Source organism: Lepidochelys kempii, chromosome 7 (assembly GCF_965140265.1).
Source record: "Lepidochelys kempii isolate rLepKem1 chromosome 7, rLepKem1.hap2, whole genome shotgun sequence".
Lineage (NCBI taxonomy): Eukaryota > Metazoa > Chordata > Testudines > Cheloniidae > Lepidochelys > Lepidochelys kempii.
Genome location: NC_133262.1, coordinates 21,101,656 through 21,172,724, shown reverse-complemented (window position 1 = coordinate 21,172,724; position 71,069 = coordinate 21,101,656). Strand labels below are relative to the sequence as shown.

Sequence of the window (71,069 nt, the reverse complement as noted above, 5' to 3'; positions counted from 1 at the left end):
ACACTGGAATGCGTTACCTAGGGAGGTGGTGGAATCTCCTTCCCTAGAAGTTTTTAAGGTCAGGCTTGACAAAGCCCTGGCTGGCATGATTTAGTCGGGGATCGGACCTGCTTTGAGTAGGGGGTTGGACTAGATGACCTCCTGAGGTCCCTTCCAACCCTGATATTCTATGAATCTATGATTCTATGATTCTGTGACGTTTATAAGATGCAGGGTTTTCAGGACAATTTAATAAAAATACTAAGGGGTTTTCTGACAGCTAACACCCTGTTCTCTTTTACGGCTTTCCAAAATGTCTTAATTTGTTGGCCCCTCTAACATACATGGAGAAATCCCCCCATTTCATTACATGCTCTCCAGAATTTGCCTGTCCCTGTACTATAAATTCATTTAATTTTATGGGGAGTTAAGTACCACTCATAAAAAAATTTAATGGTAATTTTTGATTAATGTGTTTGTTGAGGTGTAGGGACTATAGCTCCATTTGTTCTCCCATTCCTCAGTTTTGGTGTCTATGTTACATCAACCTTCCAACTTTTCATGAATGTAGTTATTTCCTCTAAGTAACAGCTAGAGATTACTTTGTATAGAACAGAAAGCAAGCCCATATGCAGAATCGATAGAGTGAGTGATTTTTCAAATTCCATCAATTTTCTACTTTGGTTTGCATTGGTGCAGGGAGGTTGAAAAGTGTCTGTTGCAGGCATCGATATAGTGGAATTTTGGTGTCTTTTGCAAGTTGTATTTCATCAGGTAATCTAAATGTTTTGTCTCTAAACAGTTGGCTGAATTTTGATATACCTATAAGTTCTCAAATGTCAAAATTTCCCAGGCTTTTAGTGGGGTTACATTTTATATTATCTACTGTGGGTATTAGAGATGATGGGTATGGGCTTGGCTTTCTAAATAAACTATCCCAAGTTTCTATTGTTGCTTTCATGAAAGAGTGGTTATATGTTGATTTTGGCCTATAGGTTTCTTTATACAAGGGATCATATGGAGTTTGAGTCCTTTATAGAATCATAGAATGGTAGGACTGGAAGGGACCTCGAGAGGTCATCTAGTCCAGTCGCCTGCACACAAAGTAGGACTACATAATAACTAGACCATTCCTGACAGGCGTTTCCAGTGAAGGAGTTTCCACAACCTCCCTAAGCAACTGGATCCTGTACTTAACTACGCTGACAGTTGGGAAGTTTTTCCTAATGTTCAACCTAAAGCTCAGTTTAAGCCCATTGCTTCTCAGAGGTTAAAGAGAACCATTTTTCTCCCTCCTCCTTGTAACAACCTTTTATGTACTTGAAAACTGTTATCATGTCCCTTCTCAGTCTTCTCTTTTCCAGACTAAACAAATCCAATTTTTTCAATCTTCCTTCACAGGTCATGTTTTCTAGACCTTTAATCACTTTTGTTGCTCTTCTCTGGACTTTCTCCGATGTGTCCACATCTTTCCTGAAATGTGGCGCCCAGAACTGGACACAATACTGCAGCTGAAGCCTTATCAGTGCGGAGTAGAGGGTAAGAATTACTTCTTGTGTCCTGCTTACAACACTCCTGCTAATACATCCCAGAATGAGGTTTGGTTTTTTGCAACAGTGTCACGCTGTTGACTCATATTTAGTTTGTGATCTACTATGACACCCAGATCCCTTTCTGCAGTACTCCTTCCGAGGCAGTCATTACCCATTTTGTATGTGTGCAACGGATTGTGCCTTCCTAAATGGCGTACTTTGCATTTGTCCTTTTTGAATTTCATCCTGTTTACTTCAGAGCATTTCTCCAGTTTGTCCAGATCATTCTGAATTTTAATCCCATCCTCCAAAGCACATTTAATTGCACATAAATACTATAATACTATTAATAATTGCACACTTTTTATAAATATTTGCTGACATTGGGTGAAATTCACCACTGTGTAGACAGCCAGACTTCCACCTAAGTGGAATTTAAGTGGTTCATAAGTCTTGTGCTTGCTCTCTGTGCAGGTGTCAATTTCATGCTTGTTTCAACTTAGGCCTGGAACCTTCTGTTCTTCTTTAAATAAAACTCCCACTGAAATCAATAGGAATTTTGCCTGAGTAGTGACTCAGATTGGACCTTTAGTTTGTCTTGACGATAAAGAGACAAATCCACCACTGCAGTAAATCTATGCAACTCCACTGAAGTTCACAGTGACTTGGGCTGAATGAGAGCACGTGATTTTAGCCAAATGGCAGAAACCAACACAGAACCGTGCCCATTCCTTGTGCACAGAAATGTGTGACTAGCGTGAAGTTAAATCCAATGTGAAGTAAAAAGACAGGTGTGATGTTTCTGTATTCATGCAATAGCTGTTTCACTATGCAAACATCACGGATCAGTTATGTTTCCCTCAGCACCTCCATAGCACAATGCGGAATGACAAGAATACAGGTAACCATCACAATCACTGCACCTGGGACTTGGTGTCGGATTATCTTTGATTGAAAAGAGAATTGGTTCTGCCATTCTCTCAGCTCTTTTTTAAATGTAGATTTTATCTGGCAAATTTCCTCATTTCACTTCCTTCCTCCCTGGAGCGTCACAATCTTTGGTGATCAGTTTGGCATAAATGCCTAGACAAACATATAGACCAGGGGTGGCCAACCTGAGCCTGAGAAGGAGCCTGAATTTACCAATGTACATTGCCAAAGAGCCACAGTAATACGTCAGCAGCTCCCCATCAGCTTCCCAGCACCTCCTGCTTGCCGGCAGCCCCCACCAATCAGCGCCTATTCCTCCCTCCCCCCGCCCATTGCAATCAGCTGTTTCACGTGCGCAGGAGGCTCTGTGGGGGTGGGGGAGGAGCGAGGGCATGGCAGGCTCAGAGGAAGGGGTAGGGGCCTTGGGGGAAGGGGTGGAGTGGGGATAGGGCTCAGGGCAGGGGGGTTGAGCAGGGGGTTGAGCAGTGAGCACCCACCGGCCCATTGGAAGTTAGCATCTGTAGCTCCAGCCCCGGAATCCGTGCCTAGGCAAGGAGCCGCATATTAACCTCTGAAGAGCCGCATGCGGCTCTGGAGCCACAGGTTGGCCCCCCCTGATATAGACAGACACACAGATGATAAGATCACATGTTCTAAAAGTTAATCTGTGGTCTGAATTTCCTCAGTGCTAATGTATCACAGAATCATTGGAAGTAGCGACTGGACCTTTTTTTGAAAGGACCGGTGAGGTTTTCTGGTCCCTTCCCTGCAATCAGTGCTTACTTTGTAATGAAAGAGGTGCCAGGGCTTGCCTCAAGCAGTTAGGTTGGGGCTCAAGCAATTTTTTTTACATTCATAACTGATGCAGCAAGCCCAGAGGTGCTGGGGCTATGAACTGCCAAGCCTAGAGGTACTGGGCCCGGCTCAGCCCTGGCATAAGTTAAGCACTGTCTGCAGTCAGGAGTTGTCCTTGCAGTGTGAATTTTTTGGCTGTGTCTGCATATTGCTGAACATGCCAGCTTGTACGTGGACTGCTTTTTTTCCTTCTTTCAACAGGTTTACCATGCATGTGTGTGAGCTGGGAGTATTCTCGAAGTATTGCGTTACCATCACCAACTTTTCAGTTTTGCGGGGGACTGGAGAAGACGGTCTTTGAACTCAAACAATGGTCAACCAGAGAGGTCACTGTTGAGCAAGGTAGTTTCCTTGTTTTCCTGGTCCTGGTCTACACAGCCAAGTTTTGCTAGCATAGCTATGTCAGCTCGGGCTGTGAACAAAACCCACATCCCGTAGCCGACAGAGCTACGCCGGTAAATCCCTGGTGTAGATGCAACTATACTGACGCAAGAGCTTCTGTAGATAATGTATTTTGGGGAGATAGTATAGCCATTCTGCAGGCTTACTCTGAGTCTAAACTAGGAGGCTTTGACAGCCAACGCTCTGTAGCGTAGACAAATTCTAAAGGTTACGCATTTTGCTTCTGCCATACTCACAGCCCCAGCTGCTTCCCACTTGCCAATGCAGCAAACTCCTAAAAAGCAATTGAAGCAAATGGCCATTTAGCAAAACAAAGGGTCCTCATGCTGGATCAATTACCCACACATTTATATGTGATTTATGAATCACAGCCACTTTTTCCATGACAGAAGCACAAAACAATCAGGCTAAAAAATGTTCAGATTTTATTTGGGACTTTTATGACTGAAAAGTTCCCAAATCAATACTTTCTATGTTCTGCAAAATAAATAGTTCTCCCCAGCTGAGATCTTGTGGCTCTCATTTTTCAGCACCAAGACATATATGTTTTCAATCCTGGAGCCTAGCTATAAAGTGGATTAATAATGGAAACCTGTTAAGCTCTCCAGCACAGTAGTGGTGTGGCGATCACATTAATTTGCAGTCCTTGAACATTAGCAGATAAGAACTGCAAGTCCTGTTAGTGCTACAATAGTATTGACACAAAGAACGTGTTTATTCTCTGCTGCTGTATTGCAGGACAAGGTGGAACCAGGAACAGTAACCGCAGGGCCAAATTTCTTTGGCCTCACAAGGGCACCTGTGCTGCACAGACAGCATTTTATTATTTTATTTTGCTGGGTTGGAAATGATGTTGCCTCTCGGAGTCTGAGTCACAGGCCCAGAGGGAGACACGAAGGAAGAAGCCCATTTCAGATTGTTATATTGGGGCCCTCTGGAAAATCAAAGAGGCTTCGGATCTGGGCAAAGGTTCTTTGTTTTCCAAATTCATTGTTTAGTCAGATGCTGAGCGAGACAATTTGAGCAAAATGTCTAGATGCCATTTTTTCCTGGGTGTGCATTAGGCACAGTTCTTCCCTCATATTTGCATGCACAAAACCCTCCTTTGCTTCAATGCAAGTTCCGCAGGTGTATCCAAGAGCGAAATTGGGGCCATTAAAATTACGAATGGGCAGTGGGTCCTTTTGCTCTTCTCAGTGACATGGATCCATTTCTAAAGCAATGGCGGAAATGTTCTGACGCTGGCGCTGTTGACTTGAACTTGAAGTGATGTCAAACCGAGTCCGAGCTCTGTGGTTCCCAAGCAGCACTGGAACCCATTTCTCCATGTAACTGGTCAGGCCCAATGCAAGAGGGAACAAAAGCAAAACTAACAGTCAATAGGCGAGCCCTGGTCAGAACTAGCCCTTGTGAAAATGAGCTCAGGAGCGGATGTAAGAGTTGCAAACTCATTTGCAACCACTTTAGGGGGACTTTTATACAATGCCTGCATCAAGTGTATTGGGTTGAGGAAAGCCGAGTAGACTGGAAGATGTGAAGGAACAATCTCACTGAGACAGCTGGCTCCTGTTCAGTAGTGAGTCTGTAATAAGCTGTGCTTCCCTGCCCTCTCCTGGATAGAATATGTCAGATCTAGTCACATGTGTTTAGCTTCCTTTGCAGGCAGTTGGGGGAATTGATCCTCTTTGCAGACTGGGAAGAGGCCAGTGGATTTGGAAACAAAGTTTACTGGACTGAGCAGCCATGACTGCCGTGCGTCCATCCTGCATTGCCAGCGCCGGCTTGGTATTAACTAGGAAACTGATTTTCCTGGCTGGACTTCCCAAGAAAGAGCTGCCTGCGTGGCTGTTCTTTGTGGATTCACATTAAAGTGAGGAACGGTAAGGATAACTCCAGAGGTTGGCAAATGGGGTACAGAGTGTCTTGCCTCACCACCAATGCAATTCCAGCCCAAGATGCAAAAAACGTTGGTCCAGTTTACGTGGCCACATCAGGTCAAAAAACAGCATTGCAACTGAAACTAATTAGCCCCAGTCTCTGTGGAGAGGCCAAACACTGGATGGACAAGGAAATTGAACTCCTCTCTCACCTGGAGATCTGACCTCTCCTGGCCAGGGTTGAAGCAGAATTGGAAGCTGTGCTGAATCTCTTAGGAGGGTCACCTAAATAGGAGGAATGGGCCTGAATTGCAAAGTCTTGAACTTCCCCAGAATTCAGGATGTTCAGATCTGAGGCTTTGGCTTCAGAGCCTCCTCTAACAGACAGAGAACTTTGGTCTTCAGGACTTTTAACCCACAGGGGAATCAATTCACTGAAAACAACTGAATAGCTCAGGGGGACTGATTTTATACTTTATTGGATTCATTTCTTGTTATTATTACTGCAATTCCTCTTAGAATTAATGTGGTTTATTTCATCGTTACTTTTTTGAGCACCAAGCATGCAAAGTGACACTGGCACTGCTTTGTGAATAGTGTTTTTAGTAAACTGCTGCTAACATGGTAATGGGAGCAAAAGACCACAGTCCCTTAGTCTGCCTGTTGGTGGGTCTCTGGAAAATCCATTTGAGTGACTAGAGCAGTAACTGAAATGTTCTATGCAGTGTGGTTGTAGCCTTGTTGGTCCCAGGATATTAGAGACGAGGTGGGTGAGGCAATGTCTTTTATTGGACCAACTTCTGTGTAAGCTCAAAAGTTTCTCTCTTTCACCAATCAAAGTCGGTCTAGTAATGGATATGTTGTTCAGTACCAAAGACAAGCAAGAGCCAAATCCTTCACCTTGTGGATGGGCAATGGGCAAGTACTCTATCATGATTCTCTCCTCAACATTGTGTGAAGATGTAGCACTTGGAGGGAGATAGAAAGCATAGCCGGTAGAACATCAACTGTGCAGATTCACTGGCCAACCTCCCTGCCATGGACAGAAGGGTAGGGCAGGAGCCACGGACAATGGTTCTCTCCAGGAAAACCACAGGAGCCATTGGTTCTCCCCAACTTCAGAGGAGTGGTCCTTTGCTACTCCAAGCCCTGCACAAACCCTATTTACGAAGCTTTGTGCAGGGGTCAGGATTTGGGGGACAGCTCTACCCCTGTTTCTCACCAACCCCTTGAAAGTCAAAAGTCACACAACCAATTTCAGACTATATTGCATATCACTGTTGCATGCCCACTGACTTATTTTGACGGCAGGCTACCGGCTCTCCACCTGGCTGATGATGATGATGCCATTAAACAGTTGGGCACATTGGGCATATGCCAATGATGGCCAACCCCTTCCTTCATGGATTTCTCCAGAAAGCAAGAACCGCTTTTCTGGCTGGCAGTTCTTTGTGGATTCATGTTCATGTGAGTAATGGACTGGATAACTTCTGATCAAACATCTTATCAAAGCAACAACATTATACACAGCAATTTCCAGCTGCCTTTGAAAAAGAAAGAAGAATCCTGCTTCATTGCTGGGGTTAAAAAAATGTTTCTGCTCACCACAGAAATAAAATTAAATGAATGATGAGCTATAACTTTAATGAGACTAATGCCCTTGCTTGTTTCTTAAAGTTAATTCTTCATATACATTTTTTCTGCTCTGTTTTATATCTGTCCAGACTCCGTGCTCCTGGGGATTAATTATGCACTCAGCAGTCATTCTGAAGCCCAGTTTTAGTATTTGGCAAGACCAATTCTTCCAGACTAGCTTGCAAAATAATAACGTGTTTCAGAACAGCACCACTGGCTGGAGTTTCTGCCCAATTTTCTTCATTTTGGATAGTCTTTTACTGAGCTGCTATTGAGAGGTGATTGACGGTCACAGAGTGTATATTCTCAGTAGAATATTTTTTAAAAAATCCCAGGAGATATTTTTATTCAAAAATACATTGTGATGTAATCTTGTATTCTCCCCTCCATCCCCCCGAGCACCACCCTTACTAGCCTTTAGTCGCAACTGAGTCAATCCACAAGGTACAGAGTCAGACCATCTGGATCCATTCTTGCCCAAAGGTCAGTGGTGTTCACATCCAGTGTTTTCTAGTCCATTATTAGATTTACCATGGAGTTCGAGGTTCAGATAGTTATTGGTTCAACTCAGAATTTGAGGGTGTTCTGATCAGAGAGGTTGTTTTGGGACAAGTTCTGATTTATGATGAACGTCATGAACCACGAATAAGCAATTTTCTTTGCTGTACTGACCCCATGGGCAAAAATTCTACCTTTGATGGCATTCTTGTAGCGCCTCTGTAGTCAGTGGGACTCCACAGATGTAACTGAGAGCTGAATTCTCCAGGAGACATTACTAGAGAGGGAGTGGCTATGGTCCAGGGATCAGAGAATGTGGCTGGGAGTAAAGCATTATCATTTCCATTCCCAGATTCCGTTCCCCCTATTTCTGTTTTAATTTATTGTGTAATCTTGGCCAAGCCACTTCACTTCTCCACGCCTCAGTTTCCCCCATCTGTAAACTGATTATAAACTAATTTGGAATAAAGTATTCTTATTCCAGAATAGGTGCTTCCACACAGAGCTAATCAGGAATAGTTACCGGTAATCTGTTTTAAATTCACACCTTACCTTATTCTGGATACATTTTCATGTGTAGACAAGCCCACAGAAATACCAACACAATTGGTACTAATCAGCAATCTTCCTAGCAGTCTCAGCATAGTGCCCATTATAGGGATATAAGGGACAGATGCAAAGTCTGGATCTCAATCCAAATTTCCTGTGTTCACACTGGTCAGTTCTGAGGATTTGGCTCAGTTCTGTTTCCAGTTACATATTTTTTTACCTGTGTTTTTACCTGTTTTAACACTAAACTGTTAAAACTGATTCTTTAAAACACAAAACATTAGTAGATTTGCTTTACGCTCTTCTGTGGGTGCCCTTTTTGCACTTCTCTTACCTTGGACAATGAAAACAGACTAAACATTTTCATTTTTGTTTCTAATCAACTTCTAGTCAGTTTATCCTTCTGATTCTTATGTACTACCACAGTGCTGCCATGCTCAGAGTACACGGACTGCTGGGGAATGTTTATATCTGTTTAAAGAAAAATAAGCTTTCCATAGAAAGTTTAGCTTTTAGAAACTTTCTGATTGGTTGGAGGATTTGTAAAGGCTGGTTTTTACAGTTTCTAAATTTGAGACCCAGATTTGACCTGTCAGTGTCCTTGTAAGAAGTAGTTGTGAAACAGTTGGGCATTCTGGGTGCCAATATGCAAATGAGAAACACCAAGCTTCTGTTTCTATATCCAGAACTGTCAAAATGCAGCGTGGACTAGAGTAGACAAATATGCAGCTGACTGTGGGACAGAATCAGAAGCAGTGTTATTATCGGTAGTGGGCTAGAATCAGCCCTGCTTTATACCTGGGCTTGGCAGGTGTAAAGCAGGGGATGGCATGGCTGTGAGAGGCCAGCAGGGGAGGGCACTGTTTGAGGTGCTGGTAAGGCTAATGTGGTCCATTGATGGACTGATTCATTGCATCCACTTCGCATCACATATTGGCAGGGCTCCTGGTTAGCTACAGCTCCTGCCCGGGCACCATTTCTCAGTGACAGAAACACCAGCTCTCCTCTGCTTGGTCAGGAGATGTCTCTCCACTGATGTCAGAAAGTGTCCCTTTCTTCCCTGTGCCACCAGGGATGAATCTTCCCTCTAGGAAACAGAGACTTTTGACTGTTGCCTCATTTTTATCAAAACTTTTCACAACCATTGCTTGTAACATTATCCTCTTTCTTTGTCACTATGAACCTCAGCAGAGTTTAACCAGCAGTGACTGTTTTGAGCTGGTCATTAGGTGACAATAGAATTTTTCTCCTCATACTGCTCACAAGGAGATGAGTCTAGAGTCTATCTCCAGGGGCGTACTAGCCCTGGTGATTTACGGCTCACCATCACTCAAGCCATTTGCTGCCCTTCCATGATCGTCACAGTAGCCCGGGGCACAGTCTCACCCCCAACCCCAGAAAAGGCAGTAATATCTCTGGATTTTTATATCAGCTGCTGCCCCAGCCGCAGCTGTCCAGGCTGCAGCCAGATTATGTTCCTTTTAAAGAGCAATTTCCCATCCACTTTCAATCACAGGTTTCATGACCTCTGGAGCAGCTGGAATTTGCAGGAGATGGCCAATCGTGTAAGCAGATATCCTTCCACTCACAAAGCAACATGAGCTAACCCCGCTGCCATTTGGTAACCTATTAATTGTGCTGGCTGGATCAAACTGTCATGGGCCGATTTCTGTTGTGCAGCAGCAGCAGCCATCATCCGGCCCAGAGACCTTAGCTCTGCCAGTGTTGAAATGATGTACATTGTTGCAAGCTTTGACATCATTCTGGCAGGATCAAGCTCAGCCATTTGTCCAAATCGGGGATTGCACACAGTGCCCTGGAGAGCTCAGATATTGTGCCAAGAGGGGATGTTAAAAGAAAGTTCACTGGAGAAGCAGGTTCAGGGAGAACCTGGACAATGTCTGGTGGCATCTCTTACACAGTGGGAGACATATCTGGCCACCACATCTGCTAATATATTGACTCTCACTAGCTGGAGAGGACAGGTGTGACTTTGACCATTTGCACCATGAAAAAAATAAAATATTAATAATTCATATGTACATAGTGTCTGCCTTGCCAAAGCTAACCCAAGTGCTTTACCAAAAAAAAAAAAAATAGTAATACAGATTAAGGGCCCAGTCCTGCAAAATCATGAGCATCTACAATGTCCATTGACTTCAGCAAGAGGTAAAGGCACTCCAGTACCCCTCTGGAGGTGCTCAGCACCTTGCCCGCTCAGCCCTTTAATGAACAGAAATATTTGAGCTTAAGACAGCAAATAAAGCCAAAACCAAGACTCTGTGCCAAAGACTCTCTTGAATTAAGAACTTTTTAACACCTGCAGTAAATGGAGAACTTTGTGCTCATCCTTAGACGTAAATGGAAGGCGCAGTCTTGGGGTACAGGGACAAAGTCCCCACTTGCCCCAGGGAAGACAGTTTGCTGGAGCCAGGAAGAGGACCAGCTGTGTAACCTCTTTGAGGCAGGGACCATCTTTTTGTTGTGTGTGTGTGTGTACCGTGGCTAGTGCAATGGAATACTGGTCCATCACTAGGGCTCCTAGGCACTACGGTAACACAAATAATAATAATTCAAATGCCTTGACAATGGACCAATTTATAGACACTCAGCTGGACTCAGACTTGCAGATCAGCAAAAGGAGGCCAAAGATACTGTGAGGGGCTATGGAAACTGCCACAGAGCTTGAATCTTTCCTTGCAGCAGAGCACCAGAAGAGGAAGCAGCTGCAGTAAGGAAAATTGAAGTTGATTGTCATGAGCCCTCCAAGCACAGCACTGTGTCTAATACGTATGATAAGAGGGGGGGTTCGAATCTGGTTTGTGACATTTTTGAATGATTAGAAAAAGTGTTAAATTTGGTTTATAAAACAAGGGAAATTGGCAATAATACAAAAATTAAGGAAGCAGTTCAGTTAAATGCTGATGCTTTGAAAAAAAATGGCCATAAAAAGACTGTTATAAATTTAAGGCAAGCCAGGACAGAGCACCACAGTGTCTAGTGAAAGCCCCTCTCCCAGTTTGGGAAAATGGGGATGGGGCACCAGATGAAGGGGTACAGCTTGGAGGTACAAGGATTAGCCCCACTTTTTCTTTTCTTTAAGGTCTAGACAGTTAAAAAACAATAATGGGAGTCTGCCTATTAAGTGTGCAACAGGATCTGTGAAATGCATGGGAACCGTGGACACTGGCTCCAACAGAACAGCTATTAAACCAGACATGCTACAAAGGCTGGGGAATAGGGGATCCAAAAGTGAACCACCTAGTTAGTTGTAAAAGGGAGAAGTGCACTCCTCAAATTTTGGGGAAAATGGATTTGAAAACTAGACCTCTGGAATTTAAGCAAGAAGTCTGGAGAGCTGATAGAGTGGATGAGTTAATAATTGCTTTGGGTTTCATTATAGTTAATAATGTACTATATGATGTGTAATACATGTCAGGAATGGGAGTCACTGGGTCCAGGCCAGGAGGATCAGGGTTACTCATACTTGAAGGGTCAGAAAGGCGCAGAGCCTGGAATTGTATTGAGACAAGAGAGATATGGGGAAGGTTCTGGTTGCGATGGAAGGAAGAAGAGGACGGAACATGGAGAAGCAGAGGAGAGAAGAAAACCATGGAAGACTTAGATGAAGCATCCAAATCAAACCTGTCACACACACCCCAAGCAAGGGGACAAGAGAAAGGAGTCTACAGCTAGGTAGAGACATTGATCTCTTCCAGTTTGGCAAGTCCTATGTGCCTCTAGTCCAGTACCTTGCCTCCAGGAGTGGTTGAATTTGGATGCTTTAGGGGAAAATCTTTGTTGGCATCCCAGTTCCAGGCACAGTACAACACTTACGGGTGTTTTGTTCCTGTTGGTATAGCTACAGAACTGTAGTGGGGCAGACATTCTATTTATAAGCATATCTGATGTCAGCGAAATTGTTTCTATAGATTGTACATCAAGTACACAAGAACATACTCTGGCTGAGGGGAATGAATTAGCACAGGTTATAGAAGCAGTGTCTTCTTAATTCAATACATCTGGTTAAGGACAGCAGCTGGCCCTCTGCCCAGCCTTCTCACAAGCTCTCTGAAAGCCAAGCAGATCACTTTACTAACAACAATGTGAGAAGGAAGGTTTGAAAATACTGTTTTTAAAGGGCCTGATTTATTAACCGGAGAATTCTAAACAGGACCTTGAAAAAAGGTCCAAAGCTCTATTTATAGAGGTCTTACGATGCTCTTTCAAATATATAATTTGCATAATATATTAATGAAACATCTAAACGGTTAACGCTCCCTGTGAAACGATTACATGAGTTAGCCAGAACACAGATTTTTAGCAAAAAGTGCCTGAGAACAGACAAAAGATGACGTGTTATTCCAACGAATGTTCTAGCTTGCACCTGTTCTTTTTAATGATTCTGAGTCTGGTTTTGTCTGGAGACAGAATTCCTTAGACGGCTATTCTGATTTCTGTTGCTCCTTGGAAACGTTTCCTTTGTTTAAAAGAAGTGAAACATTGTTGTGTATTGTTATTTGCTGTAGCTGTGCACACAGCCCACACGTATCTTACCCGTGAGGTGGCAGCAGCCATCTTAAGTCTGGGTTCTCTATTAAAAGAAAAATAATAATGGAAGAGTTTTCTTGCTGACCTGCAACTGGCATTCCTTTAATTATCTGAGAGTCTATTTGTCATCCCCCTCACCAATACCCTCCTCACAAGACCTTTTGATAGCTGGATGTTTAAATTACATACAGATTTACAATTTATGAACCACTGAAATGTGAATAAATAAGCCCTTCCAGTCTGCCAAGTCTCAACCCCTGCCTTAAATTCCCCACTTACGGAAAATTTCCCCAGATATTAAGCAGCATTCAAGTCTTGTAATTACAGGTATATGAGCCACCTAACCGTTTAGGGGAAAGCAGCAAACAGCTCTTGTAGCAATTATTCCTCTTATCTCTGAGCAGGGCATTGACCCACTGCGCAAACCGCAGGTAGGAAAACCACAGGGAAAGCAACCTTAAATGTAATATTTACTTAAGAGGAGACATTTCACTGGAAAACAAGCTACAACATCTGCTGACATCTTGGTACATAGAATTACGTGTATTCAAGCAGATGTTGGCCTGGATAGATTAAGGGATTAGGCATGGGATGTGAAGCTTTTTGAGCAGTCCCTAGTTGGGGGTAATGAATAGGTAATGAATGAAAGCTCTTACCATTTGACACCTGTTGGGTGGCCCATCTGAAGTGAGTTAGCAGTGTCAGTGCATTTCCTACTAAGTGGGATTCCATTGCAACTAAATAGCTACTGAAGTTGGTGGGAAACCTGCATACAAGACCCTGCTCCACAGTATAGACTTCAATGGGCAAGTCACTTGACCTCTTTGCACCTCAGTTTCCCCATCAGTGTCAAATGCAGATAACTGTACTGGGATAAGTCATAGGGGTGTTGTAGGATGAAATAGTGAGGTGTTCAGATATTACAGTAATAGTAGCCATTTAAATTAGATAGATAGATCAAATGTATTCATGCCATTGGGATGGGATACCCAGTGGAAACTGCATGGATGTGTATGGGGGCATGTTGGCTACTGCACCCCACTGGCTGCTGTAAACAGTTATTTCCCATTGGCTACATTCTACATGTGTGTCACTCCCATTGAAATTCATGGGAATTCCATGGGGGAAGCCTGGAAGAGTGGGACCTTTATCAGAACAAAAATCCTTTTAGGACAGATTCTGCAGGTCCTGAGGAAAATAATTATTCCCTGAAAATGAACTGGAATAACAGACAGGACTAGAGTAGTCTCATGGGCCTCATCTTTGTGGCTATCTCTAGAATGGGCCAAACCAAAACTCTGATTCCAAACACACCTGAACTTTTAGGGAAATGTGGATTTGGATCTAAACTTTGTTTGGGGCCCAGGTGTTGCTAGAAACTCAAAAATGGCATTGCAATTGAACAATGTAATTTATAAAAAACAATCTAACAGTGAACATTCCCATTCAACTCTATGGGAATCATTCCCTTGTCTACAGTGGGCTTTGGATCAGGCCCTATACACTGCTGATAAGCGTGCTGTAGTCGGTAGTCCAATCTGTAACTGATTAATCCAGGCCCAGAGTTAAGGAGGCCCTATGTATTGACACTAGACAGCACAGACTGTGTTAGTCAATTAGTCAAGAGCTAGAGAGAACCACAGAGTTTGTCTGTGTCCAACAGCCTCAATAAAGAATACAGTTTATATTCATTACAGTGGAGTCTTTTCTTCCACAAGGGACGCTACAATAAGCATTATGTTTGAAAAACCATTGACCCACTTCCACATTGTTGCCATCAACCACAAGATGTTGAGAATTTACGCCTTTTAGCGAGAAAGGGAGTGCAACTGATTTGATTATGGCCAGGGGAAAAAACCCAATAGCTCAGCACATACCACTCTTATCAGTGTAACTACAGCCAGTGCTCACAAACACCACCATAGAAAAGCCACGAGTTTGTCAGATTCCCTGTTGGAGTTTTGGCAGGTGACAGTTTCCAGTTTAATCCATCAGTTGCAAAAATAAAATGAAATCCCCTTATGGGTAGGGCCCTACCAAATTCACGGCCATGAAAAAAAGTCACAGATCATGAAATCTGGTGTTCCCCCCCCCCCCGTGAAATCTGTTCTTTTGTGTGCTTTTACCCTATACTATACAGATTTCACAGGAGAGACTAGGGTTTCTCAAACTGGGGGTCCTGACCCAAAAGGGACTTGGAGGGGAAGTCCCAAGGTTATTTAGGGGGGTTGCGGCATTGCCCCCCTTATTTCTGTGCTGCCTTCAGAGCTGGGTGGCTGAGAGCGGCAGCTGTTTGCCAGGAGCCCAGCTCTGAAGGCAGCACCCTGCCAGCAGCAGTGCAGAATTAAGGGTGGCAATACCAGACCATGGCGTCCTTACTTCTGCACCGCTGCCTTTGAAGCTGGGCGGCTGGAGAGCGGCGGCTGCTGACTGGGGGCCCAGCTCTGCAGGCAGCAGCGCAGAAGTAAGGGTGGCAATACCGTACCCTGCCCTCCTTACTTCTGCGCTGCTGCTGGCGGCGGCTCTGCTCTCAGAGCTGGGCTCCCGGCCAGCAGCCGCCGCTCTCCAGCTGCCCGGCTCTGAAGGCAGCACCGCCTCACCAGCAGCAGCGCAGAAGTCAGGGTAGAGGTACCACAACCCCCCCACAATAACCTTATGACCCCCCTCTCCCAACTCCTTTTTGGGTCAGGGCCCCTACAATTACACCACTGTGAAATTTCAGCTTAAAATAGCTGAAATCGTGAAATTTACGATTTTAAAAATCCTGTGACCATGAAAATGACCAAAATGGACCTTGAATTTGGTAGGGCCCTACTTATGGGGGACCATCCTGGTGGGAAGCAAAGTCAAGAGAGTCCCATTTTGGTTTTAGGCTAATAGCATCCTGGAGGGTAGGATCTACAATTCTGCATACTAAATCAAGGTTCTTCTATTGAATCACCCTGCTAACAGGAATTAAAACTCTGCTCACAGAATCTTGATGGCCTCTTCAAAACTGCTTACAGAATTTATCACTTGGGAAATTTAACCATTAACATCCAGGGGATGGAACAGGATTTTCTTTGTGCTGATTGTGTTTAACCCTCATTCATAACATACAAGGTGAAATTCAAACACATGTGCAAAGAGAAACCACGAGTGAGAAATGTGGGTCCTTCAACCAAATCCGTCTCTCTCCAGCGGCTGAAAAGCAACTTTTGATGACATCCTGTGGTGGGCTCTGGCAGTGCGGTTGTTCCAAGGTCCCCTGAAATCAGCCTCCCCCTTTGCAACTGATGCAGGTTCCCTGCAGTAAGAGGATGCTCAGCTGGGAGCGGTGAGACAGTAAACAGCAATCAGTGGTAGATGAGGGGGCCCAACACGATCAAAGAATCACATCAGGATTCTAGAAACGGCAGTCCTGCTGTAAACACGAGACATCCCAACCTTCCTTCACCACAGGGCTTTTCTGGAGAGCAAGAGGATTCTTTTGTGCTGTGAAGATGACCCACCCATCCTGTATTTCAGGCAACATCCCTTTTGGGGAGCTTGACCCAAAGCCCATCGCAGTCAAAGAGAGTCTTGTGGCTGTGGGTCAGGCTCTTGGTGCCTTATGTTCTGTCACCCATATGCAAGAAACTTGAACTATTAAGAAGCATTTGATCAGCCAGACAGGATATGTTGGCAACCATTACTCATTTAAAGGCTCATATGATTGTGTACTGTGAATAAAGCTTTGTTCAAAAATAAAAAAATGGGAGGGATTCTGTTCCCTACTCTAGTCCCTCTATGCAATAGTAACATGATATAGGAGCCAAAAACAGCCTCCTCCGCCCGCCCCCCCCAAGGGAATGGGGCGAGTGTGTATTCTGGCACAGGCACAGCATAGGACCACTCTAGCCAGCTTTATCCTGGCCCCTCTGCAAGTCCTTCTACATGGGACATAGCCCAGAATGCAGAGCCCTGTGTGGGTTCTGCCCATAGTCAGTCCTTGGGAGGCTACAATAAATTTGAACAGCACCTATTACTCTACTGTATATTAGAGGCTGCTCAGGCCCCTGAAGGAATTCAGAGAGTCCTGGAAGTACAGCACAGAATATCAGCTGGTAGGATTTCTCCTTCCTTAATTTTTTTTAACCTTATTAATATCAGGTCTTGATTTCCCTCTTTGGCTGTTTCAGGTTCTACAGCACCAAACCCAGCAAAGAATATAAAGCTGAACGGATCAGAGAGAAAATACTCAAACTGCCTTGAAGTATTTCTGTGCCATTCGGCTTGTATTTTAGTCCTTTCCTGTTTGTCTAGTGCACAGTTACATTTTATAATATCTAAAGTAAAATAAATTAATAATGGAGACCCTTGAGAGAGTTAAAAGGAATGGTGGAGACTAATGAACCCCGAGCTGACCAGTGTACTTGATGCATGCCTGCTTCCTGGTATAAATATATATTACTTTGCAGTCATATCTTTCTGTCTCTGTAGATACTTATATGGCTCCCATCTCTTATAGTATTTCTCAGCCAGCAATTTAAAAACATTTTGCCAGTACCAACTAACTAACTCTCACACCACCCCAGTGATGATGATGATGATAAGTATTAATTGCTCCATTTTATAGATGAGGAAACGGAGGCACAGAGAAATCAAGTGACTTGTCCAAGATCAATTACAAGCCAACAACAAAGACAGAACTAGAACTCCAAATCCTTCCATTCCAATCCCATGTTCTAGCCATGCCTTACGAACTATTGTGCTGTAACAATTCTCCCGCTATCACATCTATTAGATGAATAAGGGCATCTTACTAAAAGTGAATCTTACCTCACTGACACCTGGGCTTCTGCTCTCACCAAACATAGAATGAGGAAACAGTATTGATAACCCTTATGTCAAACATTTAACAAACTCGTAGACATGGTATCCCGATGTCACACTATGGATCCTTGAAACTATGTGAAAGTAACTAACAAGCTACACCACCAGTCAGTTGCACAGACCACTTTATAAAGCAGGTTTTCCCCATGATGTGCACATGTAATTTATTACATTCATTAACAGAGTTAATAGCTGCTTACAACAGACCCCCTAGTATCCTTCTGGCCTTAAAAATCATGAATCTATGGGCCCTCAAAGAAAAGCATAACATAAACACTTGTAGAGTTTACAGGAAGTGAGTGATGAGCCAAAAAAATTTCATGAAAAGCTACCTACTTTCTCTCAATTTGATAATGTAATGATCAGTTTTTTAAATCATGTGTGTTCTAATATTAATTAATAAACGTTTAGCAAGGTTGCATGGAAGGGAAACATAGCTATAGAATTTGTATCATTCACTATGAGAAATGACTCCATATATTAGAGCTATAGCTGTCCTAATCTCCTAGGTTCCTACGTTATGCACTCCAGTGATGTCTATGCATACCACTACAGCTCTGTATCTGCAGTTCCATTATAAATCCTTACTTCCAAAGGCTATTTACATTTAGAGAATTGCATTTGCAGTACAATTTGTTCCTTGATTTTTTTTAATACGCAAAATGATTTTTCAATTTCTCTCCTGATTCAAATCTTCTACTACAACTGGGAAATTTTCAACTAAAAGATTCCTTTACAGAAACATAAGATTACCCTGTATTTTTTTGCCAAATGCTGAAGTATTTGTTTGGGGTAAACAGAAGTTTCCTCTTTTATAAGCAACATCCTCCTCTTGCTTGAATTATTGAGAGAGACTTTACAGCTCAGTGAGTCCCATATTTTAGCGATCCACAACAATGGAAAATAACACATTAAATAGGAGTTTGCTCTTTTTAAAAACAAATCCTGTTATTTGTCATGCTGTATGATTTATTCAGGTGGGTAAAGCCATCTAGAAATCTATTGTAACACAGAAATTGCTGTTTTAGAAAGCTCAACTGCTAATCCCTAGAACACAAAAGAAGCACATTGATATATCTGGAACCGATATTTTTCCCTTTGGGCACAACAAAGAGAAAATAAGGGGTTTTTGATACCTTTCCCTCCCCCCATTCCCCAAAATCATATTTTTCCAATACGCCTTTATAAATGTATGACATAATAATATTTTACAGCACCTTTCATCTGATGAGTCCTTTACAGCTGTTAGTTTAGTAAGCCAAACAACACCCTTCTGAGGTGACTAAATTTAATTATCCATATTTTACAGCTGGGGAAAGGGTAAACTGAGCTCCAAAGAGGTCAAGTGACTTGCTCACAGTCACACAGCCAGAAAATTGCAGTCAGGTTTAGAAGCCTGGATGGAGGCCCTGCTCTAACCTCTTAGATAAACTGTCTCCCTATGTATAAGATTTGTAGAGATAGGGTTAAATTCTTTCCACTAAAAATAAGAAGTAGAAATGCATGATTAGCAATATACCTCTTTGCCTCTGAAAATGGTCCCTAGACTGTTATTATCCAGGGAAAGAAGAACCTCTGCAAAATCAGTAGAAAGAAACCTGCAATGAATCCTGCCAAACACCTACCAAACACAGTGGCACGTCATGTGCAGCCCCTTGGTTGGTTTATGTGCAAGAGACCCGCAGTTGCCGCTAACCGCAATTTCGTGCTCAAGAGACCTGCAAAAGCAGCTACAATGGATTTTTCTTGAAACTTGTGGCCGCTTTATGTTTATCAACTTCATAGTCATGCACAATATCTTTAATTGCAACTAAATTGCCCCTGCCGCCGGTTTACTCGCTTGTTTTGCGAAGCCTAGAACTGCTACCACCCACCCTCCTGCAAGTGCAGCCGGTTAGCTAGTTTGCCTGCCCTCCCCATCATTCTGGAATAGCGCACCAAAGTGACGCAGCTCTTCTTTCCTTTATGACGTAGACAGTTGCCGGGCAACAGGAGAGAAGGTTTCCTTGACAACATAAACAAGAGTGGAGAACAAACGAAGCCGCGGAGCTAACCAAAGTCTGCACGGTTCTGTGCCATTCTTCCAGGTGCATGGCTCTGCCCGGCTGCAACTGACCCACGCTGCTATCAGAGCGGGTAGGGTAGTCACTGGGGCGAGAAGCCAAAGAAGGGAGGTATAATTTTTATTGCGTTTTCCCCTCCTACGGTTTTTAACAGCAAATACAGCTTTTCACTGAGACAGAAAGTTGGAGGCATTAGTATGTTTCACTAGGAACTTCCATGCACTGATGAATCTTACAATCTCCTTCCTTAGAAGTTTTTAAGGTCAGGCTTGACAAAGCCCTGGCTGGGATGATTTAATTGGGGATTGGTCCTGCTTTGAGCAGGGGGTTGGACTAGATGACCTCTTGAGGTCCCTTCCAACCCTGATATTCTATGATTCTATGATTTACCTGCGGGTGGGTGAGTGTGTATGCATGTGTGTGTGTTTTGTTGGAAGCCAGGGAAACCTAACCCGTCTGCTTCTCAATTACCTGCTGCTGGCTCAAGACTTGAGCCCATCCAATGCTCTGGGAACTTGGAAACTAACCTACATTTTATCTTATTAATTCTATTTCTAGACTGATTGTGTATGTTTCATTCAGCATTTTTGTGCACTGCACCTTAATGCTAGGGAAATGTGGCAGGTAAATTTATCAGTAAACTAAAAATGGTAATTCCCTATCAATTGACTTTGGCACCAGTGAGTGACGGTATAGACCTGTGGAACCATTAAAATGTCAAAGGTTGTGAAAGAGACACCAAATGATTTTAATACCATTTTTTCATTATGGATCTTAATAACTAACCCTATTAGCACTTAGGTAACATTTTAGATAATTTACAAAGTGCTGTGCAAACAATCTATAATAAGATTTATAAAAGAAAAAAAATGTATCCACACCTTAGGAACAGGGTTAAAGAAGGACCCTTATTATTGTTGCCCCTTTTTTGGCCCGAGCAGCTAATGGAAGTTTGTAGCCTTGGAGATGTTCCCGTTGGGAACAGAAATCGGTGAGAGGCATTTCTTTGATACAGCTTTGTTTATTTACAAAGTCCTCCTGTCTCTCTGAATGCACACGGAATCAAACAGTAGGAAGCAGCTTCTTCTCACAGCACCAAGACCATTCTTTTCAGTCTGCACCCATGACCCAAGGTTTCTTCCAGGGTCAGATACCGCGCTTTCAGCTGCTCCTTCTGTCTGTCTCTGTGTTCTGCCTTCCCTCTCTTTCTCATACCTGGTCACAATACCCAGTGGACCCCTCCTCACCATGTTGTTAGTTTCTGGGCAGATTCTGTTAGCTCTTTTTTTAGGTGTGGGTCCTGAAGTGCTTCTTACAACTATCTCAAGTGAAGGGTGCGTTCACACCCACTCTCAAATAGACTTATGATCCTTGCACTCATCAGTCTTTCTCAGTGTAACACTATCCTATGAAGCACCTTTTATCTCAAAGAACGTCACAGATAAATGGTTAGTGCACACATATATAGCCCTGCAAGATGCTGAGTGCTCTCCACTCTCATTCATTTCAATGGGAATTGAAAGTGCTTAGCACCGGGCAAACGGCACTTTGCATTCTGGAGTAGCACAGCTCTGGATTATAGATAGCCAAGTGAGCATTGAGGGGTTTGCACTTTTAGGGGTTTGTTGTGTTTGCCCAGTTGCCCTGCATGACCAAGATATTTCTTACACCATGCAGCAGAATTTGGATTACACAGCTACCACCCAAGTTGGGATTTGCTTAGGGCTCACAAGATAAACAGGGTTAGCCCTACAGAAACCCCAGATACTGCAGGAAGGGTGATTTTGTAGGGAACTTTCTTCTTTTTGAGCTGGTGCTAACCCAGTGACACTCGTGGTTTGGACCTAATGCAGAAGGAGAGTGAAAGCCAGTTTCTGTGATGGAGAAAGCTTCTTTAAAGGAGTCTGGGGTTTTAAGGGGCAGGGTTGGAAAGGGAAGGTGGAGACCACTTTTTGTACAGGAAGTGGGAGGTTGTTTTAAGCGTAGGTGGCAATGCAAATGAAACTGCTTAAAATATAGCCTTAAAACCAGTGCAAATGGCAGTCAATATTTTCTCCTCTCCTTTATGCCAGTGCACGTCTGGAGTGATCCTACTGACTCTAGTGGAATTACACCAGTGCAACTGATTCCCATCTGAACTTGTCCTAAGGAGTCACCTTCCAAAGGAAGGAGGCATGGCAATTGTGTCTGTTGATTGTGGGTGAATTTTGATGATAAACTACAATCATTCTTCTGTCTGTACATTATAGATAATTATATTGTGATCATTATGCTTTCCCCCTAGGTTCTATCGCAGAAAATATAAAACTCAGCCAACTGCCCATCTAAACCTTTCCCGAGAAGTCATCAGAACGGAATTCGTACAGCATGTCTGTGGTGTCCTATTCGCATTTGACTGTGTCCCAGGAAACGTCCAGCTCTGGAGCCATTTCCAGTAAGAATTTTAATTCGTAACTTGTTGCTTGCAAAGCATAAATCTAATGATGAAATGTGGGTTTTGGCTGGAGCACTTAGAAGTGTGGTGTATGGCATGCGTGGGAATGTTCATGTCTTTAAGGAAAGACAGAGACCATAAGGCTTATTACTAACAAACCCCCTATGTTTTATTTTGTCCCTCCTTTCCCAAAAGTGGTATACATAGTTAAAGCCATGTCTACACTACAAAATTATGTCAGCCTAACTTACATCGGCATACAACCAGTGCAGCTGTTAAATTGCTTGGGGCTATGCACATTTGGCTCCCCGTGTCAGCAGTGCAGCTTCTCACCAGGAGTGCTTGTATCAATTGTATTGTTAGTGTGGGGCACTGTTGGACAGCTCCTGAAAGCGAGGAACAGTTGATGTAAGCAACGCAGTGTCTACACTGACACTGGATCGACCTAATTACATTGACCATGATTCTACATCGCTTGGGGAGGTGGTGTTACTACAATGGTTACTACATCACTTACGTCAGCGGGAAACAAATTTAAGTGGAGACTCTTCCACAGCTAGGTTTCAGAGCAGTAGCCGTGTTAGTCTGTATCAGCAAAAAGAACGAGGAGTCCTTGTGGCACCTTAGAGATTAAAAAATTTATTTGAACGTAAGCTTTTGTGGGCTAAAACCCACTTCATCAGATGCATGCAGTGAAAAATACAGTAGGAAGATATATATAGATATAGATATACAGAGAACATGAAAAAATTAGGGTTACCATACCAACTCTAATGAGACTAATCAATTAAGGTGGGCTATTATTATCACCTTAATTGATTAGTCTTGTTAGAGTTGGTACGGCAACCCCCATTTTTTCATGTTCTCTGTGTATATATATATACCTTCCTACCGTATTTTCCACTGCATGCATCTGATGAAGTGGGTTTCAGCCCATGAAAGCTTATGCCCAAATAAATTTGTTAGTCTCTAAGGTGCCACAAGGACTCCTTGTTCTTTTCACAGCTAGGTTGCTGCAAGGCAGAAAACATCAACCTAACCATGTAGTGTAGACCAGGCCTTGGACTTTATTTTCTGTGTGTAACCCACACTTTCTGAGTGTGGCTCTCTGTCCCCCTCTTGTGGCTGGATCACATAGAAGTTTGAGTTTTCTACAGGTGCTGGCTAAGAGAGCTGAGTTTGCTAGTTTAGGTGGTAGTGGTGCAAGCTTTTAGCTCTAGCGTCCACGGGGTTCACTTCCCACTATCAAGGACTCACCCATTGGATCATGTTTCTCCACCTTTTCAATGTAAAAAGTCTGCCCAACCATCTGCTGGGAGTGGGACAGTGAGGGGTTTGAAAAAGAAGATATTACAGAGTGAGAGATGCTTTCTTTTTCCTTTCTTATGGAGACTTGATATTTGTTCTTTCTTTGCTATATTCTTTCATCTAAAATAAAACTAATCTAGACTGCAAGTGAATGTTTTGCTCTTTGGATGTAGGAAACACAACACCAAAACCAACCTGTTCAAGTTCCTATTAAGCATTCTGGTATAGTCCAACAGGCATTTCCCATCCTACATAGTAATGTAATTGGAAGTACCACTATGGGGCATTTAAAACATTGTATACCAAATTCCACTCTGAGTTACTTGTGTAAATCCAAAATAACTGCACTGTTGTCAATGGAGTTATTTGGATTTGTATTGCTGATGGCAAAATTTGCACCTGTGGGCCTTGTCCAAACCCCATAGAAGCCCATGGAAACACTCCTATTGACTTAAAAGGGGTTCAGCTCAGGCCCTATATGTGCACTGCACATATTATTATATTACAGAAAGGAACCCTAGATTATGGATGTACTGGTTCCTTAAGACAGGCAGATATGGTACCGTCACTCTGTCCAAAGGCCGTGGGTTATAATTTCATTAAAATCTAGTGAAAGGAGTTAATGGTTGAGCTCTGTAATCAATCTTCATTCACATTACAAAGTCACCCCAAGATTCAGGACAAGATGTGAGAAATAGCCCCTCTCTGATCAGAAAGTGGCCTTGATTTGACAACAGGGTATTGTGTTAATTTCCCTTTGGAAAAGCCCTACTATCAATGTTTGAAAAACATGCTCAACCCAAGCATCCTGCAGAAGATAGGAAGAAGCTTTACTGTTGCATCTTTCTATGAGAAATTAAAAGGTAACAAAAGCCCCCTTTCTGATGTCTGTAAAAGCAAGGAAATGCCAAGACTTGGGGATTAAGTCTATGGATTCAAGTATTGCCCTGCCTTCTTGCCAATTTTGCTTATTACTATTGATTTATTGATGGCTGAATATTAATTTGTATTGAACCAGAGGCTAGGACATTTTCTCGGCAAACAGTGCCAACCTCTGGGGTTCCCTCTACCAACTCTGGAGTGGAAACAAAGTCTTCACTTTCAGGTAAGGTCCTGATACTCTTTTCAGCTTTTAATTGTTAACCACGTGCCAGATCTACAGGTGCTTATTCAGGTTGCTGTACAACCTTTAGTCTGGCAGGTTCTAATGTCATCAGTGGGAGCTTTAGCTGAGTAAAACATTGGGTAAGGACTTCAGGAACTGGCCCACTGGAACTGGATGAGAGAGCGAGGTGGGTGTAGCTAAACAGTAAAATCTCTGCTCTGTCAACACAGCCTCCCCAAAAGATCAACTGCTGCAAATGTGCTAATTCCCAAAACTATACCCCGTAGGGCCCATCAATAGTGATCTCTGATAGAGTGAAGTTCCTTTAATATGGCCAAATCCTGAGGCCCTTACTCAAGGCAAAACGTCCATTGTAAACAATTAGTAAGGACAGTAAAACCTCAGGACAAAACACAGTATTTGGCCCATTGTGAATTTGCCACTTCAGGAACAGTTTACTCTTAAAATGCCCATCTCCCCTAGCAAAAGGACCAGGTTATACATTGACGGCGTCCCTTTAAAATATGTTGGATAGTGCTGAGGTAACTCAGATTAAAACACTGCCCATGAATTTTATATTTTGAAATTGGCCTTTTTAGCTATCACCACACTGAGATTCTGCTAATCGAGTTCTGTTTCTTGCTGTGTGCATAGATAATGAGGCGTTTCCGATGTGGAAAAACCCATTTAAAATCCCTTCGGATATGGATATCTTCTTACTGAGAGACAAGGAAAGAGAAAGGGCTAAGGTGGTATGTATAACAACTAAGGCAAAAGCTAAGATGTTTGCAGTGCATTCGAAAGGGGATGGCAGCCTTAACAAAACTTGTTGTATGAAAGAACATTACAGGCCAGATCCTCAGCTGGTGTAAATCAGAGTAGCTCCACTGAAGTCAATGGAGCCAGGCTGATTAACAGCAGCTGAGAATCTGGGCAGGTATTTGAAGATTATTTTTATTGCTCTTTTGCTTCTTTCCTTCTATATAATGGTGGATTTCCCATTCCTGTGGGAGGCTCCTGAGGCTACTGGGATTACTTATTTCTGTAGCAGCCTTGGGTTTTACAGATCTCCTGTTTTACAATTAATCAGACTCATCCCTTGACTTGGAGAGCCCATATACTAATGCTGGTTTTGTGCTGGACCACAAGCTAAATGAATGCTAAGGTTGACAGATTAATTTAGGGCTGCAGGCTTCTGTCCGTAAGAGGAGGGGAATTGGAACCCCGAGAGCAGACTAGTGAGGCCTGGAAGTTGGGGAGAGCTGGCTCTGTGGTATGCTTCCTTCTTCCCCACAGACCTGGAGGGGTTTCCTCAGGGCTCCAGAACCACAAATGGGGAAGGACACAGGGGAGTCCATAGTAGTACAACCCTTGTAGGGTCTGTGCTTTCAAGAGACTGCAGGAGGCAGGCAGCACTGTGGAGGCAAGAGTCCTCTGTATGCATGTCCCTTACATTTGAGAAGTTCCCCGAGATCAGCCTCTTCTGCTGAGTAGGGGGACAAATGGTAGCCCTGTAATAGAAGAATGGATAGGAGACTCTGCCAGTTCCCCCCCCCCTCAGAAATAACCCACAAAGGGAAACACGAGGCACTCAATACATACATTTAAAATCTAGCAGGGGAGGAGATGTAGCAACAGTGTACACACTGCTGGGTATCAGCTTCAAGGAATGAGACCAATTATTTTGGTGGCTCCAAGGCAGTATCACTAGGAGTAATAGGATGAAATTGAGCCAATTTAAATATCAGAAAAGCTTACTAGTGGGGAGATCACTTAGATTATAAAATAATCTCTTGAGTCATTTGAAGAGTGTACTGGACAGACTACTTGACTAGGAGAACTTGTCTACATAACTGAAGTCTCCCCCTAGGAACGTGAGCGAAAGAAGACCTTGAAAGTCCATGAGAAGATGACCTATTCCACTATGATGAATGCCAAGCAGTCGGGGTTCAAGAAGGAGCTCCAGAAGGAGGAGGACGCAGAGGACAGAGCACTGGCAGCAGAAGCAAAGCGACTGAAAGCTCTCCAAGAAAGTATCTCTTGGAAGATAGCGGTCACCAAAGGTAGAGAACTTGCTAGACTTAACATCCCATCAGGTTCTCTGTGGGACTGTAACAAAGAAGCAAAGAAGGGTTGAGAGTTGCAAATATTCTTGTTCACTTCAGAAGCAGCTCATAGATCACTAAGTTGAGTTCCTCTAGCATGCAGGCACCACAGTCGTCTATCATAGCTGGCCAATATCCATGCACCTGGTCTCTACTATAGGTATGTACATAAGGACTTATATGTGGCACACAGAGAAATTTATTACAACACAGTGGACCAAATTCTGCCTTATCTTACACCCTGTGCAAAAAGTTGTCATCAATAGTGTTGCGTGGGGTGCGAGTCATTACAGAGCTTGGTCTGGGGCTCCCAAGGCTCAAGGTTAGGCTGTGGGTCATGGAGATATTTCCATTCCACCATGATCCAGCAGGTTATATTTGTCTGCATTTAGGGCCAAATGCTGATCCCATGAAAGTCAATAGGAGTTTTGCCATTAATGCAATGTGACTTAATTTGGCCCTTATGGGGGCCTGACACTCCATTCTGTTATACCAGTTTTATGCAGGTGTAACTCCATTCAAATCAGTATAAAACCAGTGTAACAGATTGGAGAACCAGTCCAGGAACTCCACCTCAGCATCCTTAGTACTTTCTTGTTGCTAAATACATGCACAAGGTTTTACCTCTGCAAGTAAAATTCTGCTTTGTTTTTGCGTGCTTTGCAAGCCATTTTTTTCTGCTTTGGCACTAACTGCAGTGATGAGCACAAACCTGAATAACAAAGACTGAAAACCACAAAGGTTCAGCACTTTGCTTTTTAAAGCAATGAATTATCTAGTTCTCTCAGCTTCAGAGATTATCCTGATTCAACCCTGTGACTCCATCCAAGTGCCAGAAGCCTCCTGAGTTTTTTCTCCTTTTCCTAATCAAGGACAAAGTTAATTCACTTTCTGTTACCATTCAACTTCCTGTTTTTTCCCTCCTCCAGCAGACAAAGACACCCAGCGTGAGCTGGCTTAATTCTGTACCTGCTCGTTTAGGCCTCAAGTGCAGACGCCCATGCCCATTCCAATGAGCTCTCGCTAGTAAATGCGATTTTGCATAGACGCCTCCTTTTGTCGGGTCATTTGACTACTTGTTCTACCTCCAGCTTGCACGACTTTGTCTCATGCTTTCAGACCAGCAAGTGGAAAAAGAGATGCTCCATGAATACATAGACAAGAAGCGACAGATGTTTCTGCTGCAGGTATTTGGCTTTGGTTTACGAATGTGATTTATGTAAAACCTATTTTAAGCTCCTTCCTTGTGTGTTGTTTCATATGCAGCATGTCCTGTGGTTAGAGCAGGGAGGTGCTAATCAGGCCTCGTTAGCTGAGTGTGTTCGTATTGTGGTTAAGGCACTGGAGAGGGACTCAGGATATCTGGCTCTATCACAGATTTACTATGTGATCTTATGTAAATCGCTTAATGTCCCTTTGCCGCAGTTCCTCATCTGTAAAATGAGGATAATACTTCCCCCCTGCACAAGGCTGTTATGAGAATAAAGTCATTAATGACTGTGATGTGCTTGGACACTGCGGTGATGATGACAGTGTAAGTGTGTGGACAGATTGGACCTGATTCACAAATACAACTCCCATCTTATGCCAATATAACTCAGTTGAAATCAATGGTATTATCTAGTGATTAGAGCAGGGAAGGGGGTTATAGGACTCCTGAGTTCTATTTTTAGCTTTAGCACTGACTTGCTCTGTGAATCATTAAGCATCTCCCTGCCTCAGCCCACCCATCAGCACATGGGGGTCAAAGTGCTTTGAGATCCTCCGGGCGAAGGTGCACTGTGAAGCCGTGTGTATGTTTGTGGCTGATGTAACAATGTTTGCAGCAGCCAGAAAAGAACCAGGCTAAACCAGAATTCGAAGGAACAAGCGGAGTGAGGAGCTAGCATGAGTCACCGTGTTGCCCTTTTGGGTTGATTTCAGTACGCTGTGGCAATAAAGAGAGATGAAATTCAGAAGCTGGAGAATTTAGCAGCAGAAGAGGAAGCAAAACTGGAAAAGGCTGAACAGTACCTGGAGAAGGACGCCGCCATGTTTGACGAGTTCCTGAAGGAGAACGATAAAAACTCTGCTCAGGCGCTGAAAACGTAACGCAAGTGGTGGGGGCAACGCGTAGACGCTTTGGCATGGATGTCTGGACACGAAGGGGCTCCCCAGCCAGGGTCTCTGCTGCACACACAGTGCTCCCAGGAGCATCACTGGGAGTTCTGCATGTGGCAAGGCGGCAGGTTCATGCCCCTGTCTCTGGGCACGTCTGTTTGGGTACCCACACTAGAGGTTACACACAGACCCAGACTTCTCCCTGCAGAGCTCTAAGATTGATTGATTCAGGCTCACTGCCCAGTCAAGCGACATCATTGGCTTAAGCCAAGTTTGAGTCCAAAGGGGGATTCACCACCCTGTGAAGGTTGTTTCTATTGCTGCCCTGCATGGGGGTGGACACCTGCAGTGGGGCTGCTGGGAGATTCCTCAAACAGCTGCTGACTGGGCCCCTTTTTTTGCTGCTTTAATCGATGGGGCAGCCACCCTGCCCATTGATAAGGGTTGTAATGCAGCAATGCCACTATAGTCTAATCCCCAGGCAAAGGTCCCGCCCTCAGGGACCTCTAAGGGAATCTGTAAGTGAAGGTGTGATTGTAGAACAGGTAGGCCTACCCGGGATAGCTTTCATCTAGCTAGCACAAGTGACAATGGTAGTATAGATGTAGCAGCACAGGCCTTCAGGACTGGCTAGTAAGAAGAATACTAGCATGCCAGGATACCTGGGTATGTGCTCTGATTGCTAGCCCGTACCTCCATGTCTCAACAACTACTGTTATCCTCTGTTTGCTGAGTCCAGTACTGCAACATAATAATTACTTACATGGATCTACCATAGTGTCACTGGTAACTCAAAGTCTGGGTGGAACACTTGGTTCTAATCCCCTTGTTTCAGACGTGAGTAAATAGTAGAATTTTTTTTTAAAAAAAAGTTTAAAATTACAATGGGAAATGGGGGAAGGAGATGGTTTTTTTTGCCATCTCTCTTCATTGCAAACTTGAACATTCCTTTTGATCTGAAATTCTTTTAACCCCATTCACTCGTCCCCCACCCCTAACCCCAGCTCTGGTCTTGGCTCAAAGGTGACTTGGTTTGTTCATATTGCCAATGAGCTGGGTGACATGAGTTTGATGTCAATCCAGTAGACCAGGAGTATCACAAAAGCAGTTTCACAACAGAGAGTCGGCAGAGTACATTTTCAGATATAATAAAGATTTCCTGCCGCTCCATCTGTTTCCTCTATTCTGTACACTTCTCTCCCACCCCACTACAACTGTGGTTCTATGCACATTTGCAATCTTATTTTTATGCATTCTTCCCTAGTGCTGAAAAAGAAACCAAAGCAAAGATAGAGAAAATAATCGAGATCCGGGAGCTTACTGCACAAATGATGAGCATTCAAAGGTAACGATCACCCAGCGAACAGTGTCACTGAATAGCTTGAACCTTTAACAGACCTTAAGGAGCTGCATCCTGAGGGCTGCCACCTTTAAAAGTTTGTGCTGTCAGTGTCATCTGAAGCCAAACTGTCATGAGACAATAGCTGTGTAATGGAACAATGCAACTTCATGTTGCAATGTCATCACATTGTAATGCAATCCGATAACATTGAGCCGATTGCGCCACCCTTCCTCAGGCTAAAAATAAAAAAACTTTAAAGGGGCCTTAAATGTTTGTGTGGGTGGCAGGTTACCCCATCCATGTGCTCAGTCAGGTTGTTCTCATAATCTCAGGGAGAATTATCAAAACTGGGCCAAATTCAGTCCTGGTGTAAGTGGGTGCCATCCCCACTGATGTACCAGTTTATGGCACTGTTGAATTTCACTCTGTAGCCTTGGAGTATGACACACAGAAAGGAAAGGTTGAGCTTCTCAAATTACAACACTAAAGCTTGGTCATCAAGCTTTTTTATTAAACTTCGATAGTGCCCTCTCATAACATGGACAGGGTTTTAGAGAAGACTTGGGATTGTCTCTGTGGGCATTGGCTTTACCTTAAAATACTGGGACTGTGCTCATTGATGCTGGCTTAAATCTGGATTAACTCTTTTGACTTCACTGGCGTGTCAAGACGTTTGCATGGCAGTTGCTCAATTATCATGATGCTGTTTCAACAGCACTACTTCAGGTTTACCCCAACATTGCTGAGAGCAGAACCTGGCCACGTCAGGAATATAAAAGGGATTTCCCCATATTAGATCTACCACAAGCTGAGATTTTGTTTATTGCAGGTTCTTCTATGGAGGGCGTTGTCTGACCATTCTCAGAGTTAGAACGTTGCACAAAGCCCTGCACAGTTGATTGGGAGACTCTTGGAGCTTGATTTTTTTTAAAAAACAGGCCAAGTGTGAATGCACACCCCAAAATGTGCACGCCCAATTACTTCAATTATGTCTGCAAATTGGGTATTTTTAAACAAACGATCATGCATTTGCTGAATTGGCCATTGACATCCCATTACACAACATACATGTAATCGTATATACAGTACAAATTTTGTGTACATTCATCTTCAGAAAACTTAGCCTTCATCTCCAGAGACAGAAGGAAAATCTGCTCTCCCATTTACATTACTTGTTGCATAATCTTGGAGTAGATGGATAGTAGATGAACGCCTTGCACTGTCTGTGAAACTAGATAGATTTGATATAATAGCTAGAAAAGGTTATAGCTAGACAGAGTATGAGCAATGACATTTGAAATGGATTTTAAACTTCCAAAAGATTGGGTCTGACCATATCTAGGTTTTGGTCTGTCCCCATCTCTAGTATTGACTCACTTAGATCTGAGGTTTAAAAGATATTATTATGGTATTTTTCATGGAATATACACTGTACGGAACAACCTGACCTTGGCACAGGGAAGATGATCCAATAAGTCATCCGATGAAGTGAGCTGTAGCTCACGAAAGCTTATGCTCAAATAAATTGGTTAGTCTCTAAGGTGCCACAAGTACTCCTTTTCTTTTTGCAAATACAGACTAACACGGCTGTTACTCTGAAATAAGTCTTCTCTATCTCAAACTTGAATGAAGCTATTGGTTTCCTCATTGAGGTAGAGATTAGGGCGTCCTCCAAACACCAAATTTCTCACTCCACTCATTACTCTCTCCATCTTCAGAGTTCTCACGCCCAGCAAAGGACGACAGGATGCAGCTCATTAATACACTGCTCCATCTTTCGGCCATAAAGGTTCCCTTCCCCCAAACCTGCATGACTACGCTTGCTACTTTGGCACTCCCAGCCCAGCTACCCTGGCACCTCAGAATGTGAATTAGATCTTCCACTCTCTCATGTGGCAGCACTCTTACTGGCCCACGGAGCCAGTCCTGATCTTGTTTATAACCCCTCTTCTGGAAGCCTGCAACAGGAAATCTTTCCTAACTGAAAGACATTTCAGCCCTCATCCTCCTATGAGCTCTGTATTGTAGGGGGCTGGCATTGATTCTCAGCCGACAGCTCTATATTGTGTCCCTCAATCTCCTCTGGGAGCCTTTACAGGGACCTAATTGGAGTGGTGGCTTCAGAACGGATTCAGTGGAAGAAGTGACAGAGGCGGTATCCCTCACCATGTGCTGTGCCAACCTAACTTTTTTTTTTTGGCTACAGGATTTCAAATAGTCTACTCGTGATTCCTGCAAGCCATGAAGGTGTGCTTCTGCTCTGTAAAAAAGGCATTGTGGGGTTCCATGCTTTGTCTCTGGTTTTTGAATGACATCTGCTCGACTTGCCAAAGCCAGCCCTGCAAACCAGGCTGGGTTCTCAGAGTCAAGCTGGATTCTTTCGATCTCATCCATCATCTCCACTACAGCTAAAGATGCCACAGGCCAAATTAGGCCCTGGAGGACACCTGTGTATTACAGGTGCCTTCACTGACTCTCAGAGGAGCAGTGGTTAAAGTAGGGGTGAGGTGGGACTGGGGGAGTGAAGACCCGCTCTTCTACTAAAAGCAGAGGAGAGCTCCCCTCTTCTCATTAGCTTCAAGAGGCAGGGCTTCTCCATAGCTCCTCCTCCTCGGCTAGTGTGTGTTGAAAGCTCCCCAGGGGTGAAAGTAAGTTAAAGGACTTACTGGTACACCGGAGTCCTGAGCAGGGGGCGTGGCCTCAACCGGAAGAGGCGTGGCCTTAAATCCCTGGGCCCTAGCTGCAGTAGTGGCGGCTGCAAGCCCCGGGCCCTTTAAATCACCCCCAAGCTACCAGCTGCAGAGGCGGCTGGGAACCCCGGGGTTTGGGGGCAATTTAAAGGGCCCAGGGCTCCAGCTGCTACTCCTGCAGTGGAGCCCAGGGCCCTTTAAATCACTGAGGAGCCCTGGGGACTTCCGGCTGCCACCGCTACCCCAGGGCTCTGGGCTCTGGCAGAGCTTTAAAGGGCCTGGGGCTCTGCTGTGGTAGCGAGCCCTGGGGTAGCGGCGGCCGGGCTCTGTCTGGGATTTAAAGGGCCCCAGGGCTCCAGCTGCCGCTACCGCCCCGGCCCTTTAAATCCCCTCCAGAGCCCCGCCGCCGCTACCCCAGGGCTCGCCGCTACCCCGGGGCTTGGGCAGCAGGGCTTAGGTGGAGATTTAAAGGGCTTGGGGCTCTGGCAGCCGCTACCTCCCCGGCCCTTTAAATCTCTGCCGGAGCCCTGCCGCCACTACTCCAGGGCTTTACATTGCTGTCTGGGAAAGCCGGTCCTGGTGTGGCACACCGGCTCTTCCCAGTACACCGTACCGGCTTACTTTCACCTCTGGAGCTCCCCATCCTGTATCAATGTACTCTGACCCCCTGTGCAGGGGTAATGGGTCAGAACAGAGTGACCCCTTATGTTGAGGATACACAAGAAGAAATACATGGATGCTAGCTCGCTCCCTCTTAGCTGTGCAGGTCTAACAGCAGTTAAAAACTTGTTGGCCTTGAGTCTGTGGCTCAGACTTGGAATGCACACAGGCAGCGGGTCTGTGGAGCAAGACGGTGCCATTTTGACATAGTCGCTGTCAGAGTAGAGCTGCCTTTCAGGATAGAATTTCTTCAGAATGGTGCTTTTAACTGCTATTAAATGTAGTGCAACCCGTTTGCTCCTCCATCCTAGTGAGATATCCAGGTTTGAAGACACTTTGAAGGAGTACAAGATGTACAAGAACTTCCTCTACCAGCTCTCTCCGAAGGAGTGGCGGGAAGAGCATGAAAAAAAGCAGATGAAGACAAAGGCAATGAAAATGCCCTCTGAAGTGAAAGAAGAAAAAATCTCCCATTCTCCCATCACGCCCAAGGGTAAGTTCTCCCAGGAAGAGTTTCTTGCCATTCCTCACTGTGTGCAGCCTTCCCTTCTAAGGATTTGTTCCTCTTGTGTTCAGGTCAGGATGCAACACCCCGGACCAGACGTGGCAAGTTGCCTTATCTCGGCTATACAGGATGTCAGACTGTTGATTTCTCTTCAGGAGGCCCTGATATGAGGTCCCCAAGCCAAATCATGCAGAGAAGGGAATCCCTCAGGCCAAGCAAAAGCCCTTCAAAGCAAAGCTTTAAATTCCAGCCGGCAAGACGACAGTAAGTATGAGATACCCGGTGAAGGCGATCAATGTAAATATAGGAGAGCGGTCAATCAGATGACAGTAGCTACAGGTATGCGTGAGTATTATTTACCTTCTGTGTTTTTAGGAAAACCATCCAGTTAATGTGTTTGGCTCTCTTATTAGAGCAAATCAAAGTGCTCAGAGGGCCAGATTCTCAGTGCTGTAAACTGGCATAGCCCCGTTGATCTCAATAGATGTACACCAGCTGAGCACTTGGCTAAAGTGTTTGTTTCCTCAGACTGCCACCCAGTGGTATTCTAGGGCAAAAGGCACTTGTCCCACAACAAAACTTCCTTCTGGGTAGAGGTGTGGCGCTTCACCAAATTGCCATTGCATACTGTGGCACCCGTTGGTATCTGTTGGATCCGAATCCATTTGTAAACTTCCCCAAAAGGAGTGATCTGGGGCAGAGGGGGTTTGGAGCTGCCGCATTGTGGCATGAAGAGGACATGGAAGAGAGTGTATGGAGCAGCAGCAGCAAGGGCTGATGAGTAGGGTCTGCTGCTGGCATCAGTCCAATGTCTCTCACCCTATTGCTCTTCATCATGCACTTGGGGCTTATTCCTTGCTGGAGCAGTGAAATAAACTGCTGCACTGTTCATTAATGGCCCGGGGGTCCTGCTTTGGAATATATTACTCTGCCATGCCTTCAACTTGCCCACTTTCTCTCCTGTGTGCAGGGTATAGGGAACAGGGATGTACACTCTGCAGGTGGCTCCAGCTGTGTGGAAACCCCTCTGCCTAGGAGCACTGCTGCAACCCTGTATGGAGCATACATGCAGACCCACTCCATACCACTGCTCCACAGACCACTGGATCAAGCCCTTGATTCAACCCATTATAGAGAGCAGGGCTCAGCTGTCAAATTCGGATCCAAAGCTGGATCCCAGACTCCCCTAAAGGTTGAGGGTGTTCGGAATTAGTGGTTTTGGTTCAGGACTATCTGTTGTTACAATACCAGTGGAAATGGCTCTGCAACAGCTGAACAGAACCCAGAAAGGCTGATATTGGCAGTTCTTTGGGGCAGGGACCATCTTTTTGTTCTGTTTGTACAGCAGCTAGTGTAATGGGGCCTGGTCCATGTCTTGGGTTCCTAGGGGATACCATAAAACAAATAGCCTAGAAAGAACCCAGCCCTGCGAATATTCAGGGAGTTAATATTTAAAATCAGATAGGTAACATGCAAAAGAAATGTAAATTGCCAGCTATTTACAGCTACAACCAGAGGTGGTTTGCAGTTATTAACTTACTAGGAGTCTGGCTGCTAGCTAACAAGATCTCCTTTAACATGGCTTAAGCAATCAATTCTGTAAGTGCCTGTCACTGGAAATACCTTTTCAGGAGCATTGCAGCCCTAGCAATGGAGGAGGAGAAGGAGAGTACAACCTTCTCTGAAAACGAGGATGAGGATGAGGTCAGTAGCCTTATGTTGAACTACTCAGACATGATACCTGTCTTCTCATTCCATCTGTGGCTTGTTTTGCTGATTTCCCATACCTTCCAACCATTAGTTGCTGAATTGTGGAGTTACTATATCTAATGATAACAACGCTGGATGCTTATTTTCTTTTAGGATACCTTAGTGATGAGTGTAATATAAATACCTAAACCAAGGGAATCATTTATTTCCTTTGCCTTTAGCAGACCCAGGATCAGCTCAGTTTGCCACCAGTCAGACTATGTGTTTAAGGTTTTTGTTATTATAAAGTGATTTTTTTTAAGTCCAAAATTGAAGTTTTGTAAAGAGATATTTTAAACAACTGTAAATAGAGGTGGTGGTTGGTCTCCTTAAATTTCAACATCTGCTCCCAGGCCACTTACAATGCAGCTTGTTTTTTGGGGGTTGCATGGAGGCTAGCTCATGGGAGACAAAAATGAAACAGACCAATGACAGAGCGGAGTAAAATGCAGAAAAGTAAATTTGCAGCATAAATGGTGAATATTAGATTTTTAAAACCTCATCTTTTCATAATCCCCATCATCATTAAAACAGGCACGGATCAAAAACCAAAAGCCTGCTCTTGGCTTTAAATGTCTATTGAAAGCCAACATATTCAAAGCTGCAATAGCCACAGTTACATATGGGAACTGAGTATTGCACAAGTGACTATTCAGCCATCTAAATGGCCTTTTGTGCCTGCAGTTATAGTAACTGCCCCCCACTGCACACTTGTATCAGTGTATGTAAGCCTCCACCTTTTAAAAAAAAAATCTGTCCCATCACCCATTCATTCTAACTTAGAACACAGCATCTGCATGAAATTTAGGTCCTAAAAACGTTGACGGTTGCTGAATGAAGAGGTACTTTTAAACTGTTATGTTTTGATGCCAAATATGATATTCGCTGCCCAGACTTGTTGCAAGCAGTACATCTGTACAGAGAAGTATATCACTCCCTTTGCTTAAAGGATGTTACACCGCAGTCGGGTTGCACAGAGCCCAGACGAACCTCAGCTGATTAAATGAGACGTTTCCCTCCCTCTTTAAGAATAAAATGAAATGCTGTGTGGAAAGTAAAGACATGAAAGTGCCTGGGGAGCCAGCAGCAGACCAAATGTGCACCATTAACAGCTGCCTTTTTAGACGTAGGATACCAAATCCTATCAACCCCTTAGTATTTTGCCCCAGAGGGCTTCTTAGTGGCTGCAGCTACCCTGTACTTACCTTTTTGCTGACAACGTGCCCGGCTTCATCCTAAAATTGATCTAAAATTCAACTACTTCTGTTCAAAGAAAAGGAGGACTTGTGGCACCTTAGAGACTAACAAATTTATTTCAGCGTAAGCTTTCGTGAGCTACAGCTCACTTCTGTTCAGGTTCTCTCACTGCCCTCTTCACCGCAGCATCTGAGTGCCAATCCAGAAGGCTTTATACGATGTGACTGGCATTTGTCATGTGCGATTTTCACTCCCCACCCCCCCTTCTCTCTCCCAGGAGAAAATCAAGTGAGGTTTTCTTTTCATTTGAGGGCAGCGAGCTGCCCAGGATATATGGTCCCAGGAGGTGATAGGAACCAAGAGCAAAGGGAGGGCCTGGGCTCTTGCAGCAGTCTTTTCCAACTTCAGCTATCGTTGGTATAAGGAACCCTGCATTGTTAATATGTTCACTGTTGTTCTGCTTCAGTCATCATCTAGGGCCAATTATGGCTGGTTTCAAACAGCCTATTGGTAGCAGCTGTCTTTAATCTTTTACTTTCCTAACCTTCATGCCTGCGGACATTAGGAGCAATAATTAAGAGGGTGAAGGGCAGTAAAGGACCTTCCAAACCCTCACTGCAGGGAGGTGAAGACAGGGAATGTTGAGAGAGGAATATAATGGGTTCTTACTGGGACATAGTGGCTTCTTACCTGGTCCAATGTCAAACTATGCATGCCTCAGTTTCACCTCAGCTTGGTATCTCATTTCCCCATCTCTTCAGGCCCTTGGGTGCTTTAACATTTTGGTGATTTAAGTAGGTGGATCTTCCAGCCAAAGCAAAAAGTCCTTCCTTTATGGGGTAAACAAAGACCAGACAAAATGAAGAGACCCAGAATCTTTCACCCAGTCTCCATATGGGGTCAGAAGCCTTCCACATTTTACCTTATCTGGGGTCCTCCTCTGGGCCACAGCTTCCGTCCTCTGTTTGCAGCCATTTCCACATCACCTCCAGCTGGCACAGTGGGGGAGCCCAGACCCTTCCACTAGTCTGGGTTCCATCCCTGGGACCCTATACCAGCATCTGCCCTCAATCCTGCTTCGCTCTTCCTAGGCCCTCTCCCTCCTCTGCCAAACTGCTGCTCTTTCCAGGTCTCTCCAACCCACTGCCTTGGACCAGCTCAGGTCTTGCCTCAGCTTGGTCACTCTCTTACTGAGGGGTTGTATACATACACATGTATTGGTTTAGTTACTCCTTGCATGGACTTTTACTCTGGTTTCAGAGTGGCTTATTTCAAGGTAAACCTGTTCCCAATCGACTACACTAAAGCACAGTAAGAGTGGCCACAGAACCTGTGGCACCGGTTTAATAAAACTTATTTTAAAAAATCACACCTCCCATTAAATCAGTGCAACAATGGACAGAGACAAGCCCAGTCTGAAGGCTGCCTCATTTATAGCAGGTCCCACTTTCAGCCTGCACTCACATGACCCCTCCCAGTCATGTGATTCAGCTGGGGAACTACAACTCCTGGACCTTAAAAGGGGATGAGCCCTGGAACTGAGCTGGCTGAGCCAGGTCCTGCCCTTAAAGGAACAGGCTGCCCTGTAACAGAGAGAAGAACCGTGAGGGGATTTCAGATATCAGAATCAAACTGCATATAGATGCTAGGAGACCCTGTCTTGTCACAGGCACTCCCTTCTTATAACACAAGCTCTGTAGCGCCCACAGCCCCCCTTAATTCCCCATCAGACTGAGGAACTAGGGCCTGTTTGGGGCTCTGAAGGAGACATGTAAACTCCTAGGGTGGGGGTGTGAATAGAGAGTAAGCCATGTAGAAAGGCAGTAAAATCTTGCTGACTGACCCATGGCACTGATGGCTTGGGGAGGGGGGGTGTCTGTAAGCTGCCTGGCTGTTCAGGCAATTCTAGAGCAATGCTGCTCACAGGCATTAGGAAGTACAACCCAACCCACGCAATACGAACAAAACAGCAAGGAGCCAGGTCCAAAAATGCATGCCTCTATCAGTCCAGCACTGCTGCTAAAACAATCCTCCTACATAGTAACAACTTCGCCCCCCATTCCTCAAATCCCATCTTTGGCACTGGGTCCCTTACAGCTTCAAATTCAACCCTCTCCTCAGATTAAGCCTGCTCCTGCTGATATATCTCCATCTATGCTCTTCCCAATCCTTAATTCCTCCTTCCATCATCTGGTCTCATTCCCAACTTTGTGCCTTCCTTCTATTATGCTGAACCTTATTGCTGGAGCACTTCCCTTACACACGTCCAACCAGACCACTCTCCTTCAAGGCCCTCTGTAAAATTCAACATGCCGAGGGACTCTTTCTCCCATCTTTCCACCATGACTAATCCGCACACCCACTCTCTCCTGAGCAATGGACCCATGTCTTGTTTTTGTTCATTTAGAATTTAAGTTCTTTAGGACAGATGACACTTCTTGATCTGCGTGTAACAAGCTATGTAATAACTATATATTAACATTATGACGTGTAGACCAAACTTCAGCATTCATATAATAAACTGCTAAATTAGAGTCACCAAGCGAGATGGATGCACACCCATATTCTGTATTTCCCATCCCAGGAGCCGGAGTTATATTTTACTGATCCCCAGCAGCTGCTGCATATTTTCACTGAGCTGGAAGAACAGAACCTGTCCCTAATCCAGAATTCCCAGGAGACTGAGGAAACCTTGGATGAGCTCCGGCATACTCTCACCACTACGCGAAGTAAAATGTAAGTGGCTGAAAGAGGCTGCATATATTCTAGCATTAGAATGCCTGGGGTCTCCCCTGCCACAGATCATAGCATTAAGGATCATGGTAAAGTAATGTATAAGCCATGCCGTACACGATGAAAGAGGAGTCTCTCTCCTACACTTTGTTAATCAGATGAACTGCATTCACCACATTGCCTTTTCACCACAGGATTGGAGGGGGTGCTACTGGGGCAGTGGTCTGTCTGTGTGCTGCCACAGAGGGCTGACTTTAGCTCTGAGTTGGTCTTTTGGTCCCCTATTCACAGGGGGTCACAGAATTGGTGTGGTAGGCTCCGGAAAGGAAAGGTGAGCAAGTGAGCCTTGTTTCACTCCTGATCATTCGCCATGTGTTGCTACTATTTAAGGCTCAAAAGGTTCTGTACAGCATTGCACAGAGGACTTCCAGCCAGGAATAAACTACAGCAACAGGATAAACTACTATCCATGATAATTCCAATGAGAATCCTCTCTAGTGGAAGTCAACAGGCAATCCAAGTGTAAAGTCTTTAAATTGCAGGAAGCCACATGGGCATTTTATTCCTCCACCTATGTCTGTCTTGTATATTTAGATTGTAAGCTCTTCAGGGCAGGGACTCTCTACTACTCTGCGTTTATTCGGTGCCAAGTGATATAGGGTGCCCCTTTCGGCTGGCCCTTAGACACTACTGCAATAGACATGACTAATAATAATCCTATGGTTTAGATGTGTATTAGCCTCTTGTTTTTTTTAAGTAGGAATCTTTCTATTTTGACATATTGAAACTTTTCACCATTTAATTAACTCCTACCCCCAATGCACAGAAAATACTATTCCAGAGACCTGGAGTCCTCTCTAGCTCTTGGAAATAGAATTTCAACTGAATGCATTTACCAGCCAGTCTCCTTACAGAGGAAAGTGATGTCACAAAGTTCAGGCTCCACCTGATGGTTGGAGGAGTTATAGCCATTGTTTGCAAAGACACCGGAAGAAAGTTGTGTCCAAGAAAGATCCTTTTAAAAAACGCCTCCCTTTTCTCCTGGATTAGGGACCGTGAGATAAAACAGCTGAAGCAGCTTGCAACCACACTCAAAGCCTCCATCATCAAAGAAGAGGAGACAGCAGCAGACCTGGAATTGAAGGCACGAGTCTTTTCCTTTGGAGAGTATAAAGCAGATGTGCAGGTGTGTGCAGAGAGCAAGACCCTAAGCAAGTGAGAGATTGGCAGGGATATGTCTAGGAGTAGCCTGTCCTGCTTCTTCTCATGATAACTCTAGCCTGTGACCAAACAGAGGACTTCAGATTTCCAGTGGTGAATGTGATGGGATCCCTGGGGTGCAGCCTGGGACTGTGGGACCGCTGTGCCCTCTTAACTCTCCAGCCTGGGCTGACTCTCAAAATACTTTGCTAGTGCCAAGTAGCAAACCCCTCCAGGCACTGTTATCACTCAGCACAACTGCACGTGGAGCCCCACACCCAGCTAGATCACATGAATGCTCCCAGAACCACTCATGCATCACACAGAGAAAGGCACCAGCCAAATCCCCTGCTCCCAGCCTTGTACCTCAGGAATACAGTCTTGCACTTCTCAAGACAAGCAGTGCAAGTTTATTAATTGGTTCACTACTTCATCAATGGAAAGTGGATATACACCAGCCTTTGCAAAGCCTGAGCAAGCATCCTTACCAAACACTTCAGGCAAACTCACTGATAAACAGTAAAACAAATGTATTGATGACAAAAGATAAATTTTAAGTGATAGGCAAAAAGTCAGTTACCAAAATAAAATATAAGCATGCAGTCTAAACTCTCAACCCTATTAAACTGGGCAATATCTAGATTAAGCAGTTTTTCTCACCCCACTGGCTATTGCAGTCTTTAATATGCAAGTTTGTCCCTTAAACCTGGACCAGTCTTCTCTGCTGGAGTCTTTAGTCTTCTGAGTGTCCTTGTTGCTTGCAGCATAGATGTGGGGAGGAGAAAGGCTCAGCATGTGGCCACTGTGTTCTATTTTATACCCTCAGTCCCATGTGCTTGGAGGATACAAGTCCAGGCATGTGTGGTGAGCATTACTGAGTCCCCAGGCAAGGCTGAGCAGTTCCCCTGATGTGGCCTTATGTAGATGAGTCATTGAATTATAGCTCCCTTGCTGGACAATGGCTGTTGATGGGTTATTTGACACCCGTCTGGGCATTGGTTACCTCCCTTGTCATTGCCTCTGGAGAGCTAGTATCTGGGCTCTTCCCAAACCCACAGCGTATTTTAGTGACAACTATACAACACAATCTCATAACTTCATATGCCTTAACTATATATATTTAGATGAAGTGACTTTCAGCAGATCATAACCTTTCCCCCGATACCTCACATGGCATGCTTTATATGCAAGATCACAATTGTATATAAATGAGGAATATGGAGGTTACAGGGTGCTCCCACAAGGTACAGAATGTCAGTGAGGTTTTAGCACCCATCCTTTCCCTATACAAAAATCTACCTGTAACGGAACTAGATGCTGAAAGTATCAAAACGTGAAATGAGGCACTGAATTCTATTGAGGGAATTGAAATGTTAATTTCAATTTTTGGGCTGGGTTTAAGCAGATTACGCTGGGCAGGTCCTCAGGAGCTGTGACAGTTTACAGCAGCTGAGGACCATCCCCTTACCTTGTCTCCAGGACAAAATGTTGGTGAGTCTGAACAAAAAGGTGACGGAGGTCTATCGACGTTGCATTGGAGAAAACGAGGCCAACCTGGGAACCCTGCAGATGCTAACAGTCATAGAACACCAACTAGATGACTTATTGGAGTGTCTGGAGAGAGTCCCACAAGCAAAGATAGAGCAGGCGGAGAAAGCCAAAGAAAAAGAACGGAGGATGAGGTAAGAGGAAGTTCTGCTCTGGCTGTGGTGCAACCCGTTTCACGGAGATCACGCCAGCATTTCAATGTTTAACGTTTCTCAAACTCCAAAAGATAAAAAGAGAAGCCAGTGGAATTGCTTCTGTGTGTCAGTTAATCAGGAAGAAATAGCAGGTATATTAAAAAGCCCACATTATCAATACTTAATTACTACCCATAATTCTAATAAGAAATTAGGAGATACAATAGTAGCAAAATATAAACTGATCAGGCAGAAAAAACTTCTTGCTGTAGTTAAATCTATGTTTTCATACTGATCATTCTTGCTAAGATAGTATGCTAAAAGATAGGAGGGCATGTGTGAAAATCCTAACTTATTCTCCAGTACCGTATTTGGGAAATTTAACAACACTGGCATGTTTTAAATTCAATTTTTTGCCTCTGCAAAGGCCCAAAGTGCTAACCCACATTAGTAGAAAATACCATACTCCTCCCCACCGCATCTATGATCTTAAGATTAGATGTACTCTCATTGACAACTTGAGAAGCTGAATAGAGATGATCGTTTACATCCCAAGAAGTGAGCCAGCGATCAGACTGTGTGATCACTGTCTGGGTCAGAGCTGCAGGAAGAAACTTGGAAGTGTCAGAAAGAGTTCAGTAACAAACATATGAACTTTCTTCCCCCCCATCTCCTTCCTCAGAATTCAAAAAGGTCATTGTGCCACTTCATGAGCGTTATTTAGACTAAAAGCACACACAAAAACAAAAAACAAAAACCATACCACAAAAAAAAAAACACACCATTGCAGAAAAAGAAAATGCCAGGAAATGAAGTTACCCTAACTGAAAGGGTTTAACATTAGAGCAGTATTTTGAGAAGGAGCGGGGGAGAAATCACACTGGCTTCTCAGTTGTAGTGGCTATACAAGAGAGGAAGCCCTCTGCACTTAATCAGCCAGGACAGTCTGTCATTGCAGATTATTTTTGTATTACCAGTTACCCCCCCGTGCTTTTCATGCAGAGCACAGTGGATCAGATTCGCCATTGCCCTGCCACTTTGTGTAGTCATTTGCACAAGGGCAAACTGGGTATAAACCCCTACCAGGCTGATCAGATAGCATTTTATACTCACTTTGCACTGGTGTGAGGACACACTGTGTCAGGTAAGTATCGTTACCCCACAAATGCCATTAGCCCTATTTTAGAGAGGGCAAGTAACTTGCTGAAGGTGATGCACACAGAAAGTCAGTGACAGATCCCAAAATAGAAGCATGATCTCTGTTCAGTTCACGGCTGCTTTGTCTCCACTGAGAAATGAAATAGGTCTTTTTGGAGGGGGGAGGGGAAGAAGAGACTGTTGGGGGAGAAATCAGTTGCACTTTAGAATGGTCTCACTTGCACTGCAGAATTCCCGTGTACTAAATGGAGTGGGCACTGTATCACAAAACATTCACCTCTGGGGGATTTGTCCTTTCTTATTGAAAATTGGGGTCAAAAAAATACCCTGCTGGGCAAAGTCCATCATTTTAATTCCCATTTTGCTCAATTGCTCTGAAAGGATGAGGGACGAAAAAGTAAGACAACAGAGACAGTTGCAGGAGGAGAGGTTGCAACGGGCACTGGAAAGAGCACAAGCGGATATAAAGAAAAAGGTAACCTAAGCAATTCCTGATAATACTTGGCACTTATACTGCACTGTTTAATGGAAAATCGCAGTGCACACAGACATTAAGGATCTGGAGCGAGATCCTCACCCCTGCTGCAGCCCCTCACAATGGAGAAGTGGGCCAGAGTAGCGTAAAGGGACCCTAGTATCCCTGTCTTCATATGGAAGCCCCTGAACAAGAACTACAAGAGAGCCACAGGCTCCCTTCTGAGGGCCCCTCAGAAGCACTGGAAGGGATGTGGTTGCACTGCTGTAGTATGCAACACTGGATTCTGGGCAGCTCTGGGAGGCTGCCATATCTTAAGTAGGCCCCCAGGACTTAGTTACACCTGGAGCCACTCTAATCCCTGGAGTAGCCCAGGATCAAGGGGGCACTAATGTGGCCTAAAGGCACCTTAGCCCCACTTATCCTCCTGGGCTGAGTTCTGTGCTGCACCTTAGACGCATAGGACAGAATCTTACCCCCACTCTTCGCAAGCGGTAAGGAGCCACAGCTTCCACGGGCCTCAGTTTGAGTTACCACTGAAGAATCTAGCCATAAACTTCTCAATGCAGCTGCACACCAAACAAGTGATTGTGTCCATGTTACAGATGAGTAACTTGTTACAGAGTGCCAATGTGACTTGCCTAAGGTCAAACTGGAAATCAGTGGCAGAGTGGGGAATAAGCCACAGGCAGTCTGAGTCCAAGTAATGTGGTCCAACCAGTGGAAAACAGATTCTCTACATGTCTCACTACCGATTTCTTTCACCATTTGAAGTATGGCATCACCATGATGGGATAGCTATTTCAGTTAGACTAGATATTTTGAATGTGGAGGCTGCAGTGCTGTGCCTTTGTACAAATCTAGCCACTAGATAATCAGCAATAGCATATACACAGACAGCCCTGGGCCACCAGGAGCTGTCTTACTGAAAGAATTAAGACACCCACTCTCGTTTTTCCAGAGGGGTTTATGGGACCTTCTGTCTACAAACTTAACACTAGAGGGACCGTAACATGTCCTAAAAATTTAGCACAAGCTTGCAATATAAACATTGGTAGTGACCTGCATTTGCTCCCAACCTATTCTTCTCTCACCACCATTGCATTTTGGTTCATTGCAGACTGGCAGAAAGCTGATGTTCCGCTCCGAGCCAGTGCCTATCAAAGAGAAAGAAGATGAGGATCAAGGACTGATTGATCAAGAGAACGAAGAAGCTCTCTATTACTTTACTTAAGACCCCGAATAAGGCTGTAAATTAAGGACAGCACCAATGAGATACAAAGACATTGTACCAACCTGACTGGGGAATGTTTTAGTTTGGGATTCTTAGAATTATATACAATTTTTGCAATGAATTAAACAAAATTTCCCATTTTCTCTTGCTAACCCTGCTCCCCAGGAGAGTAGTTCGTTTCACTGGAGCCTATTGTGTGAGTCAAGAGCTATTTTGGCATTGCTTTAAATGACTGTTTACTTAGAAAAATAAACGGAACTCTCTCCCCCATTTTGCCTCTAGGCCAGTTGTCAGCAACAAGGTTCTTCATAGAATTGAAGTCAGTCGTAATATCCCTGGAATCTTAGGAAATCACATTCATTACACAGGTGGATGACCTCTTTACTTACAGCAAGATAAAGCTAGGTTCCAAACAGATGTTTGTCACAAACCCAAAGCCTACGCAAAAGGAAACACCCTTCTAGGAGTTGGAGTTTCAGTACAGGCTCCACCCTGACTATTGAACATACAAGATTCAAGATGAAAGCACAAGCACTGCAGATGAAAAGCTGTTCAGCATTACTTTTAAAGCCAATAGCATATATCTTTGCAACAACAAAAAGATTACTCACATCAAGAACAAACCCAATGCCAAAGTGACCATAAAAAAAGCTTTATTAATCCTTTTGCACCAGCAGTTCTTCAGATGTCCATTGCCAGCAACGGACTTCAAGCCGATTAACCTGAGTCTCGGCCCCAAGCAGTTAGCAATTTACATTCATATACAAAGCCAAGTGAGGTACATTTTCAGAAGTAGAAACAGATGGAGTTTTAAGTCCCATAAAAAGAAATCATGTTTCTTTGCCATTTTCTTAAGAACAACTGGTATGGTTCCATGAGGATCAGAGGAGTTTGGCATTCAGGGTGACAGCTTCCAGGGACAGCATTAGCGACTGCTCTAAAGCAAGACCCAGTAGTCTGTTCAACAGTGCTGTGCTCCTGCAGATGACTCATAAGCCCCTTTAATCTTTCCACATTGGACTCCATGATCAAACAAAACAGCAGTCCCCACAACAAGTGGGTGAAATCTCCTCACTGACTCACTCTGGCTTGGAGACCTCACTTGAGGCAGGCTAGAGATCCCTTGGGCACGAGCATAGGAATATCCAATGCTCAAATTGTTTAGCCACCACAGACAGAAAAACAACATTAGTTCAACCAGAGGATAAAATACTGCCTGCAAATCAGAGTTTGAAGTGAAAATAGCCTGTATAGTTCTTTCAAGTCTCAGAAACAAAAAAGTATTTATCCGGACATATACATAGTTCAAAAGGCACAGGAAGTAAAAGCATTTCTAAACAACCTCAGGTGAATTCAACAACAGTATAACTAAATAAATAAATATGTGCAATATTAGGAAGATCGCAATGTTCTTCTGCATGACATCTTATTCTGTAAAAAATATATACACATACGTGCATACACACAACTCATTGAGAATAAAAAAAACACACACCCCTTTATCAAAGTCCTATACATAATTTTATAGGCATTCAATACATCAGCATAAACATTTAAGTTACTACCTTAAAATTTAATAACCAAAAGGTGTTTTGTTTTTTCCACTGAGAATTTACACAACCCTATGCTTATTCAGGCTTATGCAATTCAGTTAGTACAGTACATATACCTATTCTTCTAGAAACTGCAATTTTTCAAATGAGGCAATTCTTCCTAGTTAACAATACTTTCCCTCTCCCTCTAAAAACTCTGACAACTGCATAATCAGTAGGCTAGCTGGACACTATGGTCACTAGATAGAATGATCTTCATTAAAATCTAGACTAAACGATAGTGGCTAGTTATGAGTAACCTGGCAACACTTTTTGTATTATAAAGACATAACAAAGGTGCTGTGAATTAAGTGGCTGTCAAACATTCCACCAAAATAGGAAATGTTAAGACAGATCTAACTTGTCAAATGCTGTTGGAACATTAGCTAATTGCTAATGGAGAGTATAGTTCTCTAACAAAGCTTTCTTTTTTCAATTCTTGCTGGAAGAATTCAGCTAAATATCATTCAGGATGAATGAGAGGGGGAAGCTCAACATAGGGATCAAAACTCATTCACAGTTAATATTTAATCTACAGTTTGCTATCCAAGAGACTTTTAATTCATTTCTTCTCCCTGCTTTCTGGACACTACTTTCCTACATTGCCTTGTAAAATAATTTTATCACAACTTGCTGTCAACATATAAGATGTCTGAAACAAGTTTGGGAAAAAAAATTTCAGGATTTTTTTTTTTAATTCCTTATCACCCATGGCACATAGGAGACCTTTCCTAATGGAGGAAAAGTTTAAAAGTCACATGAAAGATTTTAAGTTTGTATTTGTTCATTAGCTGTGAAATATTTGCTTTCTTGTGAAAACAGGAAAACTATTACCCTGGTTAGAAGTTTAATAGCTATGGCACTTTTCTACAATGGGATTTCAGCAAGTCTGCCCCGAGCATCTTTGACCACAAGACAGAAAGAATCTCTTACACAGGCATGTTAAGTAGGATTTGCTGATTCTTTTCTTTTTTAATTCTTTTTTCAGGTAACTGACACTAAGTGTGTGATCATAGTCACGTACTCTTACTTTTCATATTTTTTTTGAGAAACTGGAATACAGCTATATTTGCTTTGTCGAGATACGATTGCACCATTCTGTTTTCGAATTAATATTCCTAACAATCATTCCAGGTCCTGTAAGTTTATTGTGCTTCCAGTGAACTGAGAGTTATCAGAACCTGCATCGTCTTCTGTGGAGTTGTGTGGTTCCTGTCAAAACAAAGTAAACAAAGTTTGGAATTCAGACAAAGCTTTCACCCCATTATGTTTTCATTGCTTGTAACACACATTCCCTTTTTTGTAATATTTCTTTATCTTCTAACTTAATTCAAGATTATGCAAAGAAGCCAAATGCACTGTTCACAGTAAATTTAAAGTTGTCCCACTCTTGGGTTGCACACTGATCTAGCTGGATTGCCAACAGCATTTCATTAAAATGCTGATGGGGTAGGGATGGATCCTGACTGTTGCTGACAAAAGAAACAAAATAATTGACCATTTAAAAAATATTGTTTCCCTTCAGGTTAACCCTTCAGAATTTGAAATAACCCAACTCCCCTTCTGAACCCACCAATTTATTATAGGGTTGTTCAAGATGTGAATACTTCTGGGAAGAAGCTATATAAACCACTTTTTTTTCTACTGGAAAAGGTATTAATATTTGGCTCAAATACTATGTTGCAATTAACTTGACAAATGTCATAAAAAAAGTGATCTATTTCTCTCCACGAAGATGTTAGCACTTGGTTCTCTGTTATGGAGCTGTCCATGTTCACAGACAAACAGCTTGTTAGAATAGTAGATATTAGGAGTATCTTGAATAGGTAGCAAGACAGTTTTCAGCTGTCTTTGCACAGGATGCTTTTGGGATGCAAGTGGCATTTGGTGGAAGTACAGTGGTAAGAGATATTCCAAAAAATGAATGAATTTAGACCCACGCTGCTATCCAAAGGTGATTTTCAGAGCGCAGGGTAAAAGACAGTTCCCTTCCCTTCAGTGGTTTTCTTGCACACTTTTACTAGTGCAGGGATATTTTCCATGTCCCAGCTGCCACTAAAGGTATTTCTCTGGTAGTAGCCCAAGTTGTTAAAGGGGTTTTATGTTTCTGGTAGTTGCCACTAGATTGTGTCTGTTTAAAAATATCACTCCCTGTTGCTGCTGGAGTTATTTGAATCCCAGTCACTATGGAAGAGTAGGATCTACAAATGTCTTCACTTTCCTTTTGGGAACTATCACTTCGGCTCAATCTGTACTTGTTTAGGGATTTGACACTCAGCATCCAGCAGAGCTTCCACTCAGGCACCCATTAAGTGGTCATGTTTTCAGGAGCAGTTGGCAAGCAACAGCCCCGCTATTACTAACAGAAGCGGCTGGGTACAGAGTACTTTTGAAGATCTGGTCACATCATATTTAGGGTGCCTAAATCTGAGCAGAGGTTTTTTTGAAAATCCAGCCCCACAACCATAAGTGCAGAGCGCTTTTGAAAGTCTGGCTCCCAGTTTTCCCCTCTCTTCTTGGCCACCTATCATAACAGTCACGGAACGTCTTTCTTGATGTTACCCTTTGGGGCAAAACAAAAAATGGGGGCACTTGGGGAAAAAAAATGGCAAACCTCTTGTGGTCAAGAGCTAGAGACTGTGAAATTAGACTTTGGTCTGAAAGTAGAGTACTTCTGTAGTGCAGGACAGCGAAAGCATCGGTGCAAAATTGTTTTCATTGTATCTAACTTGACAACCGAAATCAGAGTTCTAAGGTGCTGTACCTGAAGGATATGAACAGGTAAGTCCACTGTAAGTTGAGAATGTGATGAGGAAGATTGAGAGCTGAGCTGAAAGGGCAAGTCTCCCTCTCCTGTGGGATCATCCTGTGAAGGGAAAAACATAATGCAAACATAAGATTTCCAAGTATCTCCTATCACATAGCAAGCTTCACTCTCACCACTACAAAAAAAAATCAGGAAAGGTGAAAAGTGCCTTACTGGCTAAGACCTTACAAAGGGTAGTGTCCTAAAGCACCCCAGCTTTGAAGGCTGATGAGGCCTAAGAAATGTTTCCAGTGGTTTCATGGAAGGTGAACCAATCCCCCCTAGTACTCAGTCACATGCGGGAGCTGCAGATTCTCAAGAACTTTACTACAAAAGCTACGTGTTCACTTCAAGGCCATTGTGCTACTAAAGTGGTGGTCCTGGGGCAACCCACATGATGGGGGGAAAAAAGAGGAAAAGCTCTGCACGTGGCTCACCCCATACTAAGGGTAGGTGAGCTGAACGGCCTCTGGAAACCAAACACCTCCAGGTCTGGCCAACAGCTTACTGCTCCCCAGTGAGATAGCAGCATGTAGGGTGGAAGCTTGCCTGACATTTCCTGTTAGAAGACCCTGTCTTTTCAACTGCTTATAACTGCCAAACTTTAACCATTTGGGCAGAAATTTTCCATACTGAATATTTGGGGGTGGGGGGCGGCACGACGGATGGAGAAAATAAGGCCGAAGGGTTCGGCTGTTTCCAAAAATGAGACCAGGGAAAAATACTTTGCTTTGCCCATGTTAAAAAATGTTGGCAACCTTTGCTTTGAAGAGCTCCAGTGCCCCCTGAGCTTAGGAGCGGGTCCCTGAAGTTAGGTAAGGCAGGGCCTTGTGCATGTGGCATGTGACTTTTGCTGTTCCTATGAAAATCTGTCCAAATTTGACCTTTTAAGGCTCTCAATTCACAAATGCTCAGTAGAGATTCACATTTTCATTCTGCGAGGACTCCATCCACAGTAAGCACGCTCCAGCCCTGCAAAGTGCTGAACGGGGTCTTCCCTGCAACTGTAGTTCTAGCTTCTGTAGGCTGAATTCATGTCTCTTCTCTGCTTTCAATGTCCTCCCTGCTGATGCATTAGCAGCATGGAGGAGAAAACCACCTAAGTCACCTAAGGTGAGAAGAATGGGACTGGGACAGAGACAGTTTAGAGAGGAAGAGGCAAGAAGAGGTCAAGCTTGGGAGAACCTAGCAGAAGGCTCTGTGCTCACTAGAGAACACTCCCCTCCAGAGCCTTGAATGAAATCCAAGACTTCCAAGTCTCACCGTTAGTCTGCTGCTAGCAAATATCTGTGAAGCCCTCAGGCAACGTGTCTCATCCCACCCAGTGCTGATCCATGAAGATGGATTACAATCTACTACTGCTATCAGTCTGTTATTTTAAGTGGTAGAGGTCTGTGGCGTGGATCTAAAGGTACCAACAGTGCTGCTGATGACCAGTGTCACTAGGATGACATGATGGAATCTGGTTTTTCAGATTGCTTTTTTAAAAAAAGCTCTGGGAAGTTGCACATAAAAGTTACATGAAAAGAACATTAAGGCTGCAAAGTCAGACATTCAAAAATTACAAACTGCCAGGATTAAGGTTCCCCGTGCAACTTATTTTGAAACACCTCCTCCTCCACCCCCACCCCCCAGTGCCATGAGCACATAGAATTTTTCCCCCACAGAACCCCAGCCTCATTCAGTGAATAGAAAAGACAGTGCTCACTTAGCAAGCAGCTATTCAATATTGTTTTCTCCTCATGGTTCAGTGCATGGCCCAATGCCTCACTTACAGCACATCAATCAAACCCTGCTCTGAAGACAGAATTATTAGATTTCTCACAGGCAGCCTTAATATTCTTATAAAAAATGGTTACTTATCTTCTTGTAACTGTTGTTCTTCAAGATGTGTTGCTCATATCCACTCCAATTAGGTGCGTGCACAGTTGCTGGAAAGTTTTTCCCCTAGCAGCACTTGTCAGGTCAGCTGCGGAGCCCCCTTGAGTGGCGCTTCCATGGTGGTGAATATATGACCCTGCCGACCTGGCGCCTCCTCGGTTCCTTTGTGCCAGCTACTCCAACTGAGGAAAAGGTGGGTGGGTTTGGAATGGATATGAGCAACACATCTCGAAGAACAAGTTACGAAAAGGTAAGTAACCTTTTTTTCTTCGGGTGCTTGCTCATATCGATTCCAAATTAGGTGACTTCCAAACTTTACCTCGGTGGTGGGGTCCGAGTTATGGAATTGCTGAGTGAAGCACCGCTCTGCCGAATGCTGCATTATCTCTGGCATGCTGGGTGATGGTGTAATGAGAAACAAAGGTGTGAACAAAGGACCATATTGCTGCCCTGCAGATTTCATGTATAGGGACCCAGGCCTGCGCCCTTGTGGAATGCGCCGTTAGCACCAGAGCAGGGACTTTAGCTAGCTCGTAGCACATCCGGATGCAGGATGGGATACACAACGAAATCCTCTGAGATGAGACCGGGAGCCCTTTCATCCGATCTGCCACTGCCACGAACAGCTGGTGCGATTTATGAAACGGCTTTGTGCACTCGATGTAAAAGGCTAGCGCCCGTTGAACGTCCAGGGTGTGAAGTTTCCGTTCCTGGCTACTCGCATGAGGCTTAGAGTAAAAGACAGGTAGAAAAGTGTCCTGGTTGGAGTAGAATTGGGACACAACCTTTGGAAAAAAGACCAGGTGAGGCCTAAGCTGCACCATGTCCTGAAGAAAACTGTGTAGAGAGGGTTGGAGGTGAGGGTTTCAGAGCTGAAGGCCCTCCTCGCTGAATAATGGTGACTAGGAAGGCCACCTTCCATGACAGGTATAGGAGCGAACAAGTCGCCAGCAGTTCAAGCGGGGGACCCATTAGCTTGGAAAGGACCAGGCTGAGGTCCCACGCCAGGATCTGCTGTCTAACCTGCAGGTACAGTCACTCCAGGACATTGAGGAAACAGCCAACCAAGGGGTTGGCAAAGATAGAGCGCCCAGCTGCTCCCAGATGGAATTCAGAGATAGCTGCCAGGTGCACCTTGATGGATGATGCTGCCAGACCCTGCTGTTTCAAGTGCAGTAGGTATTCCAGAATAAGCGGTTTGGGCACCTGCAGTGGGGGTGTGCGGCTCTGAATACATGAGACTGCAAACCTTTTCTACTTGGCCAGGTAGATGGCCCCGGTGGAAGGTTTCCTGCTACCAAGCAAGACCTCCCTAACCTGCTTAGCGCACGAGTTCCATGGGGTTTAGCATGAAGCTTCTAAGCCATGAGGTGAAGGGACTGGAGCTCAGGGTGGTAAAGGTGACCGTGGTCCTGAGTAACCACGTCCAGGACCGGGGCAATGCAATCAGGGCATCCACCGACAGCTCCAGCTGTACGAGCGTTGACAAGGCCACACTGGTGCCACCAGCATGACCGCTGCCTTGTCTCTGCGGACTTTGAGCAGGACCTTGTGCATGAGTGGGAAAACGGAGGAAACTCAGAGCAAAATGTTCCGTCCAGGGGAGGAGAAATGTGTCAGAGAGCCTGGGCTGTGGTTCTGGAAAGAGCAGAATTGCAGGCACTTTCTGTTGCTTCATGTGGCAAAGAGGTCGATTTCCAGAGGTGAGGAGCTCCCGAAAATACTGTGCATCACGTCTGGCCGGACAGACCACTCATGGTTGTAGAAGGATATGCTGAGGTACTCCTCCAGCTCATTCTGGGAACCTGGGAGGTAAGACGCTTCCAGGTGAATGGAGTGGGCTATGCAGAACTCCCATAGTTGGGAGGGCTTCCTGACACAGTGGAGAGGAATGGACTCCACTCTGTTTATGTAAAACATCTCAGTTTTGTTGTCTGTCATGACTCCCACACACTGTCCCTGTAGATGAGCTTGAAAGGTGTGGCATGCTCATATCGTTGGACCGCTCTCAGCTCCTTGAGGTTGATGTGGAGAGTTCGTCTTGGGACCATAGGCCCTGCGTCTAAAGGTTTCCCAGGTGCGTGCCCCAACCCAGCGCTGACACGTCCGTTACCAGGGACGGAGAGGGTTGAGGTTTGTGGAAGGGGACTCCCTCACACACTGTCTGCGGGTTGAGACACTAGCGTAGGGACGCGAGGTCCTGCACCAGGACAGTGACCAGAATCCAGACTGTCGAGCCCCAGGCATTCGGCTGATGCGAGCCAAGCCTGCAGAGGTCTGGGTCACATCCTGGCGTGCTGTACCACACATGTGCAAGACGCCACGTGACCAAGTAACCTCAGGCAGCCCCTTGTTGTGGTGGTGGGGTACTGTCTGAGGCTTTGTACGATGTCAGTCATTGCTTAGAAGCAAGCCTCTGGCAGGAACGCCCTGGCCCAGTTCGAGACCAGCACTGCCATGATAAACTATCCTTTGAGTTGACCAGGGTCGACTTGCTCTCTTAGAGGAGAAGACCCAGCCTGTCGAAGGTGGATCTCACGAAACGGACCTGTGCATCCACCTGGTCCCTGGAGCGTCCCCCAGAGCAGCCAGTCGTCAAGGTAAGGATACACTTTTAGCTGCCTCCAACGGAGGAAGGTGGCCATGACTCACATGCAGTTGGTGAACACTTGGGGGGCTGTGGACAGGTCAAATGGGAGGGCTGTAAATTGGTAATGTTTGTGACAGACCACAAACCTGAGGAAGCGTCTGTGGGCGGGTTGTATCAATATGTGGAAGTACACATCCTTGAGGTCAAGGGCGGCATACCAATCTCCCAGATTCAGAGAAGGGCTAATTGTGTTCAGGGAGACCATGCAAAACTTCAGCTTTTTCATGACGCAACTGAGGCATTGCAGCTCAAGGATGGGTCTGAGACCCCCCTTTGCTTTGGGGATTAGGAAATAATGGGAGTAGAATCCCTTGCCCCATAGCTCCTGAAGAACCTCCTCCACTGCCCCTGCAGTGAGGAGAGTTTGGACCTCCTGACTGAGGAGATGCTTGTGAGAAGGGTCCCTGAAGAGGGATGGGGGCAGGCAGAATATCTCACTTCTACCGTGTGAAGGACCCAGCAATCTGATGTTATTTGTGACCAAGCATGGTAGAAGTGGGATAGAAGGGACAGGAAACAGGGCTGCGGACCCGGTCTGTTAGCTGGTATGTTGCCCCCAGGCGCACTTTCAAAAGGCCTGCTTAGAGCCTGAAGAAGCACATGCCTGGCCCTGGTTGGATGGGGGCTGGGAAGGCTTATGCCTGCCATTCCTGCCATGCTTCCTAGACAAGTCCTCCCTAGGACATGGAAGACAGGGACGCTGTACAGGCTGCGGCTTAAAGTGCTTTCTCTGGGTGGCCGGGGTATGCACCCCCAGCGATTTCAGCGTAGCCCTGGAATCTTTAAGGCTATGCAGCCTGGAGTCAGTTTGCTCTGCAAACAGGCCTGCCCCATCAAATGACAGGTCCTGCAGGGTATGTTGCACCTCGGGTGCTTCGCCTTCATGGCAATCCCGGAGGACAAGGTACGCATCGCTGAGTATGCAGCACCAGTGAAGCCTGTAAAGAAGTCCGTGCCACTGCCTTGCCCTCTTCAACAATTGTCCCAAACTCCTCCCTGGACTCTGCAGCACTAGTTCTTTGAACTTTAACATGGACTTCCAGGAATTCAAGTTGTATCTGCTTACAGGCAATCCTGTAATACGGATTACAGGCAATCCTGAGTTGGAGTCCCCCAGTCGAGTAGACCTTTTGGCCGAACAGGTCCAGCCACTTAGTCCTTGGATTTAGGGGTAGGAGCCTGCTGCCCGTTTCTCACGCTTGTTTACCGCGGCCACCACCAATGAGCAGGGCTGCGGGTGTATGTCAAGATATTCATATTCCTTAGCAGGGACAATATACCTCCTCTCGACTCCCTTTGCAGTTGGAGGAATGGAGGCAAGGGTCTGCCACAGGGTCTTTGTGTTGGCCTGTATAGTTTTGATAAGGGGCAGAGCCACACTCGATGGACCTTCCCGGGCCAGGATATCCACCCTCCGGTCCTCCGTCTCCACCACCTCCTTAGCCTGCAGGCCCATGTTGCACGCTACCCTATGTGGCAGGTCCTAGTGGGACCGAATGTCTACAGGGGGCGGTCCTTAGCCAGAGGTCCCTGCAACTACTTCATATGAGAACGATGACGACGCCAGTGGGGGTACAAGGCCCCCATGGGACTCTGGGGCTGTGGGGACACCCTGCACAGCCTCTCCTTCCACACTGACCGCCCCAGGGTCCATGATGGTGGTGGGAGCAAGCTCCGGGAGTGGTGGGGTGGTCTGCACCAGTGTCACCTCAGAACCCCTAGGGGAGGGTGCCCTGGGCCTAGTGGTATGCCCACAGGGTGCAGAATGGCCACTGCACAGGCACTTGTCACTGCACTTGCTATGGCCCTGCACCCACATCCCGATGCATACAGTCCAATTTGTGTCTGGTATGCCTGGACTCCACCTCAGAAGACAAAGACCTGGAACATGAAGGCCAGGGTGGTGCTGATCAGAGCTGTACCTGTGACTGGTCCCAGGAATCTGGAGAGTGGTGCCACGAGGTGGAGTGCCGGCGAGAGGTCAAGTGGTGCCAGGACAAGGGTGCCACGCTGGGGACCGGTGCCACAAGTCAGAGCGGTGCCGCAGAGATGCAGCTGATTGCATCAACATCGTGGGCTTGCCTTGAGACGGTGCCACGCGCTGCAGTACCAGAGGCTTCTCCCAACCGGCCAGGGACTGTGGTGCCATCAAGGCACTTAAGTCCCCTGTGGCCTTGAAGGTGTCCGGCAACTCAGTGTCCTCCACCACCTGGCCCAGAGTCCACTAGCACCAGACTCGATTGCCCCCCTTGCGGGGCTGAAGTCAATGGTGTCATCTCCTGGTCTGTTGGTGCCGGGTGCTCCTCCCCAGGACGCACACCAGTGGCGCTTTTCCAAGGTGGCTGTCCTCAGCGCCAGAAATCAACCCGTTCTGCTTGCAGTGCCACTTCTGCGGTACTGGGGAATGGGAGCAGTGCCGCACCGCCTTCTGCCGGCCTTGGGTCGCTATGCCTAGCATCCTTCCTTGGCACCGCTTCCCATACGGAGCCCAGAGTGCACTGCATGGAGGAGCTCGGCTCCGGATCCTGTTGTGAGAAAGCTGGCTGGGGACAAAGGGCCGCCCCCATCAGCAGCTGTTTCAGGCGAAAGTCTCGCTCCTTTTTCGTCCTGGGACAAAACCCCTGAAAGTTCTTGCACCCCGTCAATTTGGTGCACCTCCCACAGACACTTAAGACAAGAGCTGTGGGGGCTTATGGCAGGATCTGCAGGGTTTAAAACCCTGGGATTGAGGCATGCCCCAAGCGGAACAGGAAAGTTGGGCTGGGGAGAACCCCCACTCCTACACTAACTACTATAAACTAACAACTATTAATGCTACCAAACTAAACTACTAGAAGAAATGAGGAGCACTTGGAATAGCAAGCCACTGCAGTTCCAATGACCGTCCATGGCAGTAAAAAGGAACTGAGGAGGCGCTGGATCGGCAGGGTCATACGTTCACTGCCGTCAATATGAGCAAGCACTCGAAGAATAATGTAATTTGTGTGTGTGTTATTACGGCATATAGGGCAGGGCAGGATCTTTCCTTTCTAGCTCGCACTCCTGGGGCTGTTCTCACTCCTGAACAGTGTTTCCTCAAGGCCCCTCTCCAGTGCAGCTACTCCTGTGGCTTTTCAGTGCTGCCCCCAAGGCTTCCGCCATGCCACTTCACAACTCTCAGTCTCCCCATCACCTTAGCAGTGTCTAAATCTCCTCCCCAGCCCCCGACATGTGCATGAATAAGGGGAATATTTACAGAAGCGTTTTAGTTTATACTATAGCATTCATTTTTCATTATCAGCTAAGGGTGAGGTATAAGGTCCTCCCATGAAGTGGCTCTCTAAGAAAACCATTTGAACCGGCCTTCTTCACTCCAGTTACTTTTGTAATTATTTTTAAGATGCTTGGAAAAACATTTCTATTATTGGCGATAAGTGTGTGAAGGGACTCTCACCCTGAGGAGAGAAAAATGCTCCTTTTGGGAAACAGCCTTAAAAACAAGTCAGCAATACATTACTCACCAAGTACCTTGGTATCATGCAACAATCACAATATTAATATAGGAGAAGACTATATCAGATTTGAAAGGACAGTCAGATTCTTCTACATGAACTGGCAAATCATTAGAGAACTGGGTAGATCGTATGTTTATTCATGTATTCTTACTTGAAGTAGCTGAATTTGCACATACTGTGCGCCAGTGGCTGGATCCCTTATTGTTAGGCCTCCATTTGGCAAAATAATGTTGCCACACAATCGATTGCCATGACTGGTAGATGAGAAGCTGGTAGGACTCACTTTACCACCTTTGCTTTTCCTCTGGCCAGAATTTGATGCTGCTGAAATAAAGTTATTTTATTAATTATGTTGGAATGTCTGATGCTTTGGTAAGTTTCTCCTTTGAACTTGTCAAATTTAATCTGAAAACATCTTTTCTCCCTTGCCTCTAGTTACTTTGTCTCCTTTTACTATTAACCAACTAAGGCCATTAAAGTAGATAGGCCCAAAGGTAGAGATTATAAACTTTTATGTAGTCTATATTTTCATTTTTTTCTGTTTAAATTTCAGTGAAGTGTTAGTTTGGATTTAAATATTTCCCTCCATATTTCTCAATATAGACATCAAATATTACCAGGAGAACAAGAAAATACGATGATTAAAAGCAACACTAATATCTTCATTGTTCATGCTGAATAAGATGCCAAAAGAAAATTAAAAAGCATAATTTGAGGATAATACATATTAGATCTTTTCAATTATCAAGTGTTTTTTTGTTTTTTACTTCAATTGTTACAGGTAAATATTTTTAAACTAGGACTTTCAACTTTTGAGTGTCCATTTAAATTTTGTTCATGCATTTTAAAATGCAAGACTCGTTTGAAATACTGTATAGAAGTTTTTATTACTCTATACCAGCAAAAAGAAGAGCGGATTAATTGGCTCCGAAAGTAAATGGCTGTCACTAAGTTACTGGTATGTGACACATTAGACATGATACAAAGAATCTTGTTTAAGAAGGGAACTGGGAATTTTCTAGCTCTGTTTTATAGAACAGGGGCAAATTCAATCAAGTGTCCTTTCAATCTAGGATATCACCAAGCATGCATTTTGGACAAGCTGCCATAATTACAGATCACTTCATAAACAGACAAAAAGAAGGATAGTCCTCTATTTCCTAGACAAGAAAGAATTTTTAAAAAGAAGTGCATACATGCATAGTGCTATAAAGCAAGAGATACAATAATGTTTAATTTGGAAGTGTAACCCTTTGCTTACCTCAAGACATAACTAAAAACAACTGTCACCTTGATTTTCGGAGATAGGAGGCAACAAGAAACGTAAGGAAAAAAATTGTGTAGTGCAATGTTCCTCTCCCCTTGGGGGCAGCTGCAACTCAAATAGCTGTCTCTTGTTGTTTCGTTATTTTTTCTAGGCAAGTTTAGCAAGCCATGGAACACATTTGACCTAACAAAGCAAAGTTTAGTGCACATCAACAGACAGCTATGAGTTCCACTGTAGTTTAAGGGGAGAAAAACAAATGGGCTAGTTATGTAAACTATGGCCCAGTGTTTGTGTTTTATAAAAATCTGCTACCTCAGACTCAATGTTAACAGAAAGGTTTCAATTAAAAAGAGTCAAATAAATTCCCCTCCAGCGCTTGCAAATTAACACTGCAGCACTGTGCTAGAGCCAGGCCTAGAAGTGAAACTGACGAGTCTGTTTTCATTCATTGTCCCTGCTGAGTAAAATGAAACGCCAAGAGTGGACAAAAAGCACAAATAGCAAATTAGATTTTTTAAATTGTTTTGGTTTTAATACATTGAAGGATAATCCTACGAGTAGATTTAAGTAAATGATATTGAGAGTGAGGGAAGGGGGAGTTTAAATATAACTTTAACCTACCAGGGTCCCTTTAACAGAAAGGGAAAACTAAAGTGTGGGTTTTTTAAACTCAGTGAATTTGAAACTCCATGCAAGAAGATCTTAACTATCCTCAAAAAAAAGCACACCTCACTCTGACTTTGTGGCTGATTAAAGTAAGTTTATCTATTTGAAAGAGATGTGCTCCCATTTCATTGCATGTTACTAGATTCCGCAAGGAAAATGCCTCCTCACCTGTGCTGCTCCCATTCCCTTTCTGTTTTCTTTTCTTGGCTAGCTGAATGGCTCTGTAGTCTGTCCTTGCAGATCCACCACTCTCCTAATCAAACAAGAGATATGTTTTATACATGTTTGAAACAACCAATTAAGCTAACGAAGCTGACTAACAAATTGCTGGTTGCTCATAATCTTTTATGTTATCCTGTATATTCATCTTTGGTTAGGATTTAAAATTGGTAAGTTTCTCAAACAGTAGCAATCAAAATTCTGATGGGTCCCTGCATGTATCTGTCATCTAAGGTTAAATACACTTCCATGTTTATCTGCATTTTCAGGAAGGTCATGCTGTGATAAAAGGAAACATTTTATACTGAAAACAAACATTTATCTTTACACAGTACTGGAAAGGGGAAGGGAATGGTTTTCTGGAAGCAGTATTAAAGATAGTCTCAGTCTTCGTTCTCATAATTCTAACAATTTCAGTTACTTTCCATGCCCAAACCCTTCCCTGAAACTAATACACACAGGACATACCGTATAGTCCCCTCCTTATGCTTTCTTGTTAGTCCCACTTCACCCTTGGGGGGTTAATTTTGAATTTTTTTAAATTTTTTTTAAACTTTGAGCACAGTCCTCCCTCCCCCACCCTCACAATTCAGGCCTTTTAAAAGAAATTTTCACCATGTTGAATCCATGTCTAACAACATGTTTAGTCAATACAGAGTTCTACATCCTTCATGAAAAAACCCATGTAATTGGGTAAATCAGTATGAAAGGTCTGCTCGTAAGTTGCAAGCAGCACTGGAGTATCCTCAAAGTTAAGATGCTTCAGTCATCTGGGGACAACTGAATATAGTTACTGCATACCAAAAATGAGCTGCAAGTCACTGTGCTAAGATCCATTTCTTTCTGAGCACTGTAGCTTCCTGGAGGGTTGGAGAACACAAACTGTGTCACCACTTTACTGCCTTCCTGTTGACCAACAACATCCGAGCTAGGAAGCAAGTTTCGTTCAGCTTTAGTTGGTGTCAGTAACTCAGGTCCACTGCTTCCACCAAGGCTGCTGGAAGGGGTCAAAGTGGTAGTGTCTATCGTTAGATTATTGCTGGATGTCAAACCATGCAGGTCTTGACTGGAATTCTTCACTGATAAAGATGCTAGCGAACCTAAGGCTTCTGCATTTACAGTCTGTACATCATCCAGATTTGAAGTACTTTGCTGTAAAACTGTAGCAGTGGTGCCCATCAAGAGAGAACTGTCCAGGCTATGTGGAATATCACTACTTGTCACCAATATCAAAGGGTCAACTGTTTGACCTAGGGAATTGCTACTGACAGAAAGGTTTCCACCAAGAGTAGAACCTACTGAAGCAACGTCTATGGTGACAATTCCAGAGTTTACTAAAGCCATATCTGTTGCAATCCCAGAATTGTTACCAGACACATTGGAGAAAAGGGACACAAGGTCTATGTTGCTGAGGTCACTTTGTCCTGGACTGGTGAGTTCACTACTAGGTGTGAGGGAACTGGTTGCTTCAAGCTGGGTTAAGAGATCTGAAATACAATACATGTATTAAACTTGTTGAAAATGCAACAGACGAATGATAAACAAAAGGAGGTTGTGTGCCACTACCTGTGGCTGAAGGGGTGCAACACTCAAAAGTGGGAATACACAGAAGCCCTAATTACTAATAGAACATACCGATACTTCTTCCAGAACAGGTAAGATGAACTCTTTAAGTTTACATGCACTACAAATAAATGAAGCAACATTACTGACCTCAGAAACTGTGGTGTTTAGAAGCAACACACTTGTACCAGACACATGAGAATTTAATAGGGAAGAAAACACACTGCATGCAAACGTCTGAAGACGGAGTATCCTGAAAATTATAGGCTAAAAATATTTCCTAAATAAAACCCACTTTTCTAAACCAGAATTACAAAGAAAAACAAATTCACCTTTATAGTAAATGTTAAGATTTCCCAATCAGAAGAAAAATTGTTTCAATCAAGTATTAGTTTCCTTCGTAATGTATCCTCCTTCCAGCCTTATCAAAAATATTGTACAGAAGTGTCTCATCTGTGTATATATATTTAGAACATTGAAAAAATTTTCACTCTCTTTCCTATTCACTATGCTACCAAGGTGGGACTTTGAGCTCTGTCTTAGTGCGCGTCAGTTAGTTGTCTAGATAGAAGTAGGATGAATTTTTAAGTTTGCCACATCACTGAAAGACAAAATTACTTTAACAATGTTTACTAATGTTCCACTGTGATGAAGAATCTCATGTCCAGCAAACAATTATACAGTAACATTATTTGTTCATACTGCTGGACAACATAGCTTCCTTTTAGCACAGGAATTTCTACATACACTTATACTCTCCAAAATACCCTCAAAATGGTCCATGCTACAAATTAGGACTTAAGAGTATTTTGGTTTCAAGTCCTCATTATCAGGTTCTAGAAAGAATATTTTGAAAAAGCTTCAAGAGCAAGATCTAATTAATTCAAGATGTTACTGACTTCTGAAAACCACAAGCCAAACCCTAGTCACAGTTCCCACTATAGATTTTATATTATGTACATAGAGAGAAAAAATCCTGGCCCCACTGAAGTCAGAGTCTTGCTGTCGACTTCAATGAGGCCAGGATTTTACCCACAGTTTTTGCCTGATATACATAGTGTTTAGGCTTCCCTTTGCCCCAGCCATATTTTGAGGCTAAAATATTATACCTGGACTGAAGTTGTGCTGTTTGACCATATGAGTCTTCATACTATGCTTGGAAGTGAACAATTTATTACAACTGGACACTGGGCAACGGGTCTTCGATGAATCCACATCTTGAAGATGTTTCTTGGAGTGAATATACAAACTGCTGCGTGCAGAGAATTTTGCACAACAACCTGCAACATGACACACAGCATATTACAGAATCTTTCTTAGTTTTAACTTAAAATTAGTATTTAGAATTCTCTAGTAAACAGCTCAAAGTCACATAAATAAAATGTTCTAGTTAGTTAACTTGCAGTACTTGAGCACGGGTGCCATACATAAATACAGGAAGTTGAAGAAAGCAGCACAAAGCAAAGAAGCAGAGTTTCAAAGGAGCAGAAGAAATGCCATACCAGAGCAGACCGCTGATGCATCTAGTGCGGCATCCTGCTTCCAAGAGCAGCAAAAAACCCAAATGATTTAGTGAAAAGTGCCACAAAGGCACCTTAAATAGAAGCATTTGATAATGGCCACTGGTGAAACCATGAGGAGGAAATGCTTCCTGACAACCACAGGGCAAAAACCACTTTGTTTTATGCCATGAAGTGTAAGTATCAACGTTCCTTGTTCAGCCAGGAAGTTGGGTACATGGTATTGGGTCTATTTATACCACACTTATAATCTAAACCCTTTTAAAAAATCCCACTAGAGATTGTGCCTCAATGATTTCCTGCAGCAGATGGATCCACAAATCTTTTGCTTGTATTCATTTTAAAACCACGGGTCTTATCTGTAAGCTCCCCATATACCTTTAGCCACTTAATTATCCCTTAACGGATATTTGTAGTTCTACAGAGACCTTTTTGCTGGAAGAGGCAACCCAAGGTGACCACTAGTACTGGAGGGTAAATGTACTACAGAGTTATAGAAAAAGGCCATTATAACTCTTCTGCATGACTTTCTATCCATGTTAAATATGACCAACCAGCCTATTAGATTAATCTGAACAGCAATCAGATGCTGAGCAAACATCTTCATTTTTACATTGCTTGTGATTCTTCCCTCCTGCAGCCACACATCAAAATAATTTTTCACAAGCAGTTTATCCCTAGGGTACAATTAGTCAGCTGAAAAGATAAATATAGTGTCTGGACAGTATCACAGTCTTAAATCTAAAGTTGATTTCCTTTAGTCACTAACTGATAAGAAAAATCAAGTGACAATGACCTGCTAGCCATTTCCCCTGCCTCCTTCACGTCTGGGACAATGTGATTTATTCAATTAGATGTTCTTTAAAAAATAAGCTACAAAGAGGCTTAAAAAAAAGTAAAACATGACTTGAAATACCCAAGGCTCCACTCCTTCATTGAGCCTTAACTGGGCAGGACCTTGCACCTACCAAAGCCTCATGTGCTCTAGTAACAGCACACAGGACCACAAACAAACCGTACCTTCCACTGGACATTCAAATGGTTTTGTGCCTAGGTGAGTTATACTGTGGCCTTTCAAGTGTTCTGCTCTTGTGAAGGATTTCCCACAGCCTTCTATTGGACATGTAAACCTCCTGTCATCTTCATGTTTCCTACAAAAAAGGGAGATTACTATTCCCAAACTTAAGTTCACTACGTTCTCATTTCTAGCATCAATTACAACCACTCTGATTTTAAAATTCACTCTTAAAACAATTATCTGCATTAAAACAGCTTACTTGTCAGATCTTCGCATTGGCTAAACATATGTGTTGGGTTTTGTTTTTAAGCATAACTACTTTTTGTTTTTTTACCTTTTATGTCTTAGTAGCTTGGACATGCTGGTGAAAGACCAGCCACAACCTTCAGAATCACAGATAAAGGGCCTTTCACCTAAAAAAAAAAGTCACATTTAATCATATAGTAACAAAAATACATGCTGATATTGTGAAGTCTCAGAGAATTTTAAGGGACATCTACACTGCAACCCAATCCTCCCCTCCCCCCTACAACGAGTCTCCAAGCCTGGGTCCCTGGACTCAGGCTCATACTGTAGGGGCTAAAAATAGCAGTGCAGACGTTCCCGCTCTGGCTGGAGCCTGGGCTCGGAAACCCTCCTCAGGTTTCACTGCCAAGCAGGAATGTCCACATGGCTATTTTTAGCTCTGTAGCACAAGCCCAAGTCAGTTGACTTAGGCTCTGAGACTCACTGCAATGTCTTTCCCCCGTGTTGACATACCCTCAGTTACTTTAAAAAGCTAAAGAAATTAAAATATCATTTTACAGTTATCAAACAAGTTTCCTTTTCTACTGGCCATGTCCTGCAATTGGATCTGCATGGGCAGACCCCTAAGCTTCCATGGAACCCGAAGGCACTCTATGTGGGTGCATGGATCCACCTACATAGATCCAACTGCAGGAGATAGCCCTATATTAATTTGGACAACCAGATTTTTTAAAACCCAATTTGCTTCTCACTGTTTATGTAGCAGTTTGTGTGGGTTTGTTTTTCACCCATTTCTCTCAGTTATGTTTTGTTGTCCAAACTAAAACGCAGTACACTTAAAAAGTCAATAAAATCCACTTCTCCTTGAAGAGGTTTTTACCAACTATTGTAGTAAACACTTAAAATTAGTAAAATATTTCTCTACTCTTGCAGTTTGCTCTATGCAAGTGATAGCACTTGGTCTATAGTCAATTTCCTCCTGTTTCCATAATCTTTCACACAGTAACAACAGAGAAAAAGACTGTTACGAGACAAGGAAGTGTGATTGTAAAGCCACAAAAAATGACAGAAGACAGAGGGAAAGGTATAGAACTACTTTTAACTTAAGTTTCTTTTTTAACTTGACAAGATGAAGCTGACTGTCACTTATAAGTCACGGACAGTTGTTTAGAGTCATTTTCAGGTTCTCGCTCTTCCAACTCTTGGTCACAAACATTTCAGGGGTGTTTCTATTGACATTTTTAAAAAATTCTTATTGGCGTTTGGTTTGTAAAGACTGCTTTTATAAATGGCTAAAGCTTGAGTCGGCATTTGACCCACTATTTCTTTATGCATTCAGCTGACCCAATTTATGAACTATCCTGATGAATACCTGTATGACTTCTCATATGGATTTTCAGTCGGCAGGCTTTGTCATATTGCTTGCTACAACCAGGGAAAGAGCAGGAGAACTGTTCTTGCTCTCTGAAGTGGGCTCGATTATGAGAAAATAATGCACTCACTGTGATAAAGGTTCTCTCACAACCTATGGAAAGAGGGGAACATCATCTTAGCTCAGTGTGACACACAAAATAGGAAAAAACTCTATACCAGTGGTTCTCAAACTTTTCGATTGGTGACTCGCTTTCACACAGCAAGCCTCTGAGCGTGACCCCCCCCCTTATAAATTAAGAACACTTTTTTTACATTTAACACTATTGTAAATGCTGGAGGCTAAGTGGGGCTTAAGTGTGGATGCTGATGGATTGCGACCCCGAGGGGTCATTCACAACCCCCAGTTTGAGAACCCCTGCTCTAAACCATACTTCAGGGTTTGCAACTATGGGCTGGAATTGAATATCCACCTAGACATGGTATGTTTTGGGCACAGAGAAAAGCAGAACCAGTATAATTTAAGATACACTGCTCAAAAAAGAAGATGTAGTCATTTAGAAAAGCTGGTGGACTGATGCACATCAACAGATTAGAAGACAACAGTGAGGAAAGTGCTCACAGATTAAAAAATTGTTCTACTATTGTTGTACATTGATCAAAGCACTATGTAAGTCTAATGTGGATATGTTGAGTGATATCCTTTTCCTTTCTGCTGTTATTCAATCAGAAAACTTTGAGATATCTCTCTCCGACAAGGGACAGAAGATGGAGATCAAAAGATTCCAACTGTCCATCCCAAACATCAGATGGAAATAGAAAGGTGGCAGCACAAGCAAGCTAGAAGAAAAGGAGTACTTGTAGCACCTTAGAGACTAACCAATTTATTTGAGCATAAGCTTTCGTGAGCTACAGCTCACTTCATCGGATGCGAATACAGACTAACAGGGCTGTTACTCTGAAACCTGTTATTAAGCAAGCTAGAGATGACCATCAGGCAGGATAAGCATGGTATCAAACCTACAAGACAGTCTAAAGAAGGGACTCCAGGTTAGCCATCCTTGCATATAAATATACCAGCTGATCCCAAAGAAACACTGAAGTATGGTAGTGCTCAAGTAAGTACCTCACCTACATTTAATCAAAAATATCCATGATTTAGACTATTTGAAAAGATTGCTTGGCAGGCTGTGAAGATATTGATTTGTTCATGACAGGGCTAGAAACAGAACCTCCTTCAATCACCAATGGATGAGACACATTCATATACTATTTGAAGTTATGTAGAATATTGCATAAGATACACCCCTTAATGGGTCTGAACATGATCAGCATTGCTTGATGTTTAATTAGGGAGCTGCCCGACAGGACTGATTCATGAACAATTCTAGGTGTGTCTAAAGGGGATGTCTGCCTCTTGGGTCAGAACTGTGATACCCCTGCCACCAGCAAGGCAGCTGCTCTATGAAGTCTCCCCACATAAACCAGCTCTCCTCCCTGTTCCAAAGAGGCAGGTGACCCCCAGTGGTCCCACCAATGCTGTAATTCAGTTCCCGGCCCATTTCTCTCAGGCAGGCCCCCGGCATAGACCTCACAAGTCCCTGGACCATAGGTGGGGCTGGGGCGTCCACAGACCAGTTTCACCCGGGAGAGTGGCCGGCGGGGTGTAGGTCTCTCGGGGCATGGGACTGTGCCAGTGCCTAGGCACGAAGCGCACCCCCATCCCCAGTAAGACCCGAGAGGAAGGGCGAGACCCAGAGGCCAGCCGGAGAAGGCGATTACCGGGGAACTCGCAGCGGTAGGGCCGGTCGGGCTCCAGGTGGCTCCGCCGCTGGTGCGCGCCGAGGCGGGCAGCGCTGGGGAAGCGCTGCCCGCAGGCCTCGCACTTGTGCGCCGCCTCCTGCTCGTGCGCCCGCCCGTGCGCCCGCAGGTTGTAGACCGTGGTGAAGCGCTTGGTGCAGCCGGGCGCGGCGCAGGCGAAGGGCCGCAGCTTGTCGTGAGAGTGCAGGTGGCGCCGCAGCTTGTAGGCGGTGGCGAAGGACCAGGCGCAGCCGGGCACCGGGCAGCCGAAGGGCCGCGCCGCCCGCCCGCCGCCGCCCGCCCCGGGCCCCCCATGAGCCGCCTGCCGGTGCAGCCGCACCTGCTGCTTGCGGGAGAAGGTCTCGGTGCAGCGGGGCTCGGGGCAGTGATAGACCAGCAGCGCCCGGGAGCCCCCCGAGGCCGGGGCCGCGACCTCCCCCTCAGAGCCGGGGGGCTCGGCCCGGCTGGGCCGCGGCGATGGGACGTGAGGGGCGGCCGGCTCCGGCGCGGCCCCGGCGGGAGCAGGCGGCCCCGGCTCGGCGGCGCCCGGCCCCAGGGTCAGGACCCCGTTCTCGATCCGCACCAGCAGGCTCTGGTTGTTGATGGTGATGGTGCCGGAGAAGGCGCCGGGGCCCGCGCCGGCCTGGCCCGCGCCCTCCGCCGCCTCCGCTCCCCGCCGGAGCGGCGCAGCAGACGCGCCGGGGCCCGGCGGCGGGGGCAGCAGCGGCGGCGGCGGCGGGGCCGGCCCGGGAGCCTCCTCCTGCTCCCCCCGGGGAGGCTCGGTGCGGCCGCTCTCCCCGCCGCCCGGCCCGGCCCCCGGCTCCGCCGCGCCCCGCACCAGGTTGAAGACGAGCAGGAGCCCGTCGCTGTCGGGGCCGGGCGCCGGGGGGGGGCCGGGGGCGGCGGCGGCGGCGGCGCTGGGGCCCGGCTCCTGCTTCTCCTCCAGCAGCATCACCGGGAAGCTCATGTACAGGCCCGAGGCGGCGGCCGGGTCCCACTCGGGCGGCGGCGGCTCCGGCTCCCGCTGGGGCAGGCGGCCGGCGGGCGGGGCGCTCGGTGCCGCGGCACCGCCGCCATGTTGGGTGTCGGGCCGGGCCTGGGCCGCCTCCAGCGCGGGCAGCCCCTGCGTTTCCATCTTGGGGGTCCCTGTAGCAGCGGCTGAAACCGGAGCCGCGGGGCGGGGCCGGGCCGGGCGGGAGGCGGGGGAAACCCGGAACAGAAACTCCAGAGCGGAGCCGGGCGGGGCGCGGGGGAAAACCCGGCACCTGGATTACGGTGGTGTTACGGAAGGGAGGAAGGGGCTCCCTGGAGCGCTGGGGCTGGAGCGGAGCGCGGGCCGGGGGAAAACCAAAGCAGGCAAAGAGCGCAGGGTCCCTATTGCCACCCGCGCCCCGTCACCAATCCCAAATCCTGAGCTTGGTTTACAGTTCCTGGGGATCTAGAAATAACTTGCATGGGTTGGTCTGTGAGATTTAAACTCTGCCTGGCATGTGCCCCCCGCCAGCACTCCCCTTCCTATTATGTCTTTTACCAAATCACATCTCTTACTTGCTTACATTGGCAGCTCTACGCTTTTTTTTTCCTACCTCCCCTCCCCCCCCCCCCCCCCAGACGTTCTTGTTAAACCCTGGATTTGTGCTGGAAATGGCCCACCTTGATTATCATACACATTGTAAGGAGAGTGGTCACTTTGGATAAGCTATTACCAGCAGGAGAGTGAGTTTGGGGGGGGGGGGGGGTGTGAGAAAACCTGGATTTGTGCTGGAAATGGCCCACCTTGATTATCATACACATTGTAAGGAGAGTGATCACTTTAGATAAGCTATTACCAACAGGAGAGTGGGGTGGGAGGAGGTATTTTTTCATGCTTTGTGTGTATATAATAAGATCTTCTACACTTTCCACAGTATGCATCCGATGAAGTGAGCTGTAGCTCACGGAAGCTTATGCTTAAATAAATTGGTTAGTTTCTAAGGTGACACAAGTACTCCTTTTCTTTTTGCGAATACAGACTAACACGGCTGTTACTCTGTAAGCTGAGAGAGTGTGTCACATTTTGGTCTGATAGGGATGCGCATAAAAACAAGTTGTGAAACTTCTCAAATGTCAAAAAATTAATCAGTGTCTAAATCTGAGGCCTCCTTTGAGCTTGAGGCCCAGGCCAAATGACCTTCCTGGCCCCTGCTCTGATTGGCCCTGCCTGCCCCCTCCAATTCCCACTCCTTCTCCCTTGCTCCTCTCAGCTCCCCTTCTGCACCCACAGTCTCCTGTCTCCTCCTGCACCCCAAGCTCCCCAATCCCCCCTTTAATTGCCACCTTTCCTCCACATTCCCCAGCACACGCCTCAGTCTTCCTCCTGCCCCGCAGAACCCCTCTGACCCTGCTACTTCTTCATATTCCCCAGTTTCCCCTCTGATAACCTCCTGGGGCCCCCTCCATCCCCTGAACATCCTCTTCTCTCTGTTCTGAATCCCCATATTTCCATCTCCCCCTCCCAGGCTCCCTGCTGCTCCTTTTCACAATTTCCTACAGTATCTTAACTTCCGTTCCATTGAAAACAATGGCCATCTTTATTGGGGGTAGCCACACTTCCTCATGCAAAATCTGTAGGAAAATATTGGCTATCTTGCCTGTTGCTTCAGTCCTGTTGAAACTGATGGAAGATGGCAACCCTTTGGAACAAGTGCAAAAATTCACGAGAAACCTGTAGTTCACAAGGTTAAAACACAGAAAATATCACAAGGCTCACAATAAAATCACGAGTGTGAGCAACTCTGAAAAATATGTTTCTTCTAGCTCTCATGGTTGTGAAGTGATCCTGCCAATCCAAATGTGAACCCCGTGTAATTAATGCTGTGTTGTCTGCCTAATTTTGTAAACAGCCAGAAACAATACTTAACACAATTTTTGTATTGCTTTTAACTATATATCCATTTGAAAACATACGTATATCAAAAGGTGATTATTCTGGTATTACTTTATGCTCCTTATGCTTATGGGAATAAGCTATCAACCAGTATAAGGCATCTCTCTCTATAGTATAACTATGTCTCCAGTCGGGGTTGTACAGCTTTAACTATTTAGTAATTTATTACACACACCCTAATCAAAATAGTTAAATCAGTACAAAAACTGTGTGTAGACCAGGACTGAGAGATGTGACCGCACCAGTCCTTGGTTCAAAGCATAAGGATGTCACTCTAAAAAGCCTAATTTTGACGATGGACATATCATAAACTTTCATTGCTGATCAGTTTATGGGGAACTGGGTCAGTATGAACCCCATGGGTGGTGGGAAAAGCAGAACAAAGGAAGGAGGAAAGACAAGAAAGAGGGAAAGAAACAGAAAGGAGGTTGAGGAAGGAGGAGAAACAAATAGGTTCCTAAAGAGAAGCAAATTCTGCCACTGAGAGATGCTGAAGTCAGTTGAATAAGTGAGTTTAGTTACTACATAAAAGCTATATGTGATCCTTGATCTTTGTGCAAAACCTCTCCTTGATATCACAGACAGCTGCTGTGATTTGAGGGTAATATGTAGTCCAAAACATATGCTCCAGCCCATAGACCATAACTG

At 44.7% G+C, this 71,069-nt stretch overlaps 2 protein-coding genes across 8 annotated transcripts; one reads left to right on the top strand and one right to left on the bottom strand.

Annotated features, from left to right (window-relative positions):
* The first annotated feature begins 19,693 nt into the window (after positions 1-19,693).
* Positions 19,694-46,229, top strand: CFAP100 (cilia and flagella associated protein 100). 4 transcript variants are annotated; one of them, XM_073351330.1, is made up of 16 exons: positions 19,694-19,798; positions 22,010-22,159; positions 24,486-24,572; positions 25,227-25,324; positions 26,443-26,635; positions 27,797-27,864; positions 28,601-28,764; positions 30,042-30,122; positions 33,781-33,962; positions 34,046-34,238; positions 35,606-35,678; positions 39,505-39,656; positions 40,704-40,839; positions 42,333-42,535; positions 44,075-44,168; positions 45,289-46,229. In XM_073351330.1, the coding sequence occupies exons 2-16, from the start codon at positions 22,093-22,095 to the stop codon at positions 45,400-45,402; spliced, it is 1,905 nt and encodes a 634-aa protein (XP_073207431.1). In that variant the 5' UTR covers positions 19,694-19,798; positions 22,010-22,092; the 3' UTR covers positions 45,403-46,229. The 4 variants fall into 4 exon arrangements, with proteins under 4 accessions (XP_073207431.1, XP_073207430.1, XP_073207432.1 ...); XM_073351329.1 differs by having other exon boundaries at positions 19,694-19,836; XM_073351331.1 differs by lacking the exon at positions 44,075-44,168 and having other exon boundaries at positions 19,694-19,836; positions 45,289-45,405.
* On the bottom strand, positions 46,039-68,664 carry ZXDC (ZXD family zinc finger C). 4 transcript variants are annotated; one of them, XM_073351325.1, is made up of 10 exons: positions 67,478-68,661; positions 65,697-65,849; positions 64,413-64,491; positions 64,081-64,211; positions 62,650-62,820; positions 60,779-61,464; positions 59,927-60,011; positions 57,977-58,149; positions 49,759-49,860; positions 46,039-48,206 (listed from the first exon to the last, which is right to left on the bottom strand). In XM_073351325.1, exons 1-10 carry the CDS (start codon positions 68,628-68,630, stop codon positions 48,120-48,122), a joined length of 2,820 nt encoding a protein of 939 aa, XP_073207426.1. In that variant the 5' UTR covers positions 68,631-68,661; the 3' UTR covers positions 46,039-48,119. The 4 variants fall into 4 exon arrangements, with proteins under 4 accessions (XP_073207426.1, XP_073207427.1, XP_073207429.1 ...); XM_073351326.1 differs by having other exon boundaries at positions 57,977-58,146; XM_073351328.1 differs by lacking the exon at positions 62,650-62,820 and having other exon boundaries at positions 67,478-68,664.
* Positions 68,665-71,069: the final 2,405 nt, after the last annotated feature.

Excerpts from the sequence above, each read along its gene's own strand:
- CFAP100 (XM_073351330.1), top strand. The coding sequence starts at position 22,093 with ATGTCTGTGGTGTCCTATTCGCATTTGACTGTGTCCCAGGAAACGTCC. Across the intron at positions 30,123-33,780 it reads CAAATGATGAGCATTCAAAG|TGAGATATCCAGGTTTGAAG; the intron begins GTAACGATCACC and ends CCTCCATCCTAG. Across the intron at positions 40,840-42,332 it reads AGTATAAAGCAGATGTGCAG|GACAAAATGTTGGTGAGTCT; the intron begins GTGTGTGCAGAG and ends CCTTGTCTCCAG.
- ZXDC (XM_073351325.1), bottom strand. The coding sequence starts at position 68,630 with ATGGAAACGCAGGGGCTGCCCGCGCTGGAGGCGGCCCAGGCCCGGCCC. Across the intron at positions 64,492-65,696 it reads CCATATGAGAAGTCATACAG|GTGAAAGGCCCTTTATCTGT; the intron begins GTATTCATCAGG and ends TTTTTTTTTTAG. Across the intron at positions 64,212-64,412 it reads AAGCTACTAAGACATAAAAG|GAAACATGAAGATGACAGGA; the intron begins GTAAAAAAACAA and ends CCTTTTTTGTAG.